General features: G+C 44.4%; 1 long non-coding RNA gene across 1 annotated transcript; it reads right to left on the reverse strand.

Annotated features, from left to right (window-relative positions):
- Positions 1–16,405: 16,405 nt before the first annotated feature.
- LOC140468115 (uncharacterized) lies at positions 16,406–23,471 on the reverse strand. Its single transcript, XR_011955594.1, has 3 exons — positions 23,367–23,471; positions 21,110–21,169; positions 16,406–19,922 (listed from the first exon to the last, which is right to left on the reverse strand). It is a non-coding gene; the product is annotated as an uncharacterized lncRNA (long non-coding RNA).
- Positions 23,472–72,089: the final 48,618 nt, after the last annotated feature.

Here is a 72,089-nt window from a genome sequence, read left to right on the forward strand (position 1 = left end):
CACAGGCGATTGGCCCTCTCACTATTGTTGGAAATTTAGAGCAACAACTTGCTGGCAAGAGACAGGCAGTTTTGGACTGAGGGATTTAGGCTCCCAGCATTGACTTCAACCTGACTCGAAGATGACTAATAAAGCAACTATAAATCCCACACAGTGCATGTTTGTATTTGTGTGTCGATATATATCTGTGTATTATCTTTATAGTGTTGCTGCATGTGCCTATGTAATTATTTCTGCATACATATACCTATGAATGTTTATGTCTTTGCAAATACTTATACATTTATGTGTATGTTACTGTACGTTGGCACTAACGGATTTACAGTCTGCTCAGAAGGTGCACACTACTTCCTTGTAAAAGAAAGTCTTGCATTTACATAGCATTTTTCTGGCCTTAGGACATCATTAAGCTCTCTACAGCCAATTTAAAGAGTTGCCCCATTGCAATATAGAAAACACATCCAATTTGCACATCTCAAGGTCCCACAAACTACAATGTAATAATGACTAGTTAACCAGCTTTATTTTAGTCTTATTGAATGAGGGTTAAATATTGACCAGGGCATCTGGGAGAAATCCCTCAGCCTTCTTTGAACGATTGTCACAGGATCTTTTACAGCAAGCTGTGAGGGTTCTGAAGGTCTCATTTTAACATCTCACCTGAAGGATGGCATCTCTAGCAATGCAGCAACTCCTTCCCTTCTCAGTCTGCCTGAAACTCATATGATTTCCTGGGAGAGGCTAGGAAGCAAACCTCTGTTTGCTGCTGCTTGATACTGCCTGTAGCTACTGCTGCCAGGAGATCAGCTGTCAGGGTATGTCACGTTCGTCTGCCCTTTGTCATCCTCACACACCCACTGCCGCTTGTCTGTAACCACTCTGTGACACCTAACTATACCCAAAGCAACCCTCTTCCTGCTGCCACCCACTTTGCCCTCTAGAAGAGACCTCTATCGCTTCTCAGCTCAGATCAAATGGCTGAAATACTACCATTTCTGAATATCACCTTTTAGAGTGTTCTTTGCCCTTTCAGCCTCGAGTACCTCTTCCTATGTCCTCTGACCTATATGTGGACATTTTAACAAACATCTCAGGTTTCACATTTTAAAGGCCTCTATTTTCTTCCCTATTGTCAGAGGAGTTAATTATTTCCATCAAATTGGGTAAACTCTGGATCACTCAGTCTGATCACTGTATGCAGCACCCTCCCTTTGTTTGAGGAGATCTGCAGCCCATCTTAAAAACATTCAGTGAATCCGTGCCCACTGCACTATCCAACAGCCTTTCCTTGTGATCTATATCTCCTTGTGAGAGAGGGAGTCCTTCCTGACACCCACCGGAGACCTGACTTTCCATATTAAAACAAACTCTGTAACTGCTTCACCTTGAAGGCAGAACCGCTCAGCAGAAAGAAAAAATAAATAGATTAACATTAAAAATAACTTGATCCCTTGTGAAGATTCCAAACATTTGTGTGGCTGTGTATCCTGGATTTATTACAGGGCCAGGCAGCTTGTGGGTTACTCACTTGCTTTATCATCGCATTCCTCTCAATTGAAGGTTATTAAAAGGTCATAATGTTATGCTGAGAGGTAATGTTGTGATGCAATTTGATATTCTGTGATATTTCCTTTGGTTCATCAGTATTTTTGACTGGTCATTTAAATAAATGCAGGGATTGGTATTTTCTCCCCATAATTGTTTGGTTCAAAATCCTTATTTTCCTCTTCTTTGTCCCTGTCTGATTTTTGTTTCTATTAAAAATGAACAATGGGGTAAACTTGATTCTGTCTTTGCCTGCAGCATATATGGTTATAGGAAGTCAAGACCTGAGAGCCAACATCAGCAACCGGAAGGCTGTGTGAATACATTCTGGGAGTAGGAGATGCTGGAACAGTTACAATATGGGGCAAAGTCTGTTTTCCTTTTCTCTCTGAGTGGGACTATGCTATTGTCACAGGCATCAGCTGCGTAGCAGAACCTCACTCGTCCATTTTACATGTGTGAGTCTAAAGAACAAACATTATTAGGCTGCTCGACTGTGAGAGGCATTGCAGCTTGCTCAATCCAATCACTCATTTGCTATCCACCTGCAATATTACCTCATTACCCAAACGGTAAAGTATTTCAAGCTTTTGATCTGCTACAGGCCTTGTGGCTCTCTCAGCTCTGGTCTTTTATGGCATCAACCACCCCTTCTTCCCCTTAGTCCACAAGCTGCCGCTCTCTTTAAATGGAGTTTAGAAGAATCAAAGGGGTTTCACCGGAACATTGAAGCCTTTGAGGGGGGTTTGACAGGGTAGGCAATGAGGTGTTATTTCTGCTGGCTGGGGAATCTAAAATATGGAGGGCACAGTCTCAGGATCATTTACTTGAGATGAGAGATTTTTCTCACTCAGAAGCTAGAGAGACTTTGGAATTCTCCACCCCAGAGACTTGTGGGTGCTCCATTGTTGGATGTTTTTAAGGCTGGGAACAATTGATATTTGACTCATTGGGGAATCAAGGTTTTGGACAATGGACGGAAAAATGGGGTTCGAACCAGGACTAACCATGATTGTACTGAGTAGCAAAGCCGCTCAATGGGCTGGATGCTCGAGTCTCATCCCTTGTGATCTTCTGTTCTGTCTGGTAAGAGCCCCTGCATGTCAATCTTGAGCAACACCCTGGCTGCCATTCACTGTCCCGAGCAATAAAAGACAAACTTGCATTTGTATAGCACCTTTTCGGACACCAAAATGCTTTGCAGCCACTGAAGCCCTCTGCAGTGTTGATTCTGTTGAGGACAGGCAATAGCTGAGTTTTGCACAGCGAGATTCCACAAACAGCGTTATGATAAGTGGTCAGATAATCTGTTGTTTCGAGCTGAGGGGTAACTAATGACCATGTGCCAAGGTATGACTCCTCGAGAACGAAACAAAGAATTGAGGACGCTGGAATTCTGAAACAAAAACAGAAATTACTGAAGAAAGTCAGCAAGTCTGGTAGAATCTGTGCAGAGAAAGCGGAGTTAATGTTTTGGGTCCCCGAAACGATGGCTCAATTTTCTCTCCACGGATACTGCCAGACCTGCTGACTTTATCCGGCAATTTCAGCTTTGGGTTCAGATAACTCCCTGGCCCTGCATTTCCTCAGGGGGAGGATAGGGGCTCTGTTTGACACTTTACCTAAATGGTGAAGCCTCTGACAGTGCCACACAGCCTCAGTGCTGCGCTGGGTGTGCCAGCCTGCATTTTGTTGCCCCTCCCCCTAGCACCGGATAGAGATTGGATTTGGGGACGTTCCTGTCCAACTAGCTGAACATGAGCACCTCCATGTACAAATGAAGTCAGGAAGACAGTCCTTGATTAGATTAGTGAGCTGACTTAGAGATGGAAATTGCAACGAGTAGGTTAATTTAGCAGTTAGCAAACACTGAATGCAAACTTTTTCAGCATTGACCTTAGACCCGTACAGGGCTGAGGTATCGCACGTAGCATTCTGTAGCCTTGCCCTTTGTTTTCATGTAGGCAACGCCTGTGAGGTACCTCGCAGTCAAAGGTTGCAGCTCCTTGCATCAGAATGAGTTGCATATTTTATTGGGTGTGCCTAAACCGGGCTAAATAAGAAGGCGTTTGCTCAAATATGTCAGCACAGTAAAAAAAAAGGACACCCACCCCTGGGTCTATAAAACCAATGCCTTGATCTTGCAACTTTGATCAGCCAGTAGTGTTCTAGATACAAGGTAAGTTTATCTTGGAATGGAAATCCCACAAAGATTCAGCAGGATCACTGTGGAGATATAAACAGAGTGAACAGCCCAGATTTTCCCGAGGTTCCAAACTACCCTGGAGCCATTTATAAACAGCAGCTTGGACCCAGTTCTGGGACTCTCCCCACCCCCCCATTCCCCAGGCTTCCAAATGTGGCTGATGGGAATGAGGGTGGAGTTAGTAAACCTACACACTGCACTCTCAGCCTGGCAGGCTCCATTGCCGGGCTTGGGATCTCCTAGCAGCTCCCATATCCTCTCCTCCCAACAGCATTGTGACCTCAGGCCAACCTCTCTGTGACTTGGCACTTCATTTGGTCTCTCAGAGATGTCATGAACTATTGTCTGGATCAGGGAAGGTTTTGCACAGTAAATACAAAACGTGTTCCCTTTCAACGCACATCCCCATACCTCCAAGCCAACATAATACCAACTTGTGTTCCCAACCAACCCCTCATACTATCCATGCTGGTCAATGTGCCTTATTGTTCCCAACAACATTTGTCACCTCTCTTACTGCCCGTTGCCAATCTCAATGTCAACTCATACTCCTTCCATGCCCATTTGTGCAGCTTGCACTATGTACTAAACCATAACATAATAAGGCTGATTGCAAATGGAAAAATTCAAAACCTTTATTGTTTTGAAAATAAATACCTTGTTATTCCTACAACCCTACTGAAGTGTCAGTCTGAAATTGATGTATCAATAACTGAAGTTTCAAACACTTCACAAGTCTTAATCATGCAGCCTTGATCATTGACCAAAGATATCACATACAAAACAACTTATTATGACCACTTAAAGATGTCAGTCAAGCAGTTATGAAGTGACTTCAGCTGCCAAAGCAGCACCCATACTGTGCTAATGTCTTTATGGGTCTGGGCTCACAGCCAAGCTTCATTTCACATGCTCAGCTTGGAGTCTCTGGGAATTGAAGATTAATCTCGAGGACACTGCTGTGAGTAACACTCTGAGAGAAATGATGTAGAGGAGCTGGTGTTGGACTGGGGTGGACAAAGTTAAAAATCACACAACACCAGGTTATAGTCCAATGGGTTTATTTGGAAGCACTAGCTTTCAGAGCGCTGCTCCTTCATCAGGTAGCTGTGGAGCAGGATCATAAGACACAGAATTTATAGCAAAAGATCACAGTGTCATGTAACTGAAACCATATATTGAACAAACCTAGATTGCTGTTAAGTCTTTCAACTTTTAGAATGGGTTGCAGGTTTCGGTTCATTAATCTGGAAATCCTAGAATTTATTTTAAGTCACAGTCTCGAGATACTTAAGGTTTTAAGTGTCTTTTGGTGGCCAGTTCATGTTCATGTATCCTGGTAGCAAGTTTCCTGCTGGTTGTCCAATGTAGTGTTTTTTTATAGTTCTTGCATGGTATCCAAAAAACACGACCCACTATCATTAGTTTCTATACATGCAGACAAAGAAGGACACCACATTGATTGAGACAACACACACATCCTAGGACAGGCAAAACAAAGACACACACGAGATTTCTTAGGAGCATGGCATTCTTACCAGAACTTCATCAATAAACACGTCGATTTAGACCTTATCTACCTTTCCTTGAGGAACCGGAAATGACATCACCCACTTAAGAAACCAAGGCCTATAAATAGAGAGGCAGGATATACCACCAGGGCTTCACCAGAGACTCTCACTGATGATGTTACCTAGTATGGTGACGAAACGTCTGAAAACAAACCTTCCAGCTCAGCAAGCTAACCTACATACTTTGTATCAACCTGAGCTACAAACCTTCTCAAAAATTCTCATTTGTTAATTATTAAAATATTTGAAATTAGGTTAAAAAGGAGGGAGGCATTCTTTCAGACACACAGTTAATGTTCTGGGGACCTGGGTTTGTGATGACTATGAATCCATTGTCAATTGTTGGAAAAACCCATCTGAGTCACTAATGTCCTTGAGGGAAAGAAACTGCCATCCTTACCTGGTCTGCCCTACATGTGACTCCAGATCCACAGCAACATGGTTGACTCTTAACTGCCCTCTGGGCAATTAGGGATGGGCAATAAATGCTGCTTGGCCAGCAACCTATTTTCCCTTGAGCATTGGAGGCTGACCTTATAGAAATTTATAAAAATCATGAGGGACATGGATAGGGTGAATAGCCAAGGTCTTCCTCCCAGGGTAGGGGAGTCCAAAACTAGAGGACATAGGTTTAAGATGAGAGGGGAAAGATATAAAAGGAACCTAAGGAGCAAAATTTTCTCACAGAGAGTGGTATGTGTATGGAATGAACTGCCAGAGGAAGTGGTGGAGGCTGGTACAATTACAATGTTTAAAAGGCATCTGGATGAGTACATGAATAGGAAGGGTTTAGAGGGATATGGGCCATGTGCTGGCAAATGGGACCAGATTAATTCAGGGTATCTGGTTGGCATGGACAAGTTCGACTGAAGGGTCTGTTTCTGTGGTGTACAACTCTGAGCAACACGTTAAAGGGGGCTCATCCTGTATCCATTGCTCCTCCTCAGCAATGAAACTAATCACTCCCCTTGGTGGAGAGTTCCTAATTCCCAATGTGGTGCTGTTGACAGGGAAGCACTGGACTGGATTTGCACTCGTTTGTCAGAACCTCAAAATGAATATTGGGATCCTCACTGTCCTTAGTGTTGCCATTTTTACAGGCACCGTGCCAGTTTTGTGCCTCTTTCAATGAATATCGGGCTCCTGTGACATCTGTCAGAGCCCGATGGTCTTTTGAGGCTGAACTGGATGTAGACTGCACCATGTTGCTTCTGACCTGTTTCACAGGAGATGGAAGCAGGCAGGCTAAGGGCTAACCTTGAGTTGTCTTTGTAGGGTTCTGAGGGCCTACAGCCACCTTTGGGAGGAACAATAATCATCTGGGCTGACCCCCCCGGGGGACCCCTCTGACCTCAATAATTGCCAAGGCACACTCTCCCATGACGTACCTTAATGATAGCAGCTCAAGCTCACCTTCCCTTGCCAGATGGGAGCAAGGAACAGGAGGAAGCCACCTTGTCATTCAATAAGATCATGATTGGATGATTTAAACATTAACTCTACATTCCTGCATTTCTTCGATAATCTTTCATCCCCTGGAGAGCTCTGTCGGGAAGCCTGTTGAAGTTTAGAAGCTCGCTTTTTGAAATTCCTTCATGGACCAGCATTTATTTCCCATCCCAAAATGTCTTTGGAAAATTGGTGCTGACCTGTCTCCACTGCAGTCAATAGGGGATCATGACAAAACATAAGTTAGACCCAGAACCTCATCACAGGTAGGGGTGAGGTGGAGGTGCAGGTTAGGGTTGCTTCATTTTATTACAGGTGCTATAAAAATGCAAATTGTTGTAGAAACATGGTGGCCTAACCCTGTACTTGGTGAAGGATTGGGATCAAAGGCAAAGACAAAATAATGAAGGGAGTAGGACATAACATATAAATATTTATCTGAAATGTTATCATTTGACATTTATTGGAGACCCTTATAAAAAAATCTTTAAAAGATATATGATAAAATGCAATATTTGGAGATATGAGATTGTGAGGCAGTCTGCTACATTCTCACACCCTCACCAGAGACAATCCTCAGCGTATCTTAATGGCTATCTGCTGTAGTCCTTTACCCTGTGTGCCTGCTGTTGGAAAAATATCAGACTTCCAAACGACATCTTCTCACACGGCTTCTGGTACTTAGACAAAAGCAAGGAACAGCCTTTCCAACTCAAATAGTCCACTGATCCCCATCCATCCCACATGAACAAATGAGGCCTAGATACACTGGAGAAGTGTGCGGCTCCATCAATATTGGGAAGTGGAAAGACATCTGGTAGAATCACTCCCTACCCTGAGTCTCCTTTGGAACTAATGTAGGGAGTCCCTTGGAACCAGTGGGGTCAGGGAGCGTGATGCAAAAAGACCAGAGTGCAGGTAAATTTAGAAGCTCATAAAGCTGCCATATTACAGACAGGCCATCGACTCTGGATAGCATTCTGGGTCAATCTCTCCAGTGCAGTTCCAAGTGAATGTTCAAATGTGTCATTGACCTGATATTCCCACTTGACGTTTTGTGGTGGATGCACACGATTCTGTGGCATCGTTTTGAAGGAGTACTGTCGATTTCTCCCTGGGTGGACTTGCACATATTGTTTCTCCCAATACCACTTTAGAGAAAAAAAATAGTTCTCAGTTTGGCCATTTACCTCACGGCTGCTTGTGTACAATACGGCTGCTATGTTTCCTACCGCAGTGATCGCGCTACTAAAACGTGGGCACAAAGTGCTTTTAGATGGTCTGAAGTTGTAAAAGGCACTATACAAATACCAGCCTGATTTTCTGGTAGCCCTGAAGTAGGGGGCTGAGCTGTAAGTTTGGAATGCAGGCTGCTGGGATCTTCTTACAGGAGGTGAGCAACAAAGTAGGGTAAGAGGCAGTGTGAACACTTGAAAATCAAGAAGAACAATCATTGCTCATCTCGAGGCAGGGTGTGGGTGGGGTGAGAGTCGGGGTGGGGAGGGGTAGTTGGTTTCTTGGAAGAGAGAACTTGTGGTCAGGATTGGGATGGCTAGCATAGCAACAGCAAATTGAGCCAGTGTATCATTTAAAACAGGCCGGATCCGGGTCCACCAATCACCTCTCTCTGTTTGCCTAACCACAACTATGGCAGTCTGACCAAAACATTTCATACATTCCCACTGACAGCTTAATACTGTGCTGGGGGTAAATGTGTAAGTAAGCTGAAAGCTTATGTGAACTTACAACTCATGAGATCATATTGTAAATCTTCTCATTCCCGGCCAGACTTCAGTTAACACTGGCTCCTGACCACGCAGCTAGTATCTGAAGCTGTGTTTAGGCTACAGAGCCATGTGTTGTCCATCTCTAATAAGTGACAGCTTGGAGACATTGCAGTGTCAGATATCGAGTCTTTTTTAATGCATTAACTCCTGTTCCCTTTGCTGGGTACAGGTCCACCAGCACCAATTACAACCACCGACACCCCTACCAACCTGAGAACCTTCTGTCCCACACAGCCACAAATTCACAAGTAATCCTTCACAGTGAGCATAGTGTGACTTCTTGACCACCTCCAGTTCTCTTTGCCTTACCATCAGCAGCTGTGTTTTCAGCTCTGGAATTCTGTCTCTAATCCTTTCCAACTCTCTCTGATATCCAACTCTTTAACCAAACCTTTGATCACATGCCCCTATATCTTAGCATGTTATTGTGAGAATTAGTTTGTTAAGACTCCTGTGAGGACAGAGCAGAGTAAAATTTTATTATGTTAAAGGTGTTATGTATATGCAAGTTATTGTTGTCACTGCTGTTCAGCTACACGGGTCTTCAGAGCTGTGCCTGACGCTGTGCTCATCCATACCCCTATATCTAAGCACATTATTGTGAAAATTAGTTTGTTAAGACTTCTGTGAGGACAGGGCAGAGTAAAATTTTATTATGTTAAAGGTGTTACATATATGCAAGTTATTGTTGTCACTGCTATTCAGCTACAAGAGTCTTCACAGCTGTGCCCGCGCTGTCCTCATCCAGCAGCCTGATACCTAGAGTGTTTACTGTGCTGTGAATTCTAGATGAATATATACCAACCCTTCCCACATACACCAACAAGCAACCTTCCCCTTGCCTTTCCTTAACTGAGGGTGCAACCACCCCAGCTGTGATCAGCTAATTCGGTACAGGTCAGTGTGATCTCCCTCGGTCCATTTGCTTCATCTGACCCCTGGAGGTACTCGCTGAGGCAGTTTTGTGGTGCAGCTGACGATGTGAAGGAGTTGAGGGCAGGGGGATCCTTGGGTTGGAAACTGGCCCCATGAGTTAGGATGGAAGCATCACAAACAGCCATTAAAGAGAGACTGCAGTAATTCTGACTTTGACCAGAATTCTGAGGCAATACATGACTCATTTTACGTTATCGCAGTATCATGCCAAAGGAGCCCCCAGTAAGGGGAGGCTTTGAGAGGTGGGAGATGAACTATTTCAATGAAAGCATATCCAAATGATCTCTGAAAGATTTCCAGGACCTCTCCCTCCGTGCTGCTGGAACCTTCATCCGGCACTTCCATGTTAAACTTCCCTGTTGCTTTTCTTTCCGATTCCTACATCCCTATGAATGAAGCTCTAATGCCCAAATTTGAGCAATCCCACAGAACTCGCCACATCATTTTCCGTAATCTCCAACAGTTTCCCAATGTCAGATTTCAAAATCCTTGCCGCTAATTGCAAATCATTCCTTAAGCTTTCCCCACTTACAGCCTCTATAAGCAACTAGAGTTTCACATTCCAGCTCACATTTTTGTTATGTAAGGCCACTAAGGATTTCAGAACTAATACAGGTACAAGAATAAAGGCAGGTATTTTCTAACTGAGTGGAGGATCAGGCTTGAAGCTTTGAGTGACCTCCTCCCATTCCTTATATTATTATTCTTCAAACTATAGTGCACTGCACATATTCCATTATCCAGGGTCCTGCTTTTTGGCAGAAACAATGGACTTTTTAAAATTGCTCATGAGATAGGAGTGTAGCAGTCTGGGCCAACATTTATTACCCATTCCCAGCTGCCCCTAAGATAGTGGTGAAGAGCTACCTTGTTGAACTGCTGTGATCCATCTGGTGTAGAGGCACTCACATGACTGTAAGAAAGGGAGTTAACTCAACAACAGTGAAGGAACAGCAATACGTTTCCAAGTCAGGATGTTGCGTGGCTTGGATGGGAACCTGCAGCTGTGTCTCCCCCGTGCATCGTCTGCTCTTGCGTAGTACCTTCTAGGCAGAAGGCAGCGCTTGAGATGAATAGCAGTGATACATTTCAGAGGAATCAAGATAAGTACATGAGGGAGGAGGGAATAAACAGATAAGTCAAAAGGATTAAAGTGTAGGGGGAGGCTTGTATGGCACATAAATATCAATCTGTTGCCATGCTGTAAACTCTATATAATTTATTCATTTCTTTATTGCACTGTTTTCGCCATCACCTGAAAATCTTTGTAACTCTTCATCTACCTGAAGCTCACTTTCTCCAACTTCTACTCAGTGCCCACCTTTTCTCATTCATTTTCTAATGTCTTGTTTTAGTTGTTGTATTTGTATATTGTTGTTGTTGTTATGGATTAATTTGTCCCCAGGATGTAGGCTGCATTCATCCTAACCCTGAGTTACCTCGAGACAGCAGTGAGTCATATTTGCAGGTGACCTCACAGGGTCCTTCTCCTGCCTAAACAATGTAACAGGCTGGAGCAAGGCCTGCTGTCAATGGAGAGATCCTTTTCACAAGGGCATGAGCAAACCAATCACAGCAAGATTCCATGTTTCCCTTTCACCATTGCCATCTTACTTCTAACCAGACTCAATTTCACAACTTGACCTGTTGGGATTTGAACTCACAAGCTCTGGGTTTCTTGTCGTGTCAACACTGCATTGTTCTAACAGGAAAGCACTGCTTATAATGTTGGTAAAATGCTACCATTGCTGTTTGGTATATGGAATTTATATTGTGATGCATAAGGCATGACTGGTACTTCCCTTGTAAGACTCGGAATGTGACGGATAGCAACAGGAATGGAACCTATGTCTACCAACCTGAATAAAAACAAAGTAACTTTTTTTCATCCACCACATGTCACTGGATATTGATGAGAGTGAGAATCTTGGTTGATTTTCATTCCTTTAACCTGCATCATTGGAAGGTCCCCATTTGCTTTTCCAGTAGAGATCAGTGATCAGAGTGATAGACCCATAGCTGTTTAACAGCACAGAGAAAGGCTCCTTGGCCCACCGAGTCTGTGCCTGTCAAAATCAACTACCTAAATATTCTAACCTCATTTTCCAGCACTCAGCCCATAATTTCATATGCCTTGGCATTGCAAGTGCAAATCGAAATGGTGGAGTGGCACAGTGGCTCAGTGGTTACCACTGCTGCCTCACAATACCAGGGATCTGAGTTCGATTGCAGCCTTGGAAAACTGCCTGAGTGGAGTTTGCACATTCTCCCTGTATCTGTGTAGGTTTCCACCAGGTACTCTGGTTTCTTCCCACAATCCAAAGATGTGCAAGTTAGGTTGATTGACCAAAGCGTCGAGAGACGTGCAGACTAGGTGGATTAGCCATGGGAAATGTAGGGTTACAGGGATAGTAAAGGGTAGGATGCTGTTTGGAGTGTTGATGAACTAGATGGGCCAAAAGGCTGGCTTCCGCACTGTAGGGATTGGAAGAAATACCTCTTAAATGTTATGAGGGTCTCTGCCCCTATTACAGTCAGTGAGTTCTAGATTCCCACCACCCTCTGGGTGAAAAAATATTTCCTCTAAACCTCTGCCCCTTAGAGTAAATCTGAGGGCCATTGATCCCTCCACTACAGGGAAAGGTTTTTCCTGTCTACTCTATCTATGCCCCTCATAATTTTATACATCTCAATCATGTCTCACCTCAGTCTCTTCTGCTCTAAGGAAATCAACCCAATCTATCCAGTCTCGTCATAACGAAAACTCTCCAGCCCAGGCAATATCCTGGTAAGTCTCCTCTGCACCCTCTCCAACCTGGCTTTGTGTTCAGTTGGCAGGCTTGCTGATGTTTGAGGGGTTACGCTGAGGGTGTTCTGAATTCATCCAGTTTACACAACTTGATCCACTCAGGGCGATAGAGGGGAGCAAGACTGGAGCAGTTGCACAAGGCTTTGCAAGTGTCGTGCAACACTGAGTGTTGTGACACTGAGCCTGTGCCAGGGAATATTCTGGTTGCCTGTGGTAGACCTGTACAGGCTCAGCCATCATCACAAAACAAAAATGTACTGTTGTCATCGAGTAACACAGCACAGAAGAGGCCCTTGGCCTATCTACATTTTTCCATAGAATCCCTGCAGTATGGAAACAGGCCTTTTGGCCCAATAAGTCCACACTAACCCTCCAAAGAGTAACCCACCCACCCCCATCCAATATTTACCCCTGACTAATGCACCTAACCTATACATCCCTGAACACTATGAGCAATTTACCTAACTTGCACATATTTGGATTGTAGGAGGAAACCCACATCGACACGTGGAGAATGTGTAAACTCCACACAGACAGTTGCCTGAGGCTGGGATTGAACCCAGGTCCCCGGTGCAAGAAGGCAGCAGTGCTAACCACTGAGCCGCTATTTTCCCACTTTTCAACACTTGGCCCCATAGCCTTGATGTTATGACATTCCAAGTGCTCAACCGTGTACTTTTTAAGGGTAGTAAAGTTTCCTGCCTCTACCACCCTCCCAGGTTATGCAGTCCAGATTCCCACGATACTATGGCGACACGGTGGCACAGTGGTTAGCACTGCTGCCTCACAGCACCAGAGACCCGGGTTCAATTCCCACCTCAGGCGACTGACTGTGTGGAGTTTGCACATTCTCCCCGTGTCTGCGTGGGTTTCCTCCGGGTGCTCCGGTTTCCTCCCACAGTCCAAAGATGTGCAGGTCAGGTGAATTGGCCATGCTAAATTGCCCGTAGTGTTAGGTAAGGGGTAGATGTAGGGGTATGGGTGGGTTGCGCTTCGGCGGGGCAGTGTGGACTTGTTGGGCCGAAGGGCCTGTTTCCACACTGTAAATAATCTAATCTAATCACTATGGGTGAAAAGGATTTCCTCAACTCCCCTCTAAACTTCTTGCCTTTCTTCTTAAAATGATGCCCCCCTCATTATTGACCCTTCAACTAAGGAGAAACAGCGGTTTTCTATCCATCCTGCCCATGCCCCTCATAATCATACATCTCAGTCGGGCAGTCCCTCAGCTTTGTCTGCCCCAAAGAAAACAAGCTGGGCCTATCTAGCTTCTCTTGTAGCTTAAACCCAGGCAGGATGCAGTCGTAGTGTAGTGTGCACAACAAGTCCCAAAAACTGCCCTGCAATATTGTCCAGATCAACTATTTTGTGATGTTTGTTTACAGATAAGAACACTGGGGTGAACTCTAACATAGGATTTTAAAACCACCTGAGAGAGCAAGCCGGGGCCTCCAGTCCAAAACATTGAATGATTGAAAGTGCAGCACTCCTTTTGGACTGTGGAGATTGGTTTCTGGCCATTACACCCCAACCTGCAGTGTATGCAGCAGCTTCTTCTCACAGCGTTTTGGAAGCATGAGGCTACAGATTTCTGGGATGTTGGGGTAAGAGTGCCAGGGAGTGTTGAGAGAACACACAGGATGCAGGAGTGCCTTTGTTGGAATGTGCCAAAGTGACGTGTTCCCACCGAGTTCCAAGTAAGTGAAAATCTCCATGGGTGTTCCGAGGATAAGTGGCAAATTGAAAAGTAGGTGTAAACAGTGTGCACCCAGCCATAGGACAGGGCCACGGATAAGAAAATGAAACTGCTGGAATCAGACCCACCCTTATACTGGCAAACACACCCAATAACAGACAATTACACAGGCTTTGGAGATGTCCGTGGCTACTCTGTTACACCCACCAGAATACATGCTGGGTATTTACATACTGCAAAACAGGCAGCTTTAAGTAGCAAGAACAGGGCGTTTCAGGCAACAGGCTTTGTCTTGCATAACAGAAGGTAATAATATCACAGGATTGAGTGGGTGCTGATAAACCATTTAAACTTAATTCTCTGAACTCTTCCCAGTCCCTTTATTATTCCTTACTTCTGTATCTTTTAATCAATACGTTCATGCATGTTGCGACATATTGCTGGAGCTGGTGGGACTTGAACCTAGACCTTCTGGTCCATAGGTAGAGGCTCTACAACTGCACCACTTTTATTCCTTATATTGCCTGTAATTTCTTGGGTGATGTTCTCTATAAAGCTGGACTTTCCATTCCTGTAATATGTTCATAGCCTGCTATTATCTATTAACATGTACAGGTTTAATTCCTTGGTCCGTTCCTAACCCCCTGATCTGCTGCAATGTGGCAATTCCAATTGCTCAATGCCTGAGGGACGGTTTCTCTGATTCTATCCTCACTACTTTGGCCCGTTTAATCTACCGCTTTGACCACCTGTTCTAATATGCCTAAGGTGCATCAAATTTGGATATTCCAGCAGGACATCTTGGAATATTTTATTGCAGTATATTAAAGACACTGTACAAACACAAGATCTTGTTGTGTCTCTTGTGCACCCTCCCATACCCATCCTCTATCCCACCACGATCATAAGAACACAAGTAGGCCATCTGGCCCCTCGAGCCTGCTCCGCCATTCAATAAGATCATGGCTGATCTTTTCAGCTCCACTCACCCGCCCGCTCACCCTTAATTCCTTTACTGTTTAAAAATCAATCTATCATTCAACGAGGCAGCCTCAACTGCTTCACTGGGCAGGGAATTCCTCAGATTCACAACTCTTTGGGTGAAGAAGTTCCTCCTCAGCTCAGTCCTCAATCTGCTCCCCGTTATTTTGAGACTATGCCCCCTCGTTCTGGTTTCACCCACTAGTGGAAACAACTTCCCTGCTTCTATCTTATCTATTCCCTTCATAATTTAATATATTTCTATAGAATCCCCCCATTCTTAAATTTCAGTCAGTATAGTCCCAGCCTACTCAATCTCTCCTCATAAGACAATCCTCTCAATTCCAGAATCAACCTAGTGAACCTCTTCTGTACCCTGTCCAGCACAAGTACAGACTTTCTCAAGTAAGGAGACCAAAGCTTTACACAGTACTCCAGGTGTGGCCTCACCAGCATCCTATATAGCTGTAGCATAACCTCTCTGTTTTTAAATTTCATCCCTCTAGCAGTGAAGCAATCATCCTCTGAGTCTCATTGTTAATGGAAGTGCCTTTAATCACCCAGACTGTATGCCCTGAAATTCCCTCTCTAACTCTCTCCCCTTCTCCATCTCTCTCACTCCTCCTTTAGATCTTCATTGAAACTCCTCCAATTCATGCTTGTGCATCACCTCTTCATTTCTCCTTCCATGGTTTGGTGACCATTTTTTGCCCTGTGAAGCACCTGAGACATTCTTTCAACATTGAAGATGGCCTGTTGGTACAAATTGGTGTAGTTTACTCCCTGTAATAATTTTGGGGCATTTGGCAATCTTCTTACATTGTTAGGATTTCAAATAATGCTAAAATATTAAGCAACAGTAGAATAGTGGCTATGCCACCAGTAACCCAGGGACATGGCTTGATGATCAATAAGTTGTGAATAATAAATTGTGAATTAAAGTCTAGCCTTGGTAATGGCAACCATGTAACTATCTAACTTGATGTAAAATCCTTTCTGATTCTCTCATGTTCTTAAGGGAAGAAAATCAGCCATCAATACCCAGTCTGAGATGTGTGTGAATCCAGGCCTATGGGAAGGTGGTTGGGTCTTAATGATCTTCTAAAGTTGTTGAACAAGCCCCTCATTTGTCAGGAAGACAGCTCACCACCACCTTCTGACTGATTGTTATGAGATGAGCACTAAACATTGGTTTTTGCCAGCAATACTCATATCCTATGAGCAAATAATAAAGAAAATCCATCATTGAATGATAAAGCAAAAACTAGATTTAGTGCAGCATAAAACATTTACATAATTGCCAACTTACAGACTCTGTTTTAGAGATACACTTTGCCAGTTAGAATCTAATTGATTGTTTAACTGAAACATTGACACATGTAAGAAAATTTGTAAATGTTCCTACACAACTAGCAATTACTCATATTAAATTCAGGATTTACTTCTTCTTGTCATATATATGTAAAGCAAGTTATTTCCGATATTATATACCAAAGTGCTGTTCCCTAGGTTACGTATAGAGTCCATTGTCCCAGAATGAGGTATCCTCTTCATTGTTCAAGTCCTACTTAAGGTTGAAAATTAATTCTCTGGTCACTGTTAAGAGCAAACCCATAAGAAAATTCATAACGGCATAAAAATTATAGAATCACTACAGTGTGGAAGCAGGCCATTCTGTCCACACTGACCCCCAAACAGTATCCCACCCAGAACTACCCCATCCCTGTAATTCCCATGGCTAATCCACCTAACTTGCACATCATTGGATTGTGGGAGGAAACAGGAGCACCCAAAAGAAACCCACACAGACACAGGGAGACTGTGCAAACTCCACACAGACAGCCACCCGAGACAGGGATCGAACCTGGGTCCCTTGCTGTGAGGGAGCAGTGTTAACCACCGTGCCAACCATCTGTGTTTAAATTCCTGCATTTATTTTTCAGCACTTCCATTCATTAGTTGACTTACAGATAGGAAAAAAAGGTTCTATGATGGGAGTGGAGTGTTATGAGTATGCAGCTATGTGCTTAAACCTTCTGGATTATGCCTGGCCACAGTTACTAACCATAGCCCTCCTGTTCCCAAATTGTGACTCGCAAACCCCATTCGGGTAACAAGAGTCATGGATATCAATGGCAATTAGATAGTTTCTTGAACAACCTGTTCAGCCATGTTATTACACACCTCTGCAGTAGTTGGGCCTTGAACCCAGGCTTCTTGGATCAGAGATGGGGGCAGTACCACGGCACCCGAAGAACCCTAAGCAATGGCAGCCATGGACTGAGGACTAACTCCTTGCAGCTGCAAACCCCCTTTCAGTCCTCTTTGTTTAGTTGGTGGATGTGGCCTAATGGACGTCTCCTGACGTCCCATGGCTGGTGCAGAAACAAGTTCATAAATGGGTAGGTGGCTCTTTCTGAGTGTAGAAAATCTGCCTTTTCAACACCTTGCACCCAGTCCCCCACCCCTTCCCAACATACTCAACTCCTCTTTGTTCCCCCTACTTGTCAACAAATGAAGCCCCTCCATCCAACAGCTGAAACCTCCATCTGACTTCTCAACCAACCCTCTCCCAAAACTCCAAGTGTTCACTCTGGCCTCACACCCAGTCTTGATGCAGGGGTCACACGAGGAAAAGATCTTGGAATGCACTGTCCTATTGTACTGACAAGGCCAACAAATTGCAATCACATAAAGAAGGACTACTATAGGGCTTCTCATTCTTGTAAGATATTAATTGGATCACAAGTGGAGTACTTGTAATTCCTATTAAAAAAATGATAGATATGCATGACAAGGGTTGCAAACAATATGTACTCAGGTGCACAATTAGGTTATTCCAACGAGGATAAACTGAATGGGATTGCTTTTATCCAGAAAAGTGAAGACTGAGTATCACCCATTGGAGATCCTCAAAGGTTCTGATAGGGTTGGCTTCAAGAGGTTGTTCGCTACCATGGGGGAAAGGGGGATTCCAGAACTGTAGGGGCTACAGATACAAGCACACCATGTACAAATCGGATTTGGTGTCCTATGGAAACTTTGTTAGCCAGATAAGGTGGAAAGCATAATTAGAATAGTATAGCACAGAAGGAGGCCATTCGACTCATTAAGTCCGTGTTGGCTCTTCAAATATTTATCCAATTTTCTGTTAAAGGTTGTGATTGAATCTTATCAGGAAGTGCATTCCAAATCCTTATGACTCATTGATTAAAAATATTTTCCCTCCTGTCACCACTGTTTATTTTGCCAGTCACCTATAGCCCTTGTCGACCCTTCAGCCAGTGGGTACATTTCCTTTTATCTATTCTATGTAAATCATCCCTGATTTTATACACCTCCATCAGGTCTTACCTTCTCTACCCTATGGAGAACAATCACATCCTCTCCTGTCTATTCACATGACTGTAATCCCTCATCCCTGCAATCAGTCTTGGAAATAATTTCCAAAGCTTTCACATGCTTCCTCCTTTGAGACGAATAATGTAAATACAATTTAAAGGGGAAGCTAGATAAAATAACAAGGGAAGAGAGCACGTTCTGTTTACAGAAGGAGATGAAGATGGGAGGAAGAGTCTCATGCAGACCTATGGCCCTTGTCGACCCTTCAGACAGTGGGTACATTTCCTTTTATTGATTCTATGTAAATCATCCCTGATTTTATACACCTCCATCAAGTCTTACCAATTGAGTGGTCAGGTTTTGGGTTGCACAGCCTATAACGATGATACCCATATAGGTCCTGCCTTCTCAACCTCACCCCTCACCTGAAGCATAATGACCCTTAGGTTAAACCACCATCATTCATCTCTCGCTAAGGAGAGAGCAGCCTATGATCCTATGGGACTATGGCAACTTTATCAACTTTGCTTTTACTATGTAGATTCAGGAGTTTCTGTGCCCTGTAATAAATACTGGTCTTCTATTCCTTTTAAGAGAATAAGTAAAGGTTTGTGTTATAATTTGATTTCACTTACATATTTCCCAGCCTTGCCCTAAAATAAAGACTTGACAGCTGCCCCATCTGTTTCATGTGAAGGTTTCTGAGAATGACACTGCATTGAGCAAACTTAGAGCCTCAAGCAACAAAAGACAACTTGTCACGGAAACTCCTGGCCAAAGCATCTAACTGGGTCAGATTAAGCAATTTCTTTAACCACGCATCAGTTACTCAAGATAGGGTGATGGAAAGTGCAGAGGCTATTCATCCGCACGAAGCAACATGTTTCAGAGATGGTGCAATTAATTTACTTTAGATATTTTCAAAACAACCTGTTCAGAGATATTATTGCACACTCCTGGTACAGGAACCTGGACTTCCTACCTCACAGGCAGGGACACTACCACTGTACCACATGACCCTAGTTTATTAACTTTATACCATCCTCATTAAGTGAAATGAAGCTCACAGCTATTGGTCGGCTCTTGTACTACTTAAAACCTACTTCTTTGACCAAGCTTCTGATCATCTTGCCTAATATTTCTTACGTGTCTCACTGTCAAATTTTGTTTGATGGTTGTTCCTTTGATCTACTACATTAAGGGAATTATATGAATGGTGGGTGTTGTTCCTTTCAGAAATTGTGTGACTTCTGTGAAGTTAAATTTAAGTTCTGAAGTCTTCCGATTGTTAATTGATATCAGCATGGAGAAAAGCAAAGCAGGAATCTCCAGAATAAAGTGTCCATTGGTGTTGGCTGGATTGGCACAATTGGCTTTAGCTCAGGAAGGAGTACTAATTTGTAACTTTTACTATCTAGAAGATCAAAGGCAACAGATGTGAGGGAGCACAGTCATCTCCAGGTTACACACCACGTGAAGTTGGAAATGCATTGCTGTTTCTTCATCGTTGCCGGGTCAAAATTCTGGCTGCCATACTGTGAGTATCCGTACGTCACATGGACTGCAGCGGGTCAAATGAATGCAGCTCACCACCACCTTCCTGAGGAGTGTGAAAGTATGGAAAATAAATATCAGCTTTGCCAAAGATGCTGCACATCCTGAGAAACTTATTTTCACCTCCTGTTCATTTTTCCAAACCATTAGTGTTGAGAGTAGAACTTTGAGAGACAGATTTAGCTCAATAATAAGTGAGGTGAGATAGACCTCTCGATTGTAAACCGAGATGGGCCAATTGAGGAGCTTTACTGCTGCTCTGCATGCGAGGAGTTTGTGTTCCACTGGCACAACTGGAACTTGATCAGATGGGCTGATGGGCCGAGGAGAGGCGGATAGCATTTAATTTAGATAAATGTGAGGTGTTGCATTTTGGAAAGGCAAACCAGGGCAGGACTTGTACCCATACTAGCAAGGGTCTGGGGAGTGTTGCCAAACAAAGGGATCTTGGGGTAAAGGTTCACAGTTCCTTGAAAGTAGAGTTGCAGGTAGTGAAGAAGGCATTTAGTATGCTTGCCTTTTTTGGTCAGTGCATTGAGTATAGTAATTGGGATTTCTTGTTGTGGCTGTACAGAACATTGATTAGGCCACTTTTGGAATACTGTGTTCAGTTCTGATCTCCCAGCTATAGGAAGGATGTTGCTCAACTTGAAAGGGTGCAGAAAAGATTTACAAGGATATTGCTGGGACTGGAGGGTTTGAGCTATAGGGAGAGGCTGAATAGGGTGGGGCTATTTTCCTTGGAGTGTCAGAGGCTGAGGGGTGCCCTTAAAGAGATTTATAAAATCATGAGTGGCATGGATAGGGTGAATAGCCAAGGTCTTTTCCCCAGGATAGGGGAGTCCCAAAACTGGAGGGCACAGGTCTGAGGTAAGAGGGGAAAGATTTAAAAGGAACCTAAGGGGCAATATTTTCGCACAAAGGGTGATGTGTGTATGGAATGAGCTACCAGAGGAAGTGGTGGAGGCGAGTACAATTACAATGTACTTGAATAGGAAGGGTTTGGAGGGATATGGGCCAAATGCTGGCAAATCTGATTCAATTAATTTAGGCTATCTGGTTGGCATGATATGAATTGGACCGAAGGGTCAGTTTCCGTGCTGTTCGGCACTATGAGTCCGTGACACAGACCAGAAACAAAGAGAGCGGACTCATTATACCAGGTATCTGTTGAGATTTTCTCTCTCTGGGAATTCCCTGGCACCTACACAGAGAGTGCCATTACCTGCTTACCCTGGTGAGGTGGGAGGGGGAAATCCAGAGCTTCCATCTCAATTTCCTCTGACGATATATCTGTGAATGGCAAAAGATATGAAAAAACAATGAGCTGTTGTGATCTGGAAAATACTGCATGAAGGAGCAGGGGTGGCAGGTTCAATGGTAACTTTCTAAAGGGAATGGGATAAATATTTGATAAATAAATATTTGCAGGGCTTTGAGAAGTGGAACTGATCATTCAGGCCTGACACAGGCATTCAAGGATGAGTAGCCTCATACTGCTCTACATTGTTCTATGATTTAATCTCAATATCTGCTGAATACCCCAATGATGTTATATCTACATTAGAATTTATCTACAGGCCTTTACTAACCAGGGCGTCCTTGATTAGGTTGCCAACTCTGGCTCTATGTATTTTGTCATGAGATTTTGTCATATGACTGCCTAACCTTTAACCTTCCCGTCTCCAATCTGCACAACTCTCATTAATTAATCATGTGCAACGGCTTTAGGCTGATTATGAGGGACATGATAATCTGAGAAATTCTTATTTTTAGCTCTCAAAGTGCTCTTTTTAATCCCTTGAAATGACGTTTTGATTATGTGAACTTCTAGTAAGTGTTTCAAGCTCAAAACACTAGCCTGCCTTTGTCTTTTTCGCATTCTGACTGACCTTCTGAGCATTTCCAGCATTTTTAGTTTTTATTTCAGTTTCCAGTACTTTCTTGTTATTATTCTTATGAGTATATTCTTGTTGTGATATAACAAGGTCATTGATGTTTTACCAACAGACAATGCTATCACTTTGACACACATTTAGCAGTATTGTATCTCTTTAGCATAACACTCGCTGATGTAAGGTTTGTCTTTAGCTCCTCACTAATATAGAAACTATACAAGTACAGTCCCCAAACACCCCTTACTGTAACACTCTCTGATCTACCATAGCATCCATTTCATACCATTTGTGGCTCCTTCTCTAATACAGAAACTATTCAAACTCCCTCTGCAACACGCAGACAGAGGAAAGTAGTGAGCATAAGATGGAGAGAAGCTTTTTGGTCTGGTTAAGCTGCTGTGTTTGTATGCCATCCTGTCACAGACTCAATTTCATCAATGTTAATTTCTGCAGCATCTTGCCTGGGAAAAAAAGTGACCAGGGAGCACCTTGAAAATACTAATGCTCTTCTGAAGAACTCTTTCCTCCATTGTCCCACCACCTTCCTCTGCCAGCACCTCTTACTGAAAGGTTCAACTTTGAGTCATGTGCTTTCCCAAATCTGGGGAGCCAGAAGTCTCTTGACTTTAGTCTCTATGGACTGCAGTTTGAGAGCCGTTCTTCTTACATATTTCCAATGCTCTTTCTCCCACCATCATTGGATGAACCTTCAGATTATCTAGACTTTGACCTCCCTGAACCTCCCCACCTCGCTTGCCTCCTGTAAAGTGCTCCTTAAAATGTATTTTTGAGCATATCGGTGGTTGCGTGTCCTAAATTAAAATAGGAGACGGTGAGGTCTGCAGATGCTGGAGATCAGAGTTGAGAGTGTGTTGCTGGAAAAGCACAGCAGGTCAGGCAGCATCTGAGGAGCAGGAAAAATTGACATTTCGGCCCAGAGCCTGATTCCTGATCAAGGGGTCCGGCCTGAAACGTTGATTTTCCTGCTCCTCAGATGCTGCCTGACCTGCTAAATTAAAATAACCTTGCTCCTGGAGTAGGGGGTGAGTTTCTAACACAGACTAGCACCTCCCTACCCAACACCCAACCAGAATTAAAATCAAGAGTGTTACTTTATGGCTGTCACTCTAACCACGGTTATTGCATCAGTCTGTTCCTTGAGCACAAAGCACCCTTGTATCATATATACGTCCACCAGTGTCCTTTAAGGAAGAAACTGCCATCTTTACCTGGTCAGGCCTACATGTGACTTCAGGCACATGGCAATGTGGTTGATTCTTAACTGCCCTCTGGGAAATCAGGGATGGGCAATAAATGCTGACTTAGCCAGAGATGCCCTCATCCCGTGAATGAATTGTTAAAAATGTGTACCAACGACAAGATGCACTGGAAAAATTCACCATGGCTAGTTTAACAGCACCTTGCAAACTCTTGACCACAACCACTCCAAAGGACAAAAGCAGCAGAAGTGTGGGAGTACCACCCCACTGCACATTTGCTTCCAAGCCGCAGGCCATCCTGACTTGGAACTACATCAATGTTCCTCTACTGTTGCTGCATCAAAAACCTGAAAGCATTTTGGGTGTACTTACAATATGTCATCAGTAATGGTTTAATAAAGCACCTTCTCAAGGGCAGTTAGGGATGGGCAACACATACTGGCCTAGCCGGCAACGCCCACATTCCTCGTTTACTAATGTTTCAAACTCCAACACCTAGGAAAGAAGTAGACTAATTTCATCAACATTGTAATCTGTAATTGTTCGAGAAACCAAAGGGTGGTTTTTAAAGTACATTTAAATAGTTATATTTACAAACCAGAGTCTTGATCCATGTGTAGAAACCTTAACAGAAAATTACAAAAATAGACCAGCCTCCGTAATTTTAGCAATTTCCAAAGCAACTGAGAGCCAATCCAGTACTTTCTGATGTGTACTCACCGTTGGAATGTAGGAACTGTAGCAGCCAATGTACACACAGCAAACTCCCACAAAAGGTAATGTGATAACTACTGTATCAGGATATTGTTTCAGGGCCAAAGACAGACCCGTCATAAACCGGCTGCTTTTCAGCAAAATAATTCAGCAGGATGTTTTACATCCACCCATGTGGGCAGATGGGAGAATTGAAAGTCTCGCCTGTGCATCCAACTGTGCAGCACTCTCTCAGTAATGCATTGATGGGTAAGACGAGAGATCATGCTCAGGTCTCTGAGGTGGGACTTGAACGTGCAATGTTTGGGGTTAAGCCACGGGCCAGGCTGGAGGCTGCTGAGGCTTGAAGACTCATTTTGTATGGGTTGGGTGTCAGAGGATGAATCACAAAGCAGGGTGGGGGGGGTGCTTATTTGACAAGTCTATCGTGAAACTTGGCTTGCCTGGCCAGGGCTGTTATCAGGAACATGGTCAGCACATGGCTTTGAAATCGGGCCAGAGTGGAATTCAAGGTCTGTTATGCAACACATTTGGGAGTATAATAGGAGATCAATGTGATTTCGCCCACCCTTAGTCTCCACCAAGATCACACTTTACTTGTGATGTGGAGGTGCCGGTGTTGGACTGGGGCAGACAAAGTTAAAAATCACATGACATCAGGTTATAGTCCAGCAGGTTTATTTGGAAGTACAAGTTTTTGAAGCACTGCTCCTTCATCAGGTAATTAGTGGAGCAGGATCATAGGATACAGACTTTACAGCAAAAGATCATAGTGCCATACACTGATGCAATATATTGAACAAACCTAGAATGCTGTTAAGTCTTGCTCGGTCTGAACTGAGATGGCACCTTTTTTTTAAATAAAACTTTACGTTATCTTGGGGCTGTGACTTCAAAGAAGTTCTGGGATTTACATATTAATGAATTGAAACCTGCAACCCATTCTAAAAGATGAAAGACTGAACAGTAATCTAGGTTTGTTCAATATATTGCATTAGCTGTATAAGACTGTGATCTTTTGCTGTAAAATCTGTGTCCTATAATCCTGCTCCACAACTACCTAATGAAGGAGCAGCACTCTGAAAGCTAGTACTTCCAAATAAACCTTTTGGACTCTAACCTGGTGTTGTGTGATTTTTGACATTTACCTGGTTATTCCCCATAACATTCTACCTTTGGACAGAGAACTGCTTCAGGAACCTTGTATCTCAATTTCTGATTCGCATTCCCAACCTTTCTATTGACAATATAGTTGCCTAAAGTGACCCCATTTACTTCAGACCCAGTGCTGTGCCTGGCCTGTTCTTCATGTTGACATAGCCGTGGAAATGTGTTCCATTGCCTTACCCCGAGGAACACAAGTCCCGTCACCTCTATCCACCCACAAAGTACTTCTGTCGTCATTCTGGTTGAACCACCTACAGCGTTCGAATAATTGACGTTGCTTTTGGTTTTGTAATTTGCTAATCTTTTCCCCACCCACAGTTCTTCTTGGTGCGCTGAGGCACTCCTAGACTCTACGAATGTTCAACAATCATGTGCTGATGAAGCAATGTGTCAATTAGAGATGGGCCTTTAAAAATCAAATAAGCAACAGCAATGTTGGTTAGATTAACACCATTGGCAAGGTGGAGTTTGGAAGCAGAGAAGATGCTGAAAGTCCAGTCATTTATCAACTCACAATGATCTGGGTCATTTGAACTCTTCCATTTCATTATTAGGACAACTTGATCAAAGGCAGAATTTGCCCCAATTCACAACATCTCAGAGCATTTTTCAGCCAATGAACTGTTTTACAAAGTGGGTACTCTTTTTGAATCAGGTAGGTTAAAAACAATGACTGCAGATGCTGGAAAGCAAATACTGAATTAGTGGTGCTGGAAGAGCACAGCAGTTCAGGCAGCATCCAACGAGCAGCGAAATCGATGTTTCGGGCAAAAGCCATTCATCAGGAATAAAGGCAGTGAGCCTGAAGCATGGAGAGATAAGCTAGAGGAGGGTGGGGGTGGGGAGAGAGTAGCATAGAGTACAATGGGTGAGTGGGGGAGGAGATGAAGGTGATAGGTCAAGGAGGAGAGGGTGGAGTGGATAGGTGGAAAAGGAGATAGGCAGGTCGGACAAATCCGGACAAGTCAAGGAGACAGTGCTGAGCTGGAAGTTTGAAACTAGGATGAGGTGGGGGAAGGGGAAATGAGGAAGCTGTTGAAGTCCACATTGATGCCCTGGGGTTGAAGTGTTCCGAGGCGGAAGATGAGGCGTTCTTCCTCCAGGCGTCTGGCGGTGAGGGAGCGGCGGTGAAGGAGGCCCAGGACCTCCATGTCCTCGGCAGAGTGGAAGGGGGAGTTGAAATGTTGGGCCACGGGGCGGTTTGGTTGAATCCGCTACCAATTTGTACATAGCAAGATCATACGTCACCAATGAGTTCATGCTTTTTCTTGCTTGGATAAATGATGCTGATTGCAGGGATGAAAATTACCCAGGATGCCAGGGAGAAATCCAATGTCTGTCTCATATGTGGCCAAGAGATCCTTTACATCCACCTGAGATAGCAGATGGGGCCTTGGTTTAACATCTCACCAGCACCTCCATCTCAAGGATGCTTATAGGAATGAGCAACAATTGTTGGATAGCCCCAGCATGTGAAAAAATAAAGGCCAAGCCTTCTTCAAGCACTGGAGCGAGAACCTGGAATTTGTGGTCAGTCACTGTCGTGGGACTTGAACCCACAGCCCACTGAACTGTAAAATATCATGTAAGAAACACAAACTAGGGACGCTGTCATACAACTGTAACCTTTCTGTATGTTGTTGGAACTTCTGCCCAATGCTAGTTCAGATTAATGCAACGTACTTATAAGGTCAATTTCAATGGAGGGGGGTGGGGGTGGGCTTTTTTTGTTCATTCATTCACAGGATGAGAGCATCATTGACTAGGCTAGTGTTTATTGCCCATCCCTAATTTCCCAGATAAGCATCAACCACATTGCAGTGGGTCTGGAGTCATGTGTAGGCCATACTGGGAAAGGATGGCAGATTCCCTTCCCCAGAGAGCTTTCGTGAACCAGATGGGTTTTTGCAAAATGGTGACATGGTCACCATTTAAATTGCAGATTTTTATTGAATTCAAATTTCACCATCTGTCCTGGTGCAATTCAAGTCTATGTCCTCGGTCTCACACAACTTTTCAGTGTCTCCAGTCGCTCAGGGGCAAGAGCGAATATAGCTGACCACTGGCCCCCTTCCTCCCCATGGCCCCCACAGTTCACACGGTATATGATGTTGTGAAATTTGGAAGGGTTCAGAAAAGTTTTACAAGGATGTTGCCAGAATTGGAGGGTTTGTGCTATAGGGTGAGGCTGAATAGATTGGGACTATTTTCCCTGAAGTGTCAGAGGCTAAGGGGGTGACCTTATAGAGGTTTATAAACTCATGAGGAGCATGGAAAGGGTAAATCGACAAGGTCTTTTACTTGGGGTGGGGGAGTCCAAAACTAGAGGGCATAGGTTTATGGTGAGAGGGGGAAGATATAAAAGAGACCTAAGGGGTAACTTTTTCATGCAGAGGGTGGTATGTGTATGGAATGAGCTGCCAGAGGAAGTGGTGGAGGCTGGTACAATTACAGCATTTAAAAGGCATATGGATGGATATATGAATAGGAAGGGTTTTGAAGGATATGGGCCAAGTGCTGGCAAATGGCACTAGATTAGGTTAGGATATCTGGTCGGCATGGACGGGTTAGGCCGAAGGGTCTGTTTCTGTGCTGTACAAATCTATGACTCTATATGCATGGCATTCAATGTGAAAGATCCCAGTACATGCCTTGGGATTTGTTGCATTTACCAATTCAAATCAGATTGGTGTAGGGATGCGACAGATAACTCCTGAAACATAAAAATACAGAAAATAGGAGCAGGAGTAGGCCACCTAGCCCTTCCACACCTGGATCATCCAACTCAGTACCCTGTTCCCACTTTCTACCCTTTGATTCCTTTAGCCCTAAGAACTATATCTGACGCCTTCTCGAAAACATTGAGTTTGTCTGGCCTCAACCACTCCCTTGGGTGAAGAAATGTCTCCTTATCTGAGTCTTAAATGGTCTACCCCATTTCTTTAGTCTGTAACCTCTGATTCTGGATCCCCTGGTCATCAGAAACATGCTTCATTCCCTCATTGTTCTAAACTCCAGTGAATATAGTCTCGACTGATCCTGCCTGTCTTCATACATCAGTCCTGCCATCCCAGGAATTAATCTGTTGCACTCTCTCCGTAAATGCCAATGCAGATTACTGTATGGTCACTAACCTACAAAGGTTCCCAGTACACCAGTGTCTTGACTTTCAACTTTGTATCTTTGTTTTCAATTCCGTTTTATGGGCTCTCCCTTCTCTATCTTGGCTATTTTCTCTATCCTTATTATCCTCTGAGATCTCTGAGCTTCTACACTTCTGGTTTCTTCCACATTCCCCACTCACTTTGTTCTGCTATTGGCAACCAAGCCTTCAGCTGCCTAAGCCCTGAACTCTTTCCCCTCTCCCCTTAAACCTGTACCTAATTTTGAATTCCCCTACCCCAGGGAAAAGGCTTTGTCTATTTACCTCATCCATGCTCCGATGATTTTATAAGGTCACCTTTATTGGTCAGTGTATTGAGTACAGGAGTTGGGAGGTCACTTTGCGGCTGTATTGGATAGAGGTAAAATCTCTTCCAGCACCACTAATCCAGGACATTGGATAGGCCACTGTTGGAATATTGCATGCAGTTCTGGTCTCCTTCCTATCGGAAAGATGTTGTGAAACTTGAAAGGATTTAGAAAAGATTTACAAGGATGTTGCCAGGGTTGGAGGATTTGAGCTATAGAGAGAGGTTAAATAGGCTAGGGCTGTTTTCCCTGGAGCATCGGAGGCTGAGGGGTGACCTTTTGAGGTTTATAAAACCATATGGGGCATGGTTAAATAGAGAAAGTATTTTCCCTGGGGTGGGGCATTCCAGAACTAGAGGGCATAGGCTTAGGGTGAGCGGGGAAAGATATAAAAGAGACCTAAGGGGCAACTCTTTCACACAGAGGGTGGTACATGTATGGAATGAGCTGCCAGAGGAAGTGGTGGAGGCTGGTACAATTGCAACATTTAAAAGGCATCTGGATGGGTGTATGAATAGGAAGGGTTTCGAGGGATATAGGCCGGGTCCTGGCAGGTGGGACTAGATTGGGTTGGGATATCTGGTTGGCATGGATGGGTTGGACTGAAGGGTCTATTTCTGTGCTGTACATCTCTATGACTCTCTGATTCTATGACCTCTCGGCCTCCGACGCTCCAGGGAAAACAGGCCCAGCCTATTCAGCCTCTCCCTAGAGCTCAAATCCTCCAACCCTGGCAACATCCTTCTAAATCTTTGCTGAACCCTTCCAAGTTTCTCAACTTCATATGCCGTGTGAACTTTGAGGGGTATGGGGGGGGGGGGGGGGGGGGGCGGGTGGGGAGGCTTGGGGTGGTCAGTGGTCAGCTGTATTCGCTCTTGCCCCTTAGCCACTGGAGACACTGGAAAGTTGAGTGAGACTGAGAAACTTCACCAAGACAAACATCCTATTCCTACTTCCTAAATTTGAACTGATGGAACTGAGAGGCTAAGAGTGTAGACACTCCAGGAGCACGTGCAATCAGGCTACAGAAAAGCTCTGTCTTTCACTTCGCCAGCCTACTTTCATTTCCACTGCAGCAGCATGCTGTCTGCGTTATAAACTGTGTCGAAGATCAAATAACTCACCATCAGATGGGGTGACAGCATCTTTCCCAAATGGATACCAGACACAATTGTGAGTGAAGCAGCAAGATTAATAAGTAACTCAACAATTAACATTTCACCAATTCTTCTTCCTATCTTTTCCCCAATATTGTGCTTTTTCAATCAAAATTGGCCCTTTTTTTGTAACCTTTTCCCACCGTGCCACCCCACATCTACCATCCCTCTTGCTGGTCTCGATTACCACCCAGCCCCTCAGCAAAGTCAAGACTGCATTCTGCAAAAGCACAGAACAATATAAGTCAGCAAAACGTCTCTCTGTGGGAAACCTGGAGGACAGAATTCTTTGTATTTTTGTAGTATCTTTCATAACCTCTGATCCTCTGAAAAGCACAGCAAACAAGGCCAGGAAATATCAATGTAGTAATACAGAAAGTTTTGCATGCTGCAAGTTCCAACAGGCATGTTGTGATATGGAGCAAATAATATGTTTATTTCATAGAATCTCTACAGTGTGGAAGGAAGCAATTCAGCCCATCTAAGTTCATACCGACCCTCTCACCCAGACCTAACCCTCTGACCCTGCATTTTCCATGGCTAATCCACCTACACATCCCTGGACACTATACAATTTAGAATGGCCAATCCGTCTAGCCCAGACATCTTTGGACACTACAGGTAATTTAGCACAGCCAGTCTACCTAACCTGCACATCATGGGACTGTGGAAGGAAACCCATGCAGACACAGGGATGTTGAGCAAACTCCACACTGACAGTCGTCTGAGGGTGGAATCGAACCCAGGTCCCTGGCACTGTGAGTGCCAACCTCTGAGCCACCATGCTGCCCCAATTGATGTTTATAAAGAATAAATATTGGCCAGGATTCCAGAGAGAAATTCCCGACTCTTCCTCAAACAAGATCTTTAACCGAGGGAGCAGGCAGTTCCTCAGTTTAAGATCTCAACTGAAACAATGACAGTGCAGCATTCCTTCAGAGCGGGTGCCTGCCTGAATTATCTATTCAAGTTTCTGGAGTGTGTGGGCTTGAATCTGCCACCTCTTGACTTTGATACTAGACCAAGCTGACGCCATTAGGAATTGGCAAAGGTGAGTTAATAAAACACAGAGATGGTAGCATTGTGCTAACGACATTGAACTAATAATCCAGAAGGAGACCCAAGTTAATGCTATGGGGGCCTGGTTTGAAGTCTGACCATGGACTCGTGAGTTTAAGTCTGGATTAGAGTGGTGCTGGAAAAGCACAGCTAGTCAGGCAGCATCCGAGGAGCAGGAAAATCGACGTTTCGGGCAATAGCCCTTCATGAGTTCAAGCATTAATTATCAAGCTAGTCTCAGTGAAGCTACCATTGACTGTTATAAAAAGGAAGGAAAACCTGCCATCTTCACTCTGTCAGGCCCAGATGTGATTCCAGATGCACAGCAAGGTTACTGGCTCTTAACTCCTCTTTGAAATGTTCTGCAAAGCATCAATTCGCAGTTAAGGAGAGGTCACAATTGATGGCTTTGCCTGCGATGCCCATATTCCATGTAAAAATAAAGGATACAGTCCCACCTAATATACAGCCTTATAATAAAAAAACATAATATGCAGAATGATAAAACTGTACATTGATGTATAATATGAAAGTAGTAAGTGGTGGAAGCATTCAGTAGGTCTGGCAGCGTTCAATAGAGAGAGAAACAGAGTTAACCTTTCAGGTCTGCAAACTTTCTGAGCTGTTAGGTCCATTTATTTCTCTCCACAGGTACTGCCTGGCCAGCTGAGAGCTTCCAACATTTCTGTTTCTTTTTAATTTCAGCTATCCAGTAGCTGCAGTACTTTTTATTGTCTATCAAAATGTGGGTAATTGAACTCAAAGAGAAATATAAATTACATGGTAAGAATAAGCAAGTTAGATCAATTGCATAGCTTTACCTAACCACCAGCATCAGAATGATGGGCGTAATGGCCTTCTTCTGTATGTTTTATCCTATGACTGTGAACAGGACTGCGTTAGTAATTCTGTTATTGTTCGCACCCAGCAGGGATATGATAACCTCTCTTTGCCCCCACTCACCCAGACGCCCACTATTTTTGTATTGTGCAATGTCTCATTAATTATTCTCACCAAGGTACCCAGCAGAGTTGGAGTTTGGTTAATAAAGTCTGAATATAAATAGTCTCAGTAATGACAACTATCATTGCTGTAAGACCCATCTGGTTCCTTAGTGTCCTTTAGAAAAATAAATCTGCTATCCTTACTGTTCTGACCAAGATAGAATCCCTGCAGTGCAGAAGTAGACCATCCAGCCTATCGAGTCCACAGAAGAGCATCCCCCCCATCCCTGAACTTCCCCCTCTGCATTTCCCATGGCAAACCCACCTAGCCTGCACATCCATGGACACGATGGGCAATTTAGCACAGCCAATCCACCTAACTTGCACATCTTTGAACTGTGGGAGGAAACCAGACCAACCAGAGGAAACCCACACAGACATGGAGAGAATGTGCAAACTCCACACAGACAGTCACCAGAGGCCAGAATTGAACCCAGGTCCCTAGCACTGTGTGGTAGCAGTGCTAACCACTGAGCCACTGTGTTGCCTGTGCCTCTGCATTGATAGGTTATGTAGAGCAGGCAGGAAAGAGCGGCCTCATGGAGATCAGTCATGATTGTATCAAATAGCAGAGTGGCCTCAAGAGGCTGAATTGCCTACACTTGCTCCTAGATCTTAGGTACATCAGACTCCAAACCCACAACAATGTGGTTGACTCTTAACTGCCCTCTGAAATTGTTTAGAGTGTGGTGCTGGAAAAGCACAGCAGGACAGGCAGCATCTGAGGAGCAGGAGAATCGATGTTTCAGGCGTAAGCCCTTCATCAGGATTCATGAGGGTGGAATCGAATCCGAATCCCTGGGACTGTGAGGCAACAGTGCTAACCACTGAGCCACCATGCTGCCCTAATTGATGTTTATAAAGAATAAATATTCCCGATGAAGGGCTTATGCCTGAAACGTTGATTCTCCTGCTCCTCGGATGCTGCCTGACCTGCTGTGCCTTTCCAGCACCACACTCTCAACTCTGATTTCCAGCATCTGCTGTCCTCACGTTTTCCTCTGAAATTACCTGGCAAGCCAGAAAGGGATGGGGAGCAAACGACACTCACATCCCATGGAAGGATTGAGAAGAATAAAGGTCCTTAAAAGTCAATATCCATCGCTCAGATCTGAGTTTATTTTAAAACTGGGAGCATCATTGCAAGTCAACTGAAAGAAGCGTCACTGCTATTGATATTTGTTACAACAGCTGCAGGCTTCACTTATTTTGTGTACAGTTAAAATCCAGTTTTTAATATATATATGTCATAAATAAATTATGCGTGTGTAGGAGGAACCACAATGGAAATCTCAGCCTGAGAAAACAAACTGCTCGTGGTTTGTGGCATCATGCAAACCCCTTGAGGTAATTGTTGTTGTGTCGTTTTATCAACCCACCCACCCCTTCTCCAGTTAATAAATGTGCATCTTTTCCAATTGTGAAATTGGAATGTGACATTGAGGATGGATTCTGGGGCCTTCCTGATGCGGATGCATGAATTTTCTAAACAAAAACGTGAATCACAGCCAAACTTGCAGAAGCAAGGTTTGCAGCTTTGGATTGTTGCACAGTCTTCATTTCACCTGTTTAGTGCAGAGTGTGCTGTTAACTGAGCAATAAATAACTCTATCGGTGTGCAAATCTATTGTGTACCCATTGCATTTCAAAGCCTGGAACATTTGAACCGAGAGTCTGAGGTTCTGGAGCAAAAGCAGCAACTTACAACATCTTGGATTGCAAGGGGACTCAAAGACCAACTTACATGGACATAGAAAATAGGGTAGACCATTCAGACCTTCATGCCTCTTCTGTCATTCAATATGATCACAGCTGAACATCCTGTTCCTGCTTTCTCCCCATAACCTTTGACATTAGATTAGATTCCCTACAGTGTTGAAAAAGGCCCTTCGGCCCAACCAGTCCACACTGACCCTCCAAAGAGTAACCCAACCAGACCCATTTCCCTCTGACTAATGCACCTAACACTATGGGCAATTTAGCATGGCCAATTCACCTGACCTGCACATCTTTAGACTGTGGGAGGAAACCGGAGCACCCAGAGGAAATCCACGCAGACCACGGGGAGAATGTGCAAACTCCACACAGACAGTCGCCCAAGGCTGGAATGAAATCTGGGACCTTGGAGCTGTGAGGCAGCAGTGCTAACCACTGAGCCACCGTGCCACCCTTTAGCAGCTAAAGATCTGTAGGCAGGAGCTCCTTTGTACCCTAACACAAAGCGCTGGCTGATTTACCCAGACTCTGTCTGTGTGGTAGCTTCCAAGTTGCATGATAATGGTTTGTGTCATGTTGGTTAGGTCTGTGTTAGGATTCAGGAGCACCACTCTGGCAGGGCAAACTCTGCAGCATTTGTTACGGTGGGAGGCAGTGAGCTGAGATGGCACACGAGTATCTGGCCTCTGTTTTTCTCTTTGCGCCCTTTTCTTGGCTAAATGAGCTTTCTGAATCTGCTGGCCTCTGCAGATACTCTTCCAAATGGTCAGTCTCTAGAGGTCACAGGCACCCCAGTCGTCAGCACCAATATCCACACTCCTGTTTGTTGAGGGGTTATGTCCACCCTGATGGTCGTGACCTAGTATCTGATTCATCGTATGTTAGGTCTTTGGGTAGAGCCATCACCATCCGGTCCATGAGGCTGAATTAGTGCTGACATTATTGACTCAGCAATAAATGTCTGCCGATTGAATTTATCGACCTCAGGACCAGAGTTGGAGACCTCGTCCTGCCACAACAAAAGGCTGACAATATGTCTAACATTCGTAATAAAGATAAAAATCATAAGAAACAGGAGCTGGCTATTTGGCCCATCGAGTCTGCTGTGCTATTCAATAAGGTCACAGCTAATATTATTGCACTGTGCCTGACCCCCATTCTCGTCGACTCCCTTGTCGATCATAAATCTGTCCTTCAGCCTTGAAAACATTCATAATCTCATCTCCACACCTTGCCTGATATTCTTTTCCATTTGTCTTTCATAGAACTGGGTATAAAGCAGGGCATCGGACACAACACCACCCCACCCACTATCCCCCCTCCAAAGGTACCTAAGATGAGGGTTTGCTAGTAGATAGCCCTACAAAAGAGCCAAAGGGTATTGGGTGAGAAGGGTATATAATCTTATCAGACAACATCTTAGTGAAAGGCAGACAAGCTCAAAGGGCCAAATGGCCAACTCTTACACCTAACTTGATTGTTTATACATGTATGAATCTCTTGTCAGCAGCGATTCAGAATCCACCTTGAGCAGTGCTTCTGGAGTGTTGTTTGGATATATGGTAGACATGATTGCTCAGGTAAGTGGGAAGGTTGATATTTCAACATACATACTGGCATGGCCAACCCTCTCACAGCAACTTAATTAGCTATTGGTTTTCCACAGAGGGTGGGGCATTGTCTGCAGAGGTAAAATGCTCTGAATGTGCTAATTTTATTCTGCATTCTGAATCCAAACCGAGTATAAAGAGATGAAGGAAAAACTTAGATTGATATAACCCCTTTTTATTAAATTTTGTTGGGATGATATGGGCATCGCTGGCTGAGCCAGCATTTATTGACCACCCTGAGTTGCTCTTGGAGCTCCCTTCCTGAACCGTTGCAGTCCATGTACTGTAGATAGCTCCACAATGCTGTAAGGGAGGGAATTCCGGGATTTTGGGCCAGTGACACTGAAGGAACGACAATATATTTGAAAGTCTGGGTGGTGAGTGGTTTGGAGGTGATCTTGCAGATGGTGGTGTTGCCATGTGTCTGTTGCCCTTGCCTTATCGACTTCAGGACCAGAGTCGGAGACCTCGTCCTGCCACAACAAAAGGCTGACAATATGTCTAACATTCGCAATAAAGATAAAAATCATAAGAAACAGGAGCTGGCTATTTGGCCCATCGAGCCTTGCCTTTCAAGATGGCAGTGGCTGTGGTTTGGAAGATTTTGCCAAAGGATCCTTGATGAATTTCTGCAGTGCATCTTGCTGATGGTATGCACTGCTGTTACTGAGCGTCAATAGTGGAGGAAGTGAATGTTTGTGGATGTGGTGCCAATCAAGCAGGATACCTTTTTCCCCTGGATGGTATCAAGCTTTTTGAGTGTTGCTGGAACTGCACCCATCCAAGCGAGTATTTCTGGATGTAGATTTGCTCGCTGACTTGAAGGATCGTTTTCAGACTTCTCGTCACCATACTTGGTAACATCTCCAGTGAGCCTCTGAATGAAGCACTGGTGATGTAGCCCGTTTTCTATTGATATGTTTGAGTTTCCTTGGGTTGGTGATATCACTTCCTGTGGTGACACAGTTGGGAGTATTTCATCACACTCCTAACATGTGCCATTTAGATGGAGGACAGGCTTTGAGGAGTCAGGAGATAAGATATTCATTGAAGTACCCTCTGACCTGCTTTTACCCACTGTGTTTATATGGCTAGCCCAGTTCAGTTTCTGGTCAATGATAGTCTGTTGGATGTTAATAGTAGCAGATTCAGCGATGCTACTGCCATGGAATGTGGAGAGGTGATGGTTAGATTCTCTCTTGTTGGATATGGTTATTACATGGTACAAATGTTACTTGCCACTTGTCAGCCCAAGCCTGGATATTGTCCAGATCTTGCTGCATTTGGACATGAACTGCTACAATATCTGAGGAGTTGCAATGGTCCTGAACATTGAACAATCATCGTTAAGCATCTTAAACACCTTAAGTGGATCGGGCCTAACGTATTACTCTGAGGAACTTCCATAATGTTGTACTGAGATTCCACTTTACCCCTCATCATTACACCTCCACCATCACATTACTTCTCAGTTAAAGTAACTGTTTAGGAGATACAGCACTTAATTTGATCCAGAACCACCTGATGAAGGAGCAGTGCTCCAAAAGTTAGTGCTTCCAAATATACCTGTTGGACTATAATCTGGTGTTGTGTGATTTAGATTAGATTAGATTACAGTGTGGAAACAGGCCCTTTGGCCCAACAAGTCCACACCAACCCGCCAAAGCGCAACCCACCCATACTCCTACATTTACCCCTTATCTAATACTACGGGCAATTTAGCATGGCCAATTCACCTGACCTGCACATCTTTGTGACTGTGGGAGGAAACCGGAGCAAACCCACGCAGACACGGGGAGAACGTGCAAACTCCACACAGTCAGTCGCCTGAGGTGGGAATTGAACCCGGGTCTCTGGTGCTGTGAGGCACCAGTGCTAACCACTGTGCCACCGTGCCGCCCTAACATAGTAAGCTCCAACATACAACAATAAGTTAATGACCACATAATAATCTGTTTCCGTGGCGTTGATTGAGAATAATGGCCGAGACCAGGAATATCTCTTCACGTTCTTTGCGGGTGGCACGATGGCTTAGTGGTCTGTACTGCTGCCTCACAGAAACTCCAGGTTCGATCACACCCTCAGGCAACTCTCTGTGTGGAGTTTGTACATTCTCCCCATGTCTGTGGGTTTTTAGAGTCATACAGATGTACAGCACGGACACAGACCCTTCCGTCCAACTCGCCTATGCCAACCAGATATCTTAGCCTAATCTAGTTCCATTTGCCAGCACCCGGCCCATATCCCTCCAAACCCTTCCTATTCATGTACCCATCCAGGTGTCTTTTAAATGCTGTAATTGTACCAGCCTCCACCACTTCCTCTGGCAGCTCATTCCATACACACACCACACTCTGCATGAAAAAATTGCTCCTTAGGCCCCTTTTATATCTTTCCCCTCTCATCCTAAAGTTATGCCCTCTAATTGTCGACTCCCTGCTCCAGGGAAAAGACCTTGTCTGTTTATCCTAACCATGCCCCTCATGATTTTTCAAACCTCTATAAGGTCACCTCTCAACCTCCGACGCTCCAGGGAAAACAGCCCCAGCCTATTCAACCTCTCCCTATAGCTCAAATCCTCCAACCCTGGCAACATCTTTTTAAATCTTTTCTGAACCCTTTCAAGTGTCACAACATCTTTCCTATAGCAGGGACACCAGAATTACACGCAATATTCCAATAGTGGCCTAACCAATATCTGTACAGCTGCAACATGACCTCCCAACTCCTACACTCAATACTCTGACCAATAAAGAAAAGCATACCAAACGCCTTCTTCACTATCCTATCTACCTGCACCTTTACTTTCAAGGAGCTATGAACCTGCATTCCAAGGTCTCCTTGTTCATTAAGAGAGAAATCAGGAGGGCAAAATGGGGACATGAGATAGCTTTGGCAAATAGAGATAAGGAGAATCCAAAGGGATTTTACAAATACATTAAGGACAAAAGGGTAACTAGGGAGAGAATCGGGCCCCTCAAAGATCAGCAAGGCTGCCTTTGTGTGGATCCGCAGAAAATGGGGGAGATACTAAACGAGTATTTTGCATCAGTATTTACTGTGGAAAAGGACATGGAAGTTTTAGACTGTAGGGAAATAGAAGGTGACACCTTGAAAAAATTTCAATATTACAGAGGAGAAAGTGCTGGATGTCTTGAAATGCATAAAAGTGGATAAATCTCCAGGACATGATCAAGTGTTACCGAGAACTCTGTTGGAAGCTACGGAAGTGATTGCTGGGCCTCTTGCTGAGATATTTGTATCATCGATAGTCACAGAAAACTGAAGGTTGGCTAATGTGGTGGCACTGTTAAGAAAGGTGGTAAGGACAAGCAGGGAACTATAGACTAGTGAGCCTGACGTTGATGGTGGGCAAGTTGTTGAAGGCAATCCTGAGGGACAGGATGTACATGTATTTGGAAAGGCCAGGACTGATTAGGGATAGTCAACGTGACTTTGTGCGTGGGAAATCATGTCTCACAAACTTGATTGAGTTTTTTGAAGAAGTAACAAAGAGGATTGATGAGGACAGAGCAATAGAGGTGATCTATATGGAAGTCAGTAAGGAGTTCAACAAGGTTCCCCATGGGAGACTGGTTAGCAAGGTGAGATCTCATGGAATACAGGGAGAACTAGCCATTTGGATACATAACTGGCTGTAAGGTAGAAGACAGAGGGTGGTGGTGGAGGGTTGTTTTTCAGACTGGAGGCCTGTGACCATTGAAGTGCCACAAGGATCGGTGCTGGGTCCATTACTTTTCATCATTTATATAAATGATTTGGATGTGAGTATAAGAGGTATAAGTTTGCAGATGACATCAAAATTGGAGATGTAGTAGACAGCGAAAAAGGTTACCTCAAATTGCAATGGGATCCTGATCAGATGGGCCAATGGGCTGGGGAGTGGCAGATGGACTTTAATTTAGATAAATGTGAGGTGCTGCATTTTGGGAAAGCAAATCCTAGCAGGACTTATACACTTAATGGTAAGGTGCTAGGGAGTGTTGCTGAACAAAAAGACCTTGGAGTGCAGGTTCATAGCTCCTTGATGTAGAGTCACAAGTGGATAGGATAGTGAAGAAGGTGTTTGGTATGCTTTCTTTTTTTGGTCAGAGTATTGAGTACAGGAGTTAGGAGGTCATGTTGCGGCTGTACAGGACATCGGTTAGGCCACTATTGGAATATTGCGTGCAATTCTGGTCTCCTTCCTATCGGAAAGATGTTGTGGAGCTTGAAAGGATTCAGAAAATAGTTACAAGGATGTTGCCAGGGTTGGAGGGATTGAGCTATAGGGAGAGGCTGAATAGGCTAGGGCTGTTTTCCCTGGAGCTTCGGAGGCTGAGGGGTGACCTTATAGAGGTTCATAAAATCATAAGGGGCATGGTTAGGATAAATAGACAAGGTCTCTTCCCTGGGTTGGGTGAGTCCAGAACTAGAGGATATAGGTTTTAGGTGAGAGAGGAAAGATATAAAAGAGACCTAAGGGGGAACGTTTTCACGCAGAGTGTGGTATGTGTACAGAATGAGCTGCCAAAGGAAGTGGTGGAGGCTGGTACAATTGCAACATTTAAAAGGCATCTGGATGGGTATATGAATAGGGAAGGTTTGGAGGGATATGGGCCAGGTGCTGGCAGGTAGGACCAGATTGGGTTGGGATATCTGGCCATTATGGACAGGTTGGACCGAAGGGCCTGTTTCCCGTGCTGTACATCTCTATGACCCTATGACTTCCTCTGACCTTACCATTAAGTGTATAAGTCCTGCTAAGATTTGCTTTTCCAAAGTGCAGCACCTCACATTTATCTAAATTAAACTCCATCTGCCAGTCCTCAGGCCATTGGCCCACTGATCAAGGCCCCGTTGATTTACTGTATAAAATTTCATTTTTTAGTAAATAGAATTCGAATCGTTGATGTCAAATACAGTTTTTGATCAGCTCCTTTTCCCAGTTGAGAGGGATTCTCAAAGAAGGGAGGCAGTGAGCTATTTAGCATACAACAGAACAGTCACTGCAACTGGATGGATACGCATGGAGTCCATATTCCCTCTCCCCTCAAACCCTGCCCCCTCCCCCCCCCCAATCTTGTCCCATAACAGCTTGTTAACATTAAGAAATTGAATAAAGGTGAAAAGGACTTTTATTTCTAGTTTTACAAGGATTCTCTTCATACATTTCTTCCTATTAAGAGTGCTGGCTGCTCAGCAGGGATTATTGTAACCACAGCGTGGAGTCATAGAGACGTACAGCATGGAAACAGACCATTCTGTCCAATTTGTCCACGCGACCAGACATCCTAAATCAATCCAATCCCATTTGCCAACACCCTGCCCACATCCCTCCAAACCCCTCCCACTCATACACCCATCCAGATGCCCTCCAAATATTCTCCCAGTGCTCTGGTTTCCTCCCACAGTCTAAAGATGTTGCGTGCAAATCTGGTCTCCCTGCTATAGGAAGGATGTTATGAAACTTGAAAGGGTTCAGAAAAGATTTATAAAAATGTTGTCAGGGTTGGAGGATTTGAGCTATAGGGAGAGGCTGAACAGGCTGGGACTGTTTTCCCTGGAGCATTGGAGGCTGAGGGGTGACCTTATAGAGGTTTATAAAATCATGAGAGGCATGGATAGGATAAATAGACAAAGTCTTTTCCCTGGGATGGGGGAGTCCAGAGATAGAGGGCATAGCTTTAGGGTGAGAGGAGAATGATTTAAAAGGGACTCCAGGGGCAACTCTTTCACACAGAGTGTGGTACGTGTATGGAATGAGCTGCCAAAGGAAGTGGTGGAGGCTGGTAACATTACAATATCTAAAAGGCATTGGATGGGTATATGAGTTTTAAGGGTTTAGAGGGATATGGGCCAGATGCTGGCAAATAGGAGTAGACTCAGTTAGAATATCTGGTTGGCATGCACTAGTTGGACCAAAGGGTCTGTTTCTGTGTTGTACATCTGTATGACTGTATGACTCTGTGTGCAGGTTAGGTGAATTGGCCATGATATAGTGTCCAGGGGTGTGTGGATTAGCCAGGAGAAATGCAAGGTTACAAGGATAGGGTAGGGTTGGCTGGATTGCTCTTCAGAGGGTCAATGTGGACTCAACAGGTCAAATGATCTGCTTCCACTTTGTAAGGATTCTTAGAAATAGTATTATGGGATCTTTTATGTCCTGCTAGTGAGAGAAGTCGGGGACCTCAGTTTAACATCACACCTGAAAGACAATAGCTCACTCAGTGCAGCACCACGTCTAGCCTAGATCTTGCGCTCCAATCTTTCTAACTTGGAGGCAAGAACGCTGCTGATTGAACCACATCTATTAGAAAAGTGAAGAAAGATGAGTATTTTAAAAAAAACAGAATTGTGCATCAGTGAAAGACTGTGTCAGCAAAATGCACCCTCTCTCAACTCTGTCTTTGCGGAAGCGAAAGATTGTAAGTAGAGCTCAGGAACTGTGCCAAGGTCTGTTACAAGTGAAGTGAAAGCCAGGTTATATAAAAACACAGTGAAATGGGGATGTGAAAAACCGAAGTGAGTCAGGCTGTGGTAAGGGTCCCCACAAAGGACATCCTTAATTCAGTTCCAAAATAATGCCAGGCTTCAGCAATGCATGCAGGTATTCTACAGGAATCCTCTATAAATAGGATGCCTCGTTGGTCAATCAGGATCCATTCTGTGCCTGCATTTATATAACGTCTGATTATAATATCATAATATCCCCAAGCATTCCATGCAATAGGGGGAGTGGAGTATCTGGTATTTGTAACAGCAGAAATTCTGTGTTTAAGAAGGTTGCACAATTGACAACCGTCTTTTACTGGTTTGGGTTAAAATATCTGCTCTTCTTTGAACAGATTGTTTTGATTAGTTTTCACTCCTGAGATTTTTGGAGTTTTATATTTTAGCTGAAGGTTAACACCATCCACTCAATAAAAGAAGGAGCTTACATTTATATAGTGCCTATCCTGCAGGACACTTGACAATCAGTACCAACTATTTGAATCATAGCCAATGTTAGTGTTCATTTCCATTGTAATATAGGAATTATGTCACTCAGCTTGTGCAGAGCAATGTCACCATCTCTTCCAGCGATGTTGGTTGAATGATAAATATTGGTCAAACCACTGAGAAGAACTTGTCTGGTCTAATTGGAAGTGCTTCAGTTGGTTCCTTTACACCTATCAAAGGGGAAGATGAGGTCTTGGTTTGGCACATCACTCCAAGTGTTGGCACCTCAGGAAGTTCACAATTCCCCGGTTCTGAAACAGTGTAGTTGTTCTCAAACTCAGATATGTTGCAGGAGCCCAGAGTCAAGGGTATTAACTACTGAATCTTGCCAATGTACCTATCCATTGTCTATGTTGCTCTGGAGATTAGCACTGATGCAGAGACTCACATCACAGAGAATTACAATCTATTTCAGCATTGGACTTGGAGAGAGCTGCATCAGTTCAGGTAATCAGCAACGACATAGGATTTGGTAACAATCTGCTTCCACCAAAATGGAATATCATTGGGTAAAGGCTTGAATGTACTAATTAAGTGAAATGACAAATTGGCTCAGATGGTTGCACTCCTGTCAGCAGGTTTAAGTCCCATTCCAGAGAGTTGGGCACTAAGGGCGGCACAGAGACTATGGATGGCACAGTGGTTAACACTGCCACCTCACAGCACCAGGGACTCAGGTTCGATTCCAGCCCTATGTGACTATCTGTGTGGAGTTTGTACATTCTCCCTGCATCTGCGTGGGTTTCCTCTGGGTGCTCTGGTTTACTCCCACGGTCCAAAGATAAGCAGATTAGGTGGATTGGCCATGCTAAATTACCCATAGCGTCCAGAAATATGCGGGCTAGGTGGATTAGCCATGGGAAATGCAAAACCACAGGGATGGGGTGGGGAGTTGGGTCTGGGCGGGATGGTCTTTGGTGGGTTGGTGCAGACCCTATGGGCTGAATGGCCTGCTTGCACACTGTAGGAATTATGTGATTAAAATCTAAGGCTGATACTCCTTGTGGAGAACTGCGCTGCCTTTTGAATGAAGTGCTGGACTCAGGCCTTGGCTGTCTGCTAATGGATAGGCAGAAACTATCCGCTGGCATTATTCAAACAAGAGGAAGAATATTCTCCCCAATATCCAGGCTAATGTTTATCCAAAAACTGACATCACCTAAAATAAATCGGATTTTCTGTTCATAATCACATTGCTGTTTACAGGAGCTTACTGGATCTCGTTCTTTGATACCAATGAAATAAAGGAGCTGGGTTAAAACAAGAAGTGATTTTAAGACTGGCAGTTCCAGAGGGTACCTGGTTAACAACAGAAGATAATGGTTTAACTTGTGACTGGCACATTAAATGCAGCCAATGCCTACTGAGAACTCTGGGCATTGTTTGTGTAAACGTTCAGGCAAGTCAACTTTTCTTTTCAAAATGATCAAATAAACTTTTAAATTAAACCTTTCAGAGAAAGCCATTTAAAAACAAAACACAAGCACTGACCCATTTTATACTCAACTCTGATGGAAGTTGTTCAGGGAGCTTCTCCCATCTTTCAAAACAAAACAAACAAAAATCACACACACACAAAAAAATGACTCACTCCCATCAAGTGGAGAGAGAGCACTAGAGAAAAGCAGCCAAGGTGATTTTTTAAAAACACATTTCGCTGCAGTTGTTGCCACATGATTCAATCACACCCACAGAACGCTGGCTGTTAAAGGCGTGTGTGCAAGTCAGTGTCACCATCCCATTGCCAGCTTTGAGCACGACACTTCCATGCTTTTGGAAGAGACAGGCCCTGTTTGTCATTCTGTCTCGTGCAGCTCACACCATGCTCCCGTGCCCACATCCACATGGACAGCCTGGAAACCTTGGAGAAAGGATTGGGAGCACTCTTAGTGGGCAGCAGCAGATGACTATAAAGCTAATATCAGTGGAGAAAATTGATTATGGAAGCAAATGAGCAAGAAATGTGAAAACAAACAGCAAGAGCTTCTTTTTACAAAGAAGAAAGAGAAAGAGAGTAAATAAAGTGAGTTTTTTCTTTGTTCTTTAATGAGATGAGGGTGTCACTGGCTGGGCCAAAATTTGTTACCCATCCATTGGGCAGTTAAGAAAAAGTACATTGCTGTGGGTCTAGAGTCAAATGTAGGCCATACCAGCTAAGGATGGCAGTTTCCTTCCCTAATGAAATTAGTGAACCAAATGGGAGTTTCCTGACAATTGGCGATGGATTCACGGTTATTGTTAGATTCTTAATTCCAGACTTTAATTAAATTCAAATTCCACCACCTGCCACGGCAGGATTTGAACCCAGGTCCCCAGAACATTATCTGAGTCTCAGGATTAACAGTCCAGTGATGACACCAATAGGCCTCACCCTATAGGCCCTTGGAGGAGGTGACTGGGAATGAAAACAGGGAACAGGAAAATGACAGCTAGCTTAAAGTAATATTTTAAGCATTCCCTATTCATTGCTTGGTCTTTAAGATGGAACTCACTGTCATCCTAAACATCCCAAAGATATCAGGTAAGCAAGATGTTATAGAATCATAGAGATGTACAGCATGGAAACAGACCCTTCAGTCCAACCCGTCCATGCTGACCAGATATCCCAACCCGATCTAATCCCACCAGCCAGCACCCCGCCCATATCCCTCCAAACACTTCCTATTCATATACCCATCCGAATGCCTTTTACATGTTGCAATTGTACCAGCAATCCACCACTTCCTCTGGCAGCTCATTCCATATACGTACCACCCTCTATGTGAAAAAGTTGCCCCTTAGGTCTCTTTTATATCTTTCCCCTCTCACCCTAAACCTATGCCCTCTAGTTCTGGACTCCCCCATCCCAGGGAAAAGATTTTGCCATTTACCCTGTCCATGCCCCTCATGATTTTATAAACCTCTCTAAGGTCACCTCTCAGCCTCCGACGCTCCAGGGAAAACAGCCCCAGCCTGTTCAGCCTCTCCCTATAGCTCAAATCCTCCAATCCTGGCAAACATCCTTGTAAATCTTTTCTGAACCCTTTCAAGTTTCACAACATCTTTCCAATAGGAAGGAAACCAGAAATGCACACAATATTCCAACAGTGGCCTAACCAATGTCCTGTAGAACCGCAACATGACCTCCCAAATCCTGCACTCAATACTCTGATCAATAATAGAAAGCATACCAAACGCCTTCTTCACTAACCTACCTACCTGTGATTCCACTTTCAAAGAGCTATGAACCTGCACTCCCAGGTCTCTTTGTTCAACAACACTCCCTAGGACCTTACCATTAAGTGTATAAGTCCTGCTAAAATGTTAATGGGAGGAAAGTCTTGTACCAGTCTCTATCACAAAGGACAAATTATTTGACAAACTAATGGAATTAAAAGCAGACAAGTCACCAGGATCTGGTGGCCTATATCCAAGGATTTTAAACAAAGTGGTGGCTGCAGAGACAGTGGAGGCATTGGTCGAAATATTCCAGAATTCACTGGATTCCGATGGAATGGAAAACTGCAAATGTGACACCTATTTTCAAGAAGGGAGAGAGACAGAAGAAAACGAAACACCAGTTAGCCTAATATCTGTCAGTGGGAAAGAGTCCATTACTAATGGAGAAATCGCAGAAGCTGAACACAGTCAAACAGAGTCAACATGGTTTTGTGAAAGGGAAAATCATGTTTGACAAATTTGCTAGAATTCTTTGAGGATATAACAAACAGAGTTGATAAAAGAAAATGAGTAGATGTAGTATATTTGGATTTCCAGAAGACATCCGACAAGGTGTCACCTAAAAAGGTTAATGAACAGAATAGAAGCTCATGATATTGGTGATAATGTATTACAATGGATAAAGGATTGATCAACACATGGAAACATTGAGTCAGGTTCAGTGGGTCCTTTTCAGATTAGAAACATGTAACTAATGGCAGCATGGTGGTTCAGTGGTTAGCACTGCTGCCTCACAGTGCTAGGGGCCCTGGTTTGATTCCACCCTTGGGTGACTGGCTGTGTGGAGTTTGCATATTCTCCCCATGTATGTGTGGGTTTCCTCTAGATACTCTGGTTTCCTCCCTCAGTGCAAGGATGTGCAGGCTAGGTGGGTTAGCCATGGTAAATGTAGGGTTAAAGGTATAGGGTAGGGGGATGGGACTGCATGGGATGATCTTCGGAGGGTTGGTGTGAACTCAATGGGCCAAATGGCCTGCTTCCACACTGTAGGAATTCCTAAGGTCTCAAACATTTCCCATCCATATTAACTACTTTGAGGAGGTGGAGTATGTAATGTATCCAAATTTGCTGCTGATCCAAAAATAAGTGGGAGGGTATGTTATGATGAGGACGTAAGAAAAATGCAAGGCTTGAGTGAGGGGTAAAAACATGGCAGATGGATGTTAATGTATGAATGTCTGAGGTCATGCACTTTGGTAGGAAGAATCAAAAGGCAGACTATTATTTACCTGGAAAGAGACTCCAAACAAAAGGTGCAGTGCAGAGGGATCTGGGTGTTCTTGTGCATGAAATGGTAAAAAGTTAGCGTACAAGTGCAGCAAGTAATTAAAAAGGCAAATGGAATTTTGACTTTTACTGTGAAGGGTTTGGAGTTTAAAAATGAGGAAGTCTTGTTCCAACTTTAAAGGTCATTGTTAAGGCTGCACCTGTCCCCATATTTAAGAAAAAATATACCAGCATTGCAGGCAGTTCAAAGAGATTCACTAGTATGGAATGAAGAGTTTTGAGTTATCACAAGTGACTGGACAGGTTAGGAGTTTATTCATTAGAGTTTAGAAAAATGAGGGGTCATCTAATTGATACATTGAAGATTCTGAGGGGGCTTGACAGGGAAGATGTTCGGAGGATGTTCCTACTAGTGGAGAATCTCAAACGAGGGGACATAGGTTACAAAATAAGACAATCTACAAGTAGTAGATACCTGGAATTCTCTGCCCAAGAGAGCTGTTGAAGCTAGATCACCAAAAGTATTTAATGAAGAAGTGATAGCTAGATCTTTGATATATTGAAGAGTTGAGGACGATGACAAACTGGCACAAAACAGGAGTTGAGATCTGGGACAGATCAGCGACAACCTTATCGAATAGTGGGACATGCTTGAAGGAATGAATGCTCCTATATCCAAGCAATATCCAGGCTTGGGCTGACAAGTTGCAAATAAGATTTGTGCCACACAAATGCCAGATAATGATAATCTCCAATAGGAGACAATCTAAACAGCTTGACATTCAATGGTGTTACAATCACTGAATCCCCCACTATCGACATCCTTTGGGTTACCATGGATCAGAAGCTCAACTGGACCCACATGAACACAGTGGCTACAAGATCAGGTCTGAGGCGAGCAATACTCCAGCAAGTAAATCACCTCCTAATTCTCCAAAACCTGTCCATCATCTACAAGGCACAGGTCAGGAGTGTGATGGAATACTCCCCACTTGCCTGGATGAGTGCAGCTCCAACAACACTCAAGAAGCTCGACACCATCCAGGACAAGCAGCCCACTCGATTGACGCCTTATCCATAAACATCCACTCCCTCGACCATTGACACTCAAGAAAACAGCAGTGTGTACTATCTACCAGATGCACTGCAGAAATTCACCAAAGATCCTCAGACAGCACCTTCCAAACCCACAACCACTTCCATCTCGAAGGACAAGGGCCACAGACACTTGCAAAAACCACTCTCTGCAAGTGCCCCTCCAAGCCACCCTTCAATCTGACTTGAAAAGATATCGCTGTTCCTTCATTGTCGCTGGGTCAAGATTCTGGAATTCCCTCCCTAAGGGCATTGTGGGTCAACCTGCACCACACGGACCACAGTGGTTCAAGAAGGCAGCTTACCACCACCTTCTCAAGGGCAACTAGGGACGAGCAGTAAATGTTGGACCAGCCAGTGAAACTTATGTCCAATGGGTGAATTTTTTTAAAAATTATGTTCTTATGTTCACCCGCTATCAGTGGCACTGATGAACTGCCAGCCCTCTGATTTGACAAGCTGCTCTTGAGAGTGCAGGGGAGGAAGGTTCAATCAAGACAATGGACAGCAGCAGTTCAAGATAGCAGCTCACCAGCACCTTCTAAAGGGCAACTAGTGACGGGCATTAAGTGCTGAGCCAGCCAGTGAAGCCTGCATCCTATGCGTGAATAAACAACGAAAAATCACAAAGGAATTGAATTGTTACCCAGAAGGGAAGAACGTGCAGGATTATCAGTGAGAGGGTGGGGGAATGGCATTTGCTGAGTTGTTTATTTGCAGAGCCAACACAGATAAGATGGGCCAAATGGTCTTCCATGCCATAATGTTCCTGTAAACCATGCAAAGACCATTGATGTGCAACAAACAGGAGAGGTGATTATGAGCATGAGCAGATTCACTGAATCTAACCGTAGAGCAACAAGTCAGATTGGAGGGGCACTTACAGAGGGTGGTTTTTGCAAGTATCTGCTGCCCTTGTCCTCCGAGATGGAAGTGGTTGTGAGTTTGGAAGGTGCTGTCTGAGGATCTTTGGTGAATTTCTACAGTGCATCTTGTAGGTGGTACACCCTGCTGCTTTGGATCTCTGGGGAGAGGGGTAGTTGAAGGATGGCGTGAGGGAGTGAGTGGCTGAGAACCCGCAACCCCTCTGGCTCAGAGCCAATTGAGCCACACTGACATTCCTAGCGAGCTTCACTGCTTCTACAAATTTAGCATGAGGGAAAATTCTAATGGAGTTGACTGAACGTGAAACTTGATGTGAGAAGAAACCTTTTTAAATTTCTGAGAAAAGGGCTGATAGTTCTCGTGTTACAAGCAAAGGTTAGTGAGACAGCTGAAACAGAGGAGATTGACTTTCGGGACCTCTCCATTTAATGTAGCATTTGGGGAAAGAAACACGAAGTTTTATACACGCAATGAATTTATGCAAATAGTTAACACTTCTGTGTAAAAAAAATCCACTCAGCTATTTTAACGCATTTATTCAAAACGGGGTAGAATCTTATCCAAAATAGCCAAGTGGAATGTGAGACGAAGGCGGTACACAATTATCCCACAGAGTACTTCAATGCTATTATTTTTTTCTGTCGTGGGTGTCAGCCTGGAGCCTGTACCTTTTTGTACATAGTCAGTAAAATGGCCTGAGGTGCTCCACAGGATTCTAATCAGACAACAAGGTCAAGGAGAGAAGATTAGGACAAGTTATCAAAAGCTTAATTGGCCAAAGGTAGATTTTTAAGGTGGACCGACTTCAAGGGCTCAGACGACGTTGAGGTGGGAGTTTTCCTGCCACAGATTTAATCGGAGTGGAGGTGGGAAAGCAGGGCGGAATCCAGCTGATGAAATGCTACCACCCACCACTAAATTCCGAATGGCAGAGGGGTTGCTGGCGTGGACATTGAATGATGCTTCACAATTGAAATTTGCTCTTCCTTACTTGCCTTTCACTTCTGCTCCAGCCAAAGTCACACAATTGGTACAACCTGCGAGTTCACAGTTTTCAGGTGTTAGATAGCTTCCTGCTTTCTTTTATTGACCGGAGGGTTTGAAGTCTTTTTAAAGCTCTTAACAGCTTGAGCTGATTTCCCAGGACTCAATTACATTGGTGAATTAATTGCAACTATTAATTTTGTAACTCTTGTTATGGCTGGAGTAAATAACGTGGAAAAAGTGGAGAATTATTGAATAAACAAGTCATAGTTTTACAACTCTGTAAATTACAGAAGGCCAAGCAGAATGGCAGACTATTCAGTCCGTCGAATGTGTGCAGGTACTAGCTCTTCAATGGGAATTCTGTAGTGTTTCCTAAGTAGTGAGATGTGCCACTGATACCGAGGCAATCTTCCTGACGTGGGAATGCCTCTCTGTGGGTTCAATTCCTACACCACCCGTGGTTACTATGAAGGGCTCCTTCTCAAACTCTTCCCTCGCCTGAAGTGTGGTGACCCTCAAGTTAAACTGCCACCAGTGGTCTCTCCCTAAGAGACCAGGGCTATGGTAATGTTCCTTTTACCACAAGAATTGATGTGCTTTTTGTCAAGAAAATCCAGCCATAGGCTTCTCAATAATGATTAGATCATTATCTTACTTTGTTTTTCACCGTTTGGCAATAAAATCCAATCTCTGCAAAATATTTGCAATTTTTAATGTCCTTAAAATTTGAATTAAATTAAACATAATACTAAAATGCAAGTAACACAAAGATATACTCCTTTGAAAAAAAGTGATGGTTTTGTTGGTTTTGCTTTTATCATTTTATCATCTGCCAGTTCTGAAGGTGAGTTATAGAGTCATAGAGATGTACAGCATGGAAACAGACCCTTTGGTCCAACCCATCCGTGCTGACCAGATATCCCAACCCAAGTTCATCCCACCTGCCAGCACCCAGCCCATATCCCTCCAAACCCTTCCTATTCACATATCCATCCAAATGCCTCTTAAATGTTGCAACTGTAGTTATATCAGACTTGTAACGTTAACTCTGTATCTCTCCACAAATGCTGCCAGACCTTCTGAGTTACTCCAGCAATTTCTGTGTTGTTTTTTAGCATGGTGGGACTGGGATTTTTGATGAAATGGTTAGTAGCAAAATGATGCAAATGGCCATTCCGTTCCAATTTCTCTACTCTTTCCACACAACATTTTGTTTCTTCCTTTTCAAATTTTTATTTAAATCTTTTAAAGATGTTTTTATGGTCCCTATTGGGATAAAGCATTGCTAATTGTCTGACATTCGGCCCATAATAGATTGAGGAGGAGAATTTATGCCTTGTCACAGCTTGAAGGAGAAGTGATCAGTCATAGTATCGCTAAGTTACTACTGGCAGCATGGTGGCTCAGTGGTTAGCACTGCTGCCTCACAGCACCAGGGACCTGCGTTCAATTCCAGCTTTGGGAGGCTGTGTGGATTTCCTCCTCTAGTCCAAGCTTAGGTGGATTAGGCATGGAAAATGCAGGAGTAGAGTGGGGATGGGTCTGTTTGGAGGTTGGTGTGGACTTGATGGGCTGAATGGCCTGATCCCATACTGTTGGGATTTCTGTGGTTCTATGAAGTTCTTGCTCCAGCTCACTTTCACTGATGATTAAATAGGACATACTCAGATACTGTAGTTAAAGAAAGAGAGCTGTCTGTTCTACTCAATGGACTTGTATTGAGTAGAACCAGCTGTTGGACCAGTTCATCCATGCTAACCGGGTATCCTAAATTAATCTATTTCCATTTTCCAGTATATGGCCCATATCCCTCTAACTCCTTCCTATTCATGAACCATCCAGCCTTTTAAAAGTTGTAATTGTACCTGCCTTCACCACTTCCTCTGGCAGCTCAATTCCGTGCACAATACAACCTCTGCATTAAAACGTCGCCCCTTAGGTCCCTTTTAAATCTTCCCCTCTCACCTTAAACCCATACTCCCCGACTCTGGGAAAATGACCTTGACTATTCACCCTATCCATGCCCATCATGATTTAAAAAACCTCTACAAGATCACCCCTCAGCCTCTGATGCTCCAGGGAAAACAGCCCCAGCCTACTCAGCCTCCCCCTATAGCACAAACTCTCCAACCCTGGCAACATCCTTGTAAATCCTTTCAGCATCCTCAAGTTTCACAACATTTTTTGTTCAGCAGGGAGATCAGAATTGAATGCAGTATTCCAAAGGTCGCTTAACCAATGTTGTCTATTTATCCCAACCTCAGAGGAGCCTCCTGTACAATGTTGGTGTGACTTTCTGTTTCTTATAGCATTATAGACTGGCATGTCAGCTTCCTGCCAGCTAATCCTGAATTATGAGGTACTTAGGTTTGTGATGCTGTGCCAGTCAGTTGCAGGGTTCATAAAAGCGCTTGGACCGAGAGAGGAAAGTATGACGCCCTTCATGTGGGCTTGGGTGGAATACAAAGGCATTGCCTGTTCTCAGCAATTTTGGTTTGATGCTGGGAGCCATACATCTTAGAGACGTCAGTGTTTTTAGGATCTGGACATTTGGGCAACAGCTGCCAATGAAAAACAAGCTGCTGCAAGAGTGATGAGCACATTCACGGAAACATTCTGGGCAGGATTTCCAACACCTCCATCCCCAGTACCGAGCAAGGGATTAATTGGAAAGACAGGGCTTCTAACCCCAAAACAGTGGAAAGGATGGCACTAGGCAGCAACAGATTGTGAGGCAGATGGCAGGCTGCCCATGAGCTGTGCACAGAAATTGCAAGAAAGTGATAAGTGTGAGGATGTTTATAGACTGTAGAGACCATAAGAAATAGGAGTAGGCCGTACGACCGCTTGAGTCTACTCCACCATTCAACAGGATCATGTCGATCTGATACTCCTCACATCCACTTTCCTGTGTTTTCCCTGTAACCCTTGATTTCTCAACTGAGAAAGGATCTATCTGTCTCAGCCTTAAATTAACATAAGGGCTCTGCCCCCCACAGCTCTCTGTAGTAAGGAGTCCCAAAGATTCACAACCCCCTGAGAGAAGAAATTCCTCCTCATCTCAGTCTTAACTTGGCCCAGATAAGCTGAAACTCAAACCGAAACTTGCATGGCAAGTAAATAAGGATTAGAATGGGCACAGACTTGGTTGATGGAAGGGCCGAAGTGCTGTATTGAATTGTACTGCGTTGTACTGAATTATCTGGAGTCTACAGATATGGGCGCATTGGAGATATGTGGCGTACAGTTGAAAAAATGCAGACTAAAACTCTACCCTGATTATCAGAAGATTTAGTGTTTCACTTTCCCTACTAAATGAGTCTTTTGAGGATTTTGTTTTGGGATCATTAACTTAGTGTTAGCTGCCATTTGATTGAATTCCAGCTAATTATGATAATATTAATTTCAAAACAAAACATGGAAGCTGGATCATTGGTGTTTCTTCCTCAGGAGATGAGTGAGTTGGTGTCGTTTTATTGCAGTGGGAATTGTTCATGGTTCATCAGTGGGGCAGGAAGATTAATTTCAGGACTCAATGCACTGAGAATAAAGAGTCTGAACTCTTGCCCAGAGAGGGAAGACTGAAATGAACCATGATTAAAGGCATTAAAATGTTGAAAGGCTCTGATACTGTCTTTGTTACTTAAACTGAACTGTGACTGAGGATGTGAGAGCAGACTCAGTACACAATGAATGATAGTTAAGATCAGTAGCAAATGTATTTCCTGGAGTGTGTTGCCAATTAAAGCACTGATTCCCAGCAAAACTCATTAACACGACCTTGATTAGTTCCTTCAATTTTGAAAACTTATTCAAATTCCTCCCAGGTTGATGGAATGATTGCTCTAATCAACTGCCTTTAAAGGCCCTGGAGTGACAATTTAAATCCAGATTAATCCTACCTCAAAGTGTCAAGTCAGATGTACCCACCAATTCAGTAGAACCACAGTCATGGTTGCAAACCTAACGACAGCTGATATCGGGTGACACAGCGCAGAACAGACTATTGAACCTGTACATTTTTTATGTTGTGGAGGAGCCAGTGTTGGACTGGGCAGGACAAAGTCAGAAGTCACATGACACCAGGTTATAGTCCAGCAGATTTATATGAAATGACAAGCTTTTGGAGCGTTGCTCCTTCATCAGGTGAAGTCATTCCACCTGACAAAGGGGGCAACACTCTGACAGCTTGCGATTTCAAATAAACCTACTGGTCTATAACCTGGTGTCATGTGACTTCTGAATTTGTCCACTTTTTTTTAAACAACAATGTCCTTCATTACATGTTGGGTGTCCTGAGGTTGTGAAAGGTGCTACATAAAAGCAACTCACTCTCCCAATCCTTTCCACAATGAGCATCAGGGCATTTGAACTTCATGTAAATGTATTTCTTTTCTGGAGAGTTGCCAGGGATTTTTGGAACTGCAGAGCTTGAATATTCAAGTTCAAACACCGAAATTAAGGAACAACCACATCTGAGTCTTGGAATTCTCCGTGTTGTGGAGTCGGGGCTCCTGACAACATTTACAACAATCTGCTTGTACAGTAACTGTTTTCACTTTCTGTTATTAGAACTGTATAATAAAATATTCCCTGGTTCAAAACCACCTAGGCATCCTGCCAACAATCAGCCAGACTCCGAACTCTAAAGGTTTAAAAACAAAAGCAAAAGAAGTTGGAAATTTGCAGCATTTTACATTTATATAGCACCCTTCACACATTGTGACACCTAAAAGTGTGTTACAGTCAACAAAGTACTACTGTTGTAAGGTAGGAAACATGGCAGACAATTGGCAGACAGCGGGTTCTCATAAACTGCAATGTGACAGTGGTCGCAGAATCTGTTTCAATTATGTTGTTTATGGGGTAAATATTGGCCAAGACATCAGGGAAAATCCCCTGCTGTTCTTTCAAGTTCCTGTAATCAGGGTCTGTTCCAAATTTGAGGCGGCTGTCCTCTGTCCTGGGTTGGTTGTTTGCTGTTAGGATGGTCCTTGGTGGTTTCTTTCTCTCTCACACACACACACACACATGCTGTTTAGACCCTTGCCTCCAGTTCTTACAGACTCATCAAACCTCATGACCCCAGCCAAATGCCAATGTGCCATCAACAACTCTCATGGAGGGCCATGTTCCTTCATGAATCTCTGATTGTCAGTACCACACGCCACTTGAGAGAGCAAAGTCAGAAGTCACATGGCACTGGGTCAAAGTCCAACAGGTTTTTTTTTGAAACCACAAGCTTTCGGAGCGCTGCTCCTTCATCAGGTGAAGCTTGAGGTATTCTATTTAGTGTCTCGTCTGGTTGATGGCACCTCTGACAGTGCAGCACTCCCTCCAAGCTCCACGGAGTTATCTATGTCGAAGAGTGTGATGCTAGAAAAGCACAGCAGGTCAGGTCCGGGGAGCAGGAGAGTTGACGTTTTGGGTATAAGCCCTTCATCAGGAATTCTATGTGCAAGTTCTGGTTTCCGTCAGCACACCTGCCACTCAATGTTTCACTGTAAGTACCCAGGACTGTGTGCAACTCTATCTTCCTGCAGCTGACTGGATCACCAGGCAGATATGGATGGTACAGGATTGTGTCACTATTTACTGAAAGTCAGTCGCATGGGAAGGTTTGATGGGTGTTCACCTCCAGTCACATAAGGATGGAAATCAGAAAGCGATTCTGTCAACACAGGCCCACAGGAAGTAATGCAGTATGCAGAAGGGCCTTGAGATGTTTTATTTCAGAGGCAGACCGTGTTGTTTATGAAGGAGATAGTAATGAAAACAGTCTGACTATAAGAAAATCTCGACCTGAGTGGGCAATGGAGATGGAGAGAGAGAGTGTGTGTGTGTGTGTGAGAAGGAGAGGGGAGAAGAGAGAGAAAGACAGAGAGTGAGAAAAGCCCCTCAGTGTTATAAGATTGCTGAACTGCATATGGAAAGCCATTAAGTGTCAAATTTATGTGTATGTTGAGTCCATAATATGGAATGTATGTTACTGTATATCACAAGGGCAATATATTCCATTTATATAATATACCCTCATTTTCTATCCTTCCAACCTCCAGCACTTCTGCCTTGATAGAGGATTCTTGACTCTATGTTCTGTACTTCCCTCCCAAAGCCTCTCCCTCTTTGCCTCTCTATGCTACTTTAAGGCCCAATCCTAAAGCCTATCTCTTTCACCAAACTTTTGGTCACCTGCTGCAATAACTCTTTGTGTGGTTCAGTATCAAACTTTGACTGCCAACGTCCTTGTGAGAAACCATGGGTTATATTAAAGGCGCCATATAAATGCAGGTTGTTGTTTAGGGTTGTAGAGAGGCCAAGCACTTGAGGAATCTGTGGAGAGCAAATTTATGATGCTGGTTTGGGAAGCTGTTCGAATACAAGGGGAGGGACAGGAAGGGAATTCCTGATGGCAGGAAGTTTGCTGTCCTTCAGCGCAGTGGGAGACAGTAGCTGAGGGAAGTGGAACAGCTCAACGAGCTGTGGTAGGTTTGCTGAGACAGTAGCAATGACTTTACAGGGGCACATTCAGGAAGAGCATTGGACAGGGAGACTCAGACAGTCAGTGAAAGTGGGCAAGAGATACATACTTGGCACGTTCTGTCTGTGGAAAATCTAGTAATCATTTAAGAATGAACAAATGTTACTTTTGGGAGGGTTGGTGGAAGACTATGAGAACATCACAGGGTGGGAACATCCTTCCCGAAGTCTCTACCATATCAAGGCAAGATCAGACCATCAAACACAGGAATGGAAGAAGGCCATTCGGCCCATTGAACCCCAGAACTGTGGATTCTGGAAATCAGAAAACCCTCCTCAGGTCTGGCAGCACCTATAAGTTAACACTGCCTTCTCTCTTTGCAGATGCTGCCAGACCTGTTGAGTTTTATTTTTACAGCAATTTCTGTTTTTGATTCAGCATATTGAGTCTGCCCTGGTTTTCAATGAAGTCAGAGCTCAACTGATAGACTCTCGCTCCTGCCCTTTTGCAGCTGCAATTACTGCCCACATCAGCACAACAATTGACAAAAGGGGTTCCCAGATCTGCTGGTTCCAGTCTTGCGTTGAAAAAGCCCATTTGGTTAAAGGCATTTCAGTGCACTGAAGCCGTCCCTGAACCATTTTGCCTGTTAGTTTGTTTTAGTTTCTTTCCTGTTTCTAGTCAGTTGCACAGGAGGCTCCATGCCAACTATTTTGGTAAGAAAACAATTCTGGACAAGGGAAATCCTGATGGAAAACCCCCTTTTATAATCTGAAAGAAGAACGAGAGGAGAGATAGGGCCAGTCAGGTCAGCCTGCAGCAGAGGTTCACTTGTGTCCACAAGCAGCTACATAGACAGACAGGGAAGCAACACCCCACCGGGTAAGGACTGTGCTGAAATGGTCGAAGATGAGGCAGGGTACTGCCCTACACAATGCTGTGCATTTGCAGAAGGAGCACAGGATTTCCAAACAGACCAGGTTCTCATGCTCTGATGAGGTTCTCCGTGCGTCAGTGGCTCTGATGAGGGAGATTGATTGTGGAAATCTAGAAATTCCAGCGCGGGTCTCCCCAACTCGCAGCATTAAAGCTGAAGGAGAAACACTGTCAGCTGTGACTCTGTGGCAGCCTCTCACACTCATCTCTGAGAGTGTGGCCCAGGCCCCATTCCAGTCTGTGACCTGGGCTGTCACTGAGGAAGTGCAGAGGCACCACCTGTCCTTATCCTGAGACCGTGACCCCACGTTTTAGATTCCGCGACCAGGTCTCAAAGCTAGTGTATTGCCAGCGAGTTGAACCTTTCACATGCTAGACAGTCCCAGTCTTGTGCAGAGCAAAGCTCCTTGTACCATACCTCATTAACATACCTTGACCCCATTCCCAGGAATCACTCCTTACTGCATAATTCTGCCTTCGCTTCCAGCATAGTCCCAAATTCCTCTCTGAGACACTCCAGGTAATGTCAATCCCCCACAATCAACATCCTGGGAGTTAACATGACCAGATGATGAACTGAACTAGCCATATAAATACAATGGCTGCAAGATCAGGTTAGGGTGTCATAATGGCTCAGTGGTTAGCACATTACTGCCTCACAGCACCAAGGACCAGGGTTCACTTCCAGCCTTGGCCGACTGTCTGCGTGCAGTTTGTACATTCTCCTCGGGTCTCCGCCCACAGTCCAAATATGTGCAGATTAGGTGGATTGGCCATACTAAACTGCCTTTAGTGTCCAGGGATGCACAGACTGGGTGGATTAGCTGTGGGAAGTGCAGGGGTAAGTCTGGGTGGGATTCTCTGGAGGGTTAGGGTGACTGCATTGCCTGCTTCCACACTGCAGGAGTTCTATCATTCAGAGGCTAGGATTACTGTGGTAAAGAATTTCACCTCTTGATTCCTTCAAGTTAAACCAACATTCTTCCCTCCCTCTCAGATGAATGTAAACATTTTGCAGTTTTATCTGGAAGGAAAGTAGAGGAGTTCATTCCAATTTCGAGGCTGATAGTTATCCCTCAACAACATCATTGTTACAGACAATCTAGTTATTATCAAATTGCTGTTTGTAGGAGCTTGCTGCGTACAAATTGACCGTCGTGTTTCCTACATTACTCCAAGTGACGGCAATTTTTAAAAATGTATTCTTTCACTGGAGGTAGGCATCGTTAGCAAGGCCAGTATTTATTGCCCTTGAAGGGTGGTGGTGAGCTGCCTTCTTGAACTGCTGCAGACCTTTGGATGTCAATATGGCCGCGGTGCGACTTAAAAGGGTGTCGCCCCACCTTACCTGGGAAGGTTTTTTTCTTATAAAAGCACGCAGCTCCAAGCCTTCGGCCTCAATCTCTCAGCGGAGCAGGTCATGGCTGTCTGGTGGTATTTTTTTTAAGTCGCGGTATAGCCCAGTTATTGTTTTTTTAACGGCTAAAATTTAAAGTTTTTTTTAAGTGCCTAGCGGACCCGGAAGCTGGTGTCGCGCTAGCTTACCTGGGAAGGTTTTTTTCTTATAAAAGCGCGCAGGAGAGGAACCCGAGGCACTACAGAGGTAGAGCCTCCCACCCGCCCTCCTCCTCTAACCTAATAATAAGACCCGTTGTGATAAGCAGGTAAGTGCTGCATTTTGCTTGTTTGTTTCTTTAGATCTAGTTTTTAAAGTTTACCTTTTAGAGGGATGGCAGCGAATGTTCCTCTTGCAACATGTATGAGGTGAGGGAAGCCATTAGCGTCCCTCCTGATTACACTTGCAAGAGGTGCACCCATCTCCAGCTCCTCCAAGACCGTGTTAGGGAACTGGAGCTGGAGTTGGATGAACTGCGGATCATTCGGGAGGCAGAGGGGGTCATAGATCAGAGCTTTAGGGAAGTAGTTACTCCGAAAGTTATAGAGAGATGGGTGACAGTGAGGGGGAGTGGGAGGAAGCAGCCAGTGCAGGGACCCCTTGCGGTCATTCCCCTCAAGAACAAGTATACCGTTTTGGATACTTGTGGGGGGGATGACTTACCTGGGGTAAGTAACGAGGTTCAGACCTCTGGCACGGAGCCTGTCCCCGTTGCTCAGAAGGGAAGGGTGGAGAAAGGTAGAGCGATAGTTATTGGGAACTCAATAGTGAGGGGCACAGATAGGCAGTTTTGCGGGGGCGACAGAGACTCACGATTGGTATGTTGCCTCCCAGGTGCAAGGGTACATGATGTCTCTGATCGTGTTTTCCGGGTCCTAAAGGGGGAGGGGGAGCAGCCCCAGATCGTGGTCCACGTTGGCACCAATGACATAGGTAGGAAGAGGGGTGAGGATGTTAGACAGGCTTTCAGGGAGCTAGGTTGGAAGCTCAGAGCTAGAGCGAACAGAGTTGTTGTCTCTGGTTTGTTACCCGTGCCACGTGATAGAGAGTCGAGGAATAGGGAGAGAGAAGAGTTAAATGCGTGGCAACAGGGTTGGTGCAGGAGGGAGGGATTCCGGTTTCTGGACAACTGGGGTTCTTTCTGGGGAAGGTGGGACCTCTATAAACAGGATGGTCTACACCTGAACCTGAGGGGCACCAGTATCCTTGGGGGAAGGTTTGCTAGTGCTCTTTGGGAGGGTTTAAACTAACTCTGCAGGGGCATGGGAACCTGGACTGTAGCTTTAGGGTACAGGACCTTGAGTGTAGGGAGGTTAGGAACATGGCATCAATCTCGAAGGAGGGTGCCTGTAAACAGGAAGGTGACTTGAAGTGTGTATACTTCAATGCCAGAAGTATAAGAAATAAGGTAGGTGAGCTTGCAGCATGGGTTGGTACCTGGGACTTCGATGTTGTGGCCATTACAGAGACGTGGGTAGAATAGGGACAGGAATGGCTGTTGCAGGTTCCAGGGTTTAAATGTTTGAGTAGGGTCAGAGATGGGGGTAAAAGAGGGGGAGGTGTGGCATTGCTTGTCAAGGATAGTATTACAGCAGTAGAAAGGGTGATGGAGGAAGACTTGCCATCTGAGGTAGTTTGGGCGGAGGTTAGAAATAGGAAAGGTGAGGTCACCCTGTTAGGAGTTTTCTACAGGCCTCCTAATAGTCCGAGAGAAGTAGAGGAAAGTATTGCAAGGATGATTTAGGAGAAGAGTGAAAGTAGCAGGGTGGTTGTTATGGGGGACTTTAACTTCCCAGATATTGACTGGAAAAGCTATAGCTCGAGTTCGTTAGATGGGTCGGTGTTTGTCCAATGTGTACAGGAGGGTTTCCTAACACAATATGTAGACAGGCCAACAAGAGGTGAGGCTATACTGGATTTGGTTCTAGGTAATGAACCAGGCCAGGTGTTAGACTTGGAGGTAGGTGAGCACTTCGGGGGCAGTGACCACAACTCGGTGACTTTTACTCTAGTGATGGAGAGGGATAAGTGTGCACTGCAGGGCAACAGTCATAGCTGGGGGCAGGGAAATTATGATGCGGTGAGGCATGACTTAGGATGCGTGGATTGGAAAAATAGGCTTCAAGGGAAGAACACAAATGATATGTGGAGATTGTTCAAGGAACAGCTAATGGGTGTCCTTGATAAGTATGTACCAGTCAGGCAGGGAGTAAAGGGTCTTGTGAGGGAGCCGTGGTTTAATAAGGAATTGGAATCCCTTGTGAAAAGGAAGAGGGCGGCCTATGTAAAGATGAGGCGTGAAGGTTCAGTTGGGGCAATTGAGAGTTATAAGGTAGCCAGGAAGGATCTAAAGAGAGAGCTAAGAGCAGCAAGAAGGGGACATGAAAAGTCCTTAGTTGGTAGGATTAGGGAAAACCCAAAGGCTTTCTATAGGTATGTCAGGAATAAAAGGATGACTAGGGTAGGTATTGGTCCAGTCAAGGATAGTAGTGGGAAGTTGTGCGTGGAGGCGGAGGAGATTGGTGAGACATTAAATCAATACTTTTCGTCAGTATTCACTCAGGAACAGGACACTGTTGCTGATGTGAATATTGAGTCACAAGTGATTAGAATGGATGGCCTTGAGGTACGTAGGGAAGAGGTCCGGGGAATACTGGAAAGGATGAAAATAGATAAGTCCCCTGGGCCTGATGGCATTTATCCTAGGATCCTCTGGGAAGCTAGGGAGGAGATAGCAGAGCCATTGGCCTTGATTTTTATGTCGTCGTTGTCTACGGGAATAGTGCCAGAAGACTGGAGGATAGCAAATGTGGCCCCTTGTTCAAGAAGGGGAGCAGGGATAGCCCGAGTAACTATAGGCCAGTGAGTCTCACTTCTGTTGTGGGCAAAGTCTTTGAGAGAATTGTAAGGGATAGGAATTATGAACATCTGGATAGGAATAATGTGATCAAGGATAGTCAGCATGGTTTTGTGAAGGGCAGGTCATGCCTCACAAACCTTATTGAATTCTTTGAGAAGGTGACCAAGGAAGTGGACGAGGGTAATGCAGTAGATGTGGTGTATATGGATTTTAGCAAGGCGTTCGATAAGGTACCCCATGGCAGGCTAATGCAAAAACTACAGAGGTATGGCATTGAGGGTGCATTAGGGGTTTGGATTAGGGATTGGCTGGCTGGAAGGAGACAGAGGGTAGTAGTTGATGGTATAGGTTCATCTTGGAGCGCAGTTACTAGCGGTGTTCCACAAGGATCTGTTTTGGGACCATTGCTGTTTGTCATTTTTATAAATGACCTGGAGGAGGGGCTGGAAGGCTGGGTGAGCAATTTTGCGGATGACACAAAAGTCGGTGGAGTTGTGGACAGCGAAGAAGGATGAGGCAGGTTACAGCGGGATATAGATAAGTTGCAGAGCTGGGCAGTAAGGTGGAAAATGGAATTCAATGTAGCTAAGTGTGAAGTCATTCACTTTGGTAAGAGTAACAAGAAGATGGATTACTGGGCTAATGGTAGACTACTTGGTAGTGTGGATGAGCAGAGGGATCTTGGTGTCCATGTACACAGATCTTTGAAAGTTGCCACCCAGGTAAATAGTGCTGTGAAGAAGGCATATGGTGTACTGGGCTTTATTGGTAGAGGAATTGAGTTCCGGAGTCCTGTGGTCATGCTGCAGTTGTATAAGACTCTAGTGCGGCCTCATCTGGAGTATTGTGTGCAGTTTTGGTCGCCATACTATAGGAAGGATGTGGAGGCATTGGAACGAGTGCAGAGGAGGTTTACCAGGATGTTGCCTGGCATGGTAGGAAGATCATATGAGGAAAGGCTGAGGCACTTGGGGCTTTTCTCATTGGAGAAAAGAAGGTTTAGGGGAGATTTGATAGAGGTGTACAAGATGATTAGGGGTTTAGATAGGGTTGACAGTGAGAACCTTTTTCCGCTAATGGAGTCAGCTGTTACTAGGGGACACAGCTTTAAATTAAGGGGTGGTAGGTAAAGGACAGATGTTAGGGGTAGAGTTTTTACTCAGCAGGTTGTGAGTTCATGGAATGCCCTGCCAGTAGCAGTGGTGGACGCTCCCTCTTTATGGTCATTTAAGCGGGCATTAGATAGGCATATGGAGGTTATTGGGCTAGTGTAGGTTAGGTAGGCTTCGGTGGGCACAACATCGAGGGCCGAAGGGCCTGTACTGTGCTGTATTTTTCTACGTTCTATGTTCTATGTTCTATGTGACCAAGTGACAACGAAGGAAAGGAGATCCAGATCTAAATCAGGACGATAGGCGAGGGAAGAGAAACTGGCAATTAGTGGAGTTCTCTTGCATCTGCCTCTGCCCTGTCCTTCTCGGTAGTAGAGGCCATGGTTTTAGATAGCACTGTGTAAGGATTGTGGTGAGCTGCTGCAGTAGATGTGGTTGCCACTGTGTGTCAGTGATGAAGGAAATGAATATAGAAGGTGATGAATAGGGTGCCAATCAAGTGGGTCACCTTGTCCTGGATGGTGTTGAGTTTCTTCAGTGTTGTTAAGCACTGCAGAAAAGACGTGATTGTAAAGCGCACTGCATTGTACTGAGGCTGCGAAAGGCACTATATAAATGCAAATTGTTCTCATATCTAAAATCATGCTTAAACAAATATACAAATTTTATGCTTTGCACATGATGCTGGTAATTTATCACTTGGAATCACGCCTACACATGTAATCAACAGCTGAAATTGTTCGCTATAGACAACCTAGCTGCACTAGGGTTTTCTAGAGTATTTGTCACAGTTCAAGTGGATTGATATACCAAACCTTAACATACCCACTATTATATTTTACCAAAGTCTGACTGACAAGCTTTGAACTTGAAGTGTGTTTCGGGTGTGCGTACATCTCTTTGTAAAGGTTAATCAGTCATACAGGGAGGAGAGGGGGAATTTGCATGACTTCATCCAGGTCAGAAAACAGTGCATATAAATGTTGTGTCAGTGAAAGAACTGGACAGGAAAGATCCCTCACTGTGCACTTGCCCCAATCTCCCCATAGTCTCACATTTTGTATCCCCAAGGAGCTGAGATCTTGTTCTATTGGTCAAGCTATGAGCTGATTTATTATGCACCAATGTTTGACTCATACAAGTGTAAGAAATAGTAACAAGAGTTTGGGCCCTCAATCCTGCTCTGCATTAATGGCAGCACATCTGCTTCAACTCCTCTGTCCCGTCTGCTTCCCCTATCTACCAACTCTTTGAGAAACCAGAGCTCTGTCTATCTCAACCTTGAACGTACTCAATGAAAGAGCATTCGCAATCCTATAGGGTAAAGAATTCCAAAGGTTCACAACTTTTGAGTGAAAAGTGTTCTCCTCATTGCAATCCTAAATAGTTGGGCCACATATCCTGAGACTGGGACCCTGTGTCTTAGATTCCCTGACCGGGTCCCAAGGTTATTGCCCGATGAATTGAACCATTCCACATACCCAACACTCCCAGACAGATGCAGAACAAAGCAGCTTGCACTATATCTCAATAACGTGCCTTGACCCTATCTCCAAGTCACACTTCCTACAATGTGAGTCTGTTTTTGCTTCCAGCATCCCCTCTCTTGAGAGTGTCAAGTTGATGCCAATTTCCGCCCCCCCCCCCCCCGATCTCTGTCAGTGAAGCATAATTCCAGAGGAACTAGGAATAACTCGATTCATAATGTTAACCCTCAAGTTAAACACATCTTAGTGGCAGATGACTTAGATCACTTCTCTGTAATTATTGTGGGATCAGATTTGCATTTGACCATAAGACCATAAGATGGAGGAGCAGAAGTAGCCCATTTAGTCTGCTCCACTATTCAATGAGATTGGGCCTGGTCTGAAAATCCTCAACCCCACTTTTCACGCCTTATCTCCTTAAACCTTGATCTCCTCACTGATTAAAATCCGATCTCAGCCCTGATTATATTTGATGACGCAGCTTCAACAGCCCTCTATGGTAAAGAATTTCAGAAATGCACCCGTCTCTGGGATTGTTCCATGTCAGTAACAATGCTCCTGCCAGTGAGTTTGTGTGACGTTCCCGTCAGCCATGTTAACCACTGCAGTCATCTGTGCAGGGGCAATGAGAGGAAAACAAAGGGAGAAAAAGAGAAACAGAGGGAGAACAAGACAACATTAGTCCGAGAAAATCATAAAATGACAGAATGCTTACAGCACAGAGGGAACCACACTGCATCGATCCCAGTTCTTGATGGGAACAACTCAGTTAGCTCCACTCCCTTGCCTTTGTGTCCTGGCCCTAATGGGATGATGAACAAAGTGATGAATGAAGAAAAGGTGAAAGAGAGAAGGAGATGGCTAGACAGTTAGGAAATAAGAGATGGAGAGAGTAAATGCCAATATGAGAAAGAGAGAGAAGGCAAGCCTAAGGGTGGCTAATTGACAAGAGATTTTTTTTAAAAGAGTGAATGTGATTAAAACTGTATAGTGCACTGTGGGCTGGTGAGGTCATTCATAAAGGGACCTGATGGATGAGCCATTGGGTGTCCAGGAACACAGGCCATTGCAAACTAGGGTACACTTAGAATGTAATGAAAAGAAGATGATGCAACATTAATTTCTCTCAAAATACTTGGAACACAAAGGGGATGGAGTGGTACTTTAATTCAGGAGGACCTTGGATCAGACCACATGTGAAGCATTGTCCAATTTGGGGCACTCCGACTCAGGGAGGATATATTTGGGCGACTGAGTGCAGATTCACTGGAACAGTAGCAGTGCTTGCAAGTGTCACACTGTGAGCACGGGTTGGAGGGACTGACCTTGCATTTCCTTGAATTGAGAAGACTGTGAGGTAATTCTAATCAAAGTTGTTAAAAAGATGAAGGCATTTGATAGATTAGATTAAAAATATCCAGCAGGAAGTAAAGCAATTAGCAAGTGGATGGGATATCCAGAAGAAGAAAGCATAATTTTAAAATTAAAACAAAGCTGTTTGGGATTGTCGGGATGCACTTTCTTAAAGAAAGGTGAGGTGGAAACCTGGAACTGATGTCAGTTGAATTCATTGAAATTAATGAAGTTCTCTTGAATAAGGGGGTAGGCGATGGCCTAGAGATATTACTGCTGGGCTATAAATCCAGGGGAAATGTAACTAATGTTCCTGTGACCTCGGTTCAAATTCCACTGTGGCAAATGGTGAAATTTGAATCCAATGAACAGTAACAGTGAAACAACCCACCTGGTTCACTAATGTCCTTCAGGGAAGGAGATCTGCCATCCTCACTTGGTCTGGCCTACATGTGACACCAGAGCCAGCGTCATGTGGTTGACTGTCCACTGCCCTCATGCAATGGCCTAGCAAGCCACTCAGGCATATCATTCACTACAAAGTCTCAACAAACAAATGAAACTGGATGGATCACCGCCTGCCGCATAGAGTCATAGAGATGTACAGCATGGAAACAGACCCTTCGGTCCAACCTGTCCATGTCGACCAGATATCCCAGCCTAATCTAGTCCCACCTGCCAGCACCCGGCCCATATCCCTCCAAACCCTTTCTATTCATATGCCCATCCAAATGCCTTTTAAATGTTGCAATTGTACCAGCCTCCACCACCACCTCTGGTAGCTCATTCCATACACATACCACCTCTGCTTGAAAACGTTTCCCCTTAGGTCTCTTTTATATCTTTCCCCTCTCACCCTAAACCTATGCCCTCTAGTTCTGGACTCCCCCACCCCAGGGAAAAGACTTTGTCTATTTATCCTATCCATGCTCCTCATAATTTTGTAAACCTCTATAAGGTCACCCCTCAGCCTCCAACGCTCCAGGGAAAACAGCCCCAGCCTGTTCAGCCTCTCCCTGTAGCTCAGATCCTCCAACCCTGGCAACATCCTTGTAAATCTTTTCTGAACCCTTTCAAGTTTCACAACATCTTTCCGATAGGAAGGAGACCAGAATTGCACACAATATTCCAACAGTAGCCTAACAAATGTCCTGTACAGCTGCAACATGACCTCCCAACTCCTATATTCAGTACTCTGACCAATAAAGGAAAGTATACCAAACGCCTTCTTCACTATCCTATCTACCTGCGACTCCACTTTCAAGGAGGTATGAACCTGCACTCCAAGGTCTCTTTGTTCAGCAACATTCCCTAGGACCTTACCATTAATTATAAGTCCTGCTAAGATTTGCTTTCTCAAAATGCAGCACCTCACATTTATCTGAATTAATCTCCATCTGCCACTTCTCAGCCCATTGGCCCATCTAGTCCAGATCTTGTTGTAATCTGAGGTAACCCTCTTCGCTGTCCACTACACCTCCAATTTTGGTGTCATCTGCAAACTTACTAACTGTACCTCTTATGCTCGCATCCAAATTATTTATGTAAATGACAAAAAGTAGAGGATTCAGCACCGATCCTTATGGCACTCCACTGCTCACAGGCCTCCAGTGTGAAAAACAACCCTCTGCCACTACCCTCTGTCTTCTACCTTTGAGCCAGTTCTGTATCCAAATGGCTAGTTCTCCCTGTATTCCATGAGATCTAAACTTGCTGATCAGTCTCCCATGGGGAACCTTGTCAAATGCCTTACTGAAGTCCATATAGATCACATCTACTGCTCTGCCCTCATCAATCTTCTTTGTTACTTCTTCAAAAAACTCAATCAATTTATGAGACATGATTTCCCATGCACAAAGCCATGTTGACTATCCTGAATCAGTCCTTGCCAAATACATGTACATGGTGTCCCTCAGGATTCCCTCCAACAACTTGCCCACCACCGAGGTCAGGCTCATCAGTCTATAGTTCCCTGGCTTGTCTTTACTGCCCTTTTTAAACAGTGGCACCATGTTTGCCAACCTCCAGTCTTCCAGCACCTCACTTGTGACTATCGATGATACAAATATCTCAGCAAGAGGCCCAGCAATCACTTCTCTAGCTTCTCACAGAGTTCTCGGGTACACCTGATCAGGTCCTGGGGATTTATCCACCTTTAACCGTTTCAAGACATCCAGCACTTCCTCCTCTGTTTCTCTGGACAATTTACAAGATGTCACCATCTACAGTCTATATCTTCCATATCCTTTTCCACAGTAAATACTGATACAATATATTCATTTAGTATCTCCCCCACTTTCTGTGGCTCCACACAAAGGCCTCCTTGCTGATCTTTGAGGGGCCCTATTGTCTCCCTAGTTACCCTTTTGTCCTTAATATATTTGTAAAAACCCTTTGGATTCTCCTTAATTGTATTTGCCAACGCTATCTCATGTCCCTGTTTTGCCCTCCTGATTTCCCTCTTAAGTATACTCCTACTTTTTATACTCTTCTAAGGATTCACTCGATCTATCCTGTCTACACTTGACATAGCTTCCTCCTTTTTCTTAACCAAACCCTCAATTTCTTTAGTCATCCAGCATTCCATATACCTACCAGCCTTCCCTTTCACCCTGACAGGAATATACTTTCTCTGGATTCTTTTTATCTCATTTCTGAAGGCTTCCCATTTTCCAGCTGTCCCTTTACCTGCGAACATCTGCCTCCAATCAGCTTTCGAAAGTTCTTGCCTAATACCGTCAAAATTGACCTTTCTCCAATTTAGAACTTCAACTTTTAGATCTGGTCTATCTTTTTCCATCACTACTTTAAAACGAATAGAATTATGGTCATTGGCCCCAAAGTGCTCCCCCACTAACACCTCAGTCACCTGCCCTACCTTATTTCCCAAGATTAGGTCAAGTTTTGCACCTTCTCTAGTTGGTACATCCACATACTGAATCAGAAAATTGTCTTGTACACATTTAAGAAATTCCTCTCCATCTAAACCTTTAACACTATGGCAGTCCCAGTCGATGTTTGGAAAGTTAAAATCCCCTACCATAACTACCCCATTATTCTTACAGATAGCTGAGATCTCCTTACAAGTTTGTTTCTCAATTTCCCTCTGACTATTGGGGGGTCTATAATACAATCCCAATAAGGTGATCATCTCTTTCTTATTTCTCAGTTCCACCCAAATAACTTCCCTGGATGTTTTTCCAGAAATATCCTCCCTCAGCACAGCTGTAATGCTATCCCTTATCAAAAATGCCACTCCCCCTCCTCTCTTGCCTCCCTTTCTATCCTTCCTGTAGCATTTGTATCCTGGAACATTAAGCTGCCAGTCCTGCCCATCCCTGAGCCATGTTTCTGTAATTGCTATGATATCCCAGTCCCATGTTCCTAACCATGCCCTGAGTTCATCTGCCTTCCCTGTTAGGCCCCTTGCATTGAAACGTACAGCACGGGAACAGAGCCTTCAGTCCAACCCGTCCACGCCGACCAGATATCCTAAAATAATTGAGTCCCACTTACCACCATTTGGCCCATACCTCTCTAAACCCTTTAATCCATGTACCCATCCAGATGCCTTTTAAATGTTGTAATTGTACCAGCCTCCACCACTTCCTCTGGCAGTTCCTTCCAGACATACAATACCCTGTGTGGAAAAGTTGCTCCAATGTCCGTTTTTGGTCTGCAGTAGTTCACTACTACCTGCTCAAGGAATGGGAGAAGTTTGAAAGAATGAAAGAGCAATATCCAGGGATATAAAATGAACACAGACAGATACAATACAATCTACATTAGAAGGTGGAAGTGTAAAGGTGTGCTTTTCGCTGGAAGGTGGGTTGGGATTATTACTGGCATTTATGTGTTGCTCAGCTGATTAGCCCATGCTTGTGTGGGTGAAGGAGCGAATCACAGGGCTTGGCAGTCATCGACGTGGCCTTGGGCACGCAGGGTTAAAAATCCAGGTGCCATGTTCAGCAGGCAGGAAACAATTGACTCTAGAACATCACTGTCCCAGTGGTCTCGTGGTATCATCTGTTTGATTTCCAGCACCCATTCATCAACATCTGCAGCAGCCCCAACTTTAGATTCAATCGCCATCTATTCCCCTCCCTGCCCCACCTCTTCCATTGCACCCAATCACCCCACCTCCCAGTGCCATGCCTGGTATCGGGCCTACCTGTGGAGCACATTACTCACTCAGGTGTTGCCATGGAATGGTCCTGCCCCACCTGATCCACCTTCAGCCTTTTCACCATCCCCAATGGTTTTATACTTAACCAACATGAGCACTCAGGGAAAACTAAAACAGGCTTGCTGAGCAGCCCTGCCAATTTTCTTCCTGGGGTATGTCCCTAACCTTGTTTTGCGCATGACTCATTTAATCCTGGGGTTTTCAGGCAAGGCTGGTAACCCCATATGGCTTTCCCTAGTCACATGGCCTTCTCTTGGCCAGGCTACTTGCACAGATAGACTATTTCGTTTCACACTTTCGGTGCTGCCTCCAACCCATTCTGAAAAATGGCAATGGCATGGACAAATGGTGCCCAAAGCATGGGTATTGGGTACTTAACAGAATGAATTGATGAGCCTACCTGCTGTACAGCACTATTTATAGAATCCCCTAGTGAGTGGAAGCAGGCCATTTGGCTTATCAAGTCCACACTGACCCCCCAAAGAGCAACACAGACCCACTCCTCCTACCCTATCCCTATAGTCCCACATTTACCACAGCCAATCCACCTAGCCTGCACATTTTTGGACCATGGGAAGAAACTGGAACCCCTGGAGGAAATCCACACAGACACAGGGAGAACGTGCAAACTCCACATAGACAGTCGCCCGAAGGTGGAATCGAACCCAGGTCCTTGGTGCTATGTCAGAGCAGTGCTAACCACTGAGCCACCGTGCAGTTGGGTTTTTGAAGGATCTTGTTCCTCATTAACTGAGAGATTATCAGGGAAGGGAGACTTAATTCTGGTGTGCTGGCCTTTTAATGAGCATGCATGAGATTTGCAAATGCATGCAAAAGGGATTTCCACCGAATACCGGCGGGAAAAATCCAGAGGAACATCATTCGAAAACTTCATCCTGCCTTTGTGCCCACTCCTGGGGCAGAACAGGGTTCCAAAAATGGATCTGAGTTATGGACTTAAATGCCAGATGGCACTCATTGGCCATCATCGGTTCCTATGTATCTATGAGCAAAAGGTATGGTGAGGGAGCTAGGGGGGAATGAAGCAGTGTAGATCAGATTAGATAATTAGATTCCCTACAGTGTGGAAACAGGCCCTTCAGCCCAACCAGTCCACACCGACCCTCCGAAGAGCAACCCACCCATACCATTTCCCTCTGAATGATACACCTAACACTATGGGCAATTTAGCATGGCCAATTCACCTGACCTGCACATCTTTGGACTGTGGGAGGAAATCGGAGCTCCCAGAGGAAACCCACGCAGACCACGGGGAGAATGTGCAAACTCCACACAGACGGTCACCCAAGGCTGGCTAGAGGTAGAGGAGATGTGAGACCGTGCCCAACCTGTATTGGCAGCTCATGGGAGCACAGAAGATATGACAGGGCGATGATACTAAGACAGGGCGATGATACTAAAACATGCCTCGCAGTTTGGGGAGGATGCAAGGGGAAACCCCCAAGTCAGCAGGCCTTAGCACCACAGAGGAAAGAGATAAATATAACAACTCTCAAACCCCATCAACTCACAAACTGTCAACTTTCATGGCTCCACCAGCTGAGAGTGGTCAGTTCTACAGAACCTTACTCACAGGTTTTGGGGGAGATGATAGATGCTGAAACAAGTTGCAGTCTTACTCAGCGATGATAGGGTTAACCGTGAACAGACCACTTGCTGTTACTTTCTTTCAGCTTGTACACACAATACTCTCTGTTCACATCAGCAGTTTGGGTATGAGTTCTCGAAAGCTTAAAGAACAACCTCACCCACTCTCGGTGGGGGAGGTGGGGGGGGGGGGGGGTCAAGATCTTATTCTGTAGCTGAGTGGTCTCAGTGTGCTCCAGGTTCACTGTCAGAATGCTATGTTACTGTGTGAACGTGAATCAATTTTGTTTTCAACTTATTACCACCCACTGCTCCCCCCATCTTACATTTTCATACACGCTGAATGTGTGAGCATTGCCAATTCTCCAGGAAGGAGTCTCCTGAAGTTTAATCACCAATACACTATTGTCAGCCAAAACCCTGGAGAAAGAAAGACTCATAGGAGGATTCCCCACCCTTCCCCATTTACTCGAATACATTTATTTTAAAAATATCAGCAGATGGAGAAAGAAGGCTATTTGACTGGGCGGGGCAGTTGAAGATCGTATGATTTTTCTGCAAGAATGTGTCCAATTAGACTTGGCAACTCCAAGTCCGTCCCTCATTGATTTGACCACCCTTCACGTCTAAATTGAAAAAACAGTCATTGACAACAGAGTTGGCAGCTCACTCCTCTCTGATTCACGTGCACTTTTCACTAACACAATGGTGTTTCAAATGAAAGGTTTCTTTCCGTTTCGTTTTCATTAGTTAAAAAGTGGTAAAATTACGGTGGCCCAGAAAATCCCGACTGGTCAGGACAGGGATGCTCCTGCTGTGATCATTGGAACAATGGTGGGGAAATTTGGGGCAGGATGGTGATCATGGGTACATCTAAATAGAGATGCCCATCATAATTGCCAACCCTGTCCCAGTGGGTGGTACTCTCGCCTCTTGAGTCAGAGGTTGTGGGAATAAGGGGCAATGCAGCTTACATGTGCAAGGAATGACAGCCCTCTCCAGTGGACATAAACAATCCCATTGTACAGCTCTAAAGAAGGCTGAGCTGATAGTTATACATGCTGAGGGACACACTAAAGTTTGGGGCAGCTGCTGCCAGGGTGCAGTGGGGAAAGACCATTGTCTGAGGTCTTCCTGCTGAAATTAAATGGGGGTCCGTTCAGTTACCTGACCCTCCTAGTGCCTCAATGAAAGTATAGTCTCATATGTGTAAGAGATGTCTTTGGTTTGTTCGAATCGAGTCAAACTCCAATGTTTGTTCAGGAGCAAATTACTGCATGTGCTGGAATCCGTACTGAAAACAGCGAATGCTGGAGATCCCAGCAGGTCAGGCAGCATCCATGGAGAAAGAGCAAGCTAACAT

This window comes from Chiloscyllium punctatum, chromosome 46 (assembly GCF_047496795.1).
Source record: "Chiloscyllium punctatum isolate Juve2018m chromosome 46, sChiPun1.3, whole genome shotgun sequence".
In the NCBI taxonomy this organism is placed as follows: Eukaryota; Metazoa; Chordata; class Chondrichthyes; order Orectolobiformes; family Hemiscylliidae; genus Chiloscyllium; species Chiloscyllium punctatum.